We start from the raw sequence: 72089 nt of genomic DNA, 5'->3' as shown, positions 1-72089 counted from the left end.
TGTTATTTTAACATCGCGTAACTAGAGAGGCAAAAAAAAAAAGATGGTAATACAGTCTTCTTTAATAAAAGATTTACTGTGTGAGATTTTCGTTCAAAGGTCTTGATCATTTACTGATGTACCCTTGTCTGCATGCACGCAACAGACGTTAGCATCAGAAACTATTTTCAATAATTGATTCGGTACCCTAATTGAACAGCACGACTGAACGACATAGCTCATTACTTTGCTCATTAGTTAATTATCGGAGAAGTAGGACAAGTCAATAAAAGTGAAGGCAGTAAATTCCGATACTAATTAGCCGGGCTTCCTTCGAGACATATTTAAAGGCAGATTAGTTACCTGAATGTCCCGCATCGGGATAAGAGCCGAGGTTGGGGGCTGCAAAGGGAGAGCGGGATCCTGACAGGAGATTGGGTGAAGGTTAGCTGCTTCATATCATTAAAGAGGGGGAATCATAGTTACAGTCAAGTGATGGAGATCACCCACAAGGGAGATTAGAAACTGCATTGGGATTTTTTTCATATGTGCAAACTGTATATGTGCAAAGGTACATGATATATTTCATAGTGTGCTGTGATGTTGACACCAGCTTGACACGCAACTATTGCACTTCTCTTTGTACACAATTGGAAGATTCATTGATTTGTTTTGCAGATATTTCACTGAATGTGAAAAAAAAACTAGGTTGTTGCTAAGAGCACATCTTTTTTTATCGACCTCACTGGATGTAAAAATATTTGGTCTGTGGAGGTTTGGGGCCGATGCGAAATGTGCAAAGGGCAATGAAAACGAAAGCTGAATTTTGCTGGACTTTTCGAAGAAGTTACAAATGAAACAAGGGTTTGGCATTCAACTACTAAAACAATGTTTTATTCTTTCTAGGAAGGAAACGAAACAACGAGACTTTTTGATCCAAAATAAATAGTGCACTGTATTAGTTTTTAAAGTAGAAATAAACATGAACAATAATTGCCTGGCAGCATTGGAAAAAAAATGTATAACTTTAGTATCTCAATTACCAATGTCGTAATATAAAGATAGGGTGCCATAATCCTAAAATTAGGTGATCTAATAAATCGAAAAAAGTCGTTTTAAGCAATAAATAATAATGTGCTGAATTTTTTTGAAAATATGTCAGTCGTCTGATCTGTTAGCGAGAACGCACAATTTAGCGGCTGCTCATTCCGGCTCGATATGTGTTAACTATTAGAAAGCCGTGTCAACGGTGAACATTCAAGAGTCTCGTCAGTGCCGTTGTCTGTGACATATTGCTCCAAATTGATTCATTAGGGGAAATGATTAAATCAGTGTATTCCCTTTCCTTATTAGCTCCTCTACTATTTGTATTCCCGCCTAACACCACCAATAATAACCGTTTGACAGCGTGAATAGCTGTGACTGGGTTCATGCACTCAACTTATGGGATGGGGGGCGCTTTGCAACAATGTTGCGCAGATGCCCAGTCAAGCAATCACAAAGCAGCAAAGTGGGAGGCTTTTTTTCATATGCAAATCAAACAATGTGATCGTAAACACCTGACATGAGGCTTGACTGAATTCGCCTTCCTATTTAATCAAAGACCCCGCTTGCAATTTTTCTTTTGTTTCTTGCACTTTTCCATCCCACTTTCTGACTGTCTTCATCCCGTCATATATTCATTTTTCCTCCCACTTCCTAGTGGACTGACTAACGTCCCTCCCCGCCTTCTATCACTCAGCTGTTTTCACACTCATATATTATCACTTTTTCCGTCAATTGGCTTTAAGTTTGTAAAGGGGAGGGAAAAGGGGGGCCCTCGGGGACGAGAAAATGACAGAAGGCGGCCTTTATTTACCTCGGCGGCCCCTACCGTGTCGTCTGCTTAATCATGTGGCTAATCGACAACACTGTCTCCCCGCTCGCCGGTGCCTAGACAATAGGGAAGCTCATTCATATTTCATACAATGGAGTGTTTAAGTCATTGCACGCGTCTGAGGAGGAGGATATTGTGTTTCATTGTGAAGGGCTCCGTGGGGACCTCCTCCCTGCCCACCCAGGCCACCCTATGGACCCTCCTCCTTCCAACTAGCATATGCTTGGCACTTCTGGTGTTAAGCAGTCGGGCCCCGGCCGGCCTGTGCAGCTGGCTGCGTGCGAGGGCCCACGCCTGATATCAAAGCATTCGTTCCCATGATTAATTCAAGTGGTTAATTCTGCTTTATCATGACTTAAGAAAAATTACCAAGACAAATATGTAGTCCGTTGAAGAATGAATCAAATAGAGGTGTGTTTAATAATGCAACAGGGCGTATAATAGGGCCTTGCACTAATCTCCTCACCAGCTCAACTTGCTGTCAGATGCTGGCTGCCATGTGCTTGCCTGTTCTTTAATGGCGCTAAAAGGGGATTATCCAACATGCACATTATTATGAACTGGATGTGTTTGTGTTGCTACTTAACCACTCAGATGAAGCGCACCTTAGTTATCCGGCATAACATAAGTGTCGCTCGGCTCTCGCGGGAACTCCTCCGTACCCACGTGCATCTCTAACTGGCTGCTCCCCCTAACTCCTTCCCTCCCTCCCTCCCCGTTTCTTTAAAAGATTAACCAGGGTCATTAAGGACACAGAGAAGGTTCATTTCGTTGCTAAGATCAGACAATTCATCACCAAGGTGGGTGAGGGTAGGGGGGTGTCATTTAATGACACACTTCCCTGGACTGATTACTTGTGTTCTTGCTAATTACGCTGGTTAAGTAAAGCACACCCGTGAAGGTCCTTTTGGTATTTTGGTCTTGCAAGTCCACAAACCTCCTATCAAGTGTTTTTTCTCTCAACGACTTTGCGCCGGGAGAACTTTGGAACAGACTTTGCGTGATGGAAGTAGACTTTGTGTAGACGATCTATGCGCTGCCATATCAACGCAATCTGCTTTCGGCCACGATGCACTAAAATGACTCCTACGTCAGATCTTGGCAGGCCATGCGCCGCCCTATGATTGGTTACTGCATCCGGGCAAGAAACGCCCTACTTCATCCATTGTAGCAAATTTGTTTCCATGTTAAAGCCATGGTTTCATATATGCAGGTGTACTCAAGCCAAAGTACTTTCTTGCTCATGTACCATCATCGGGATGGCCTTCGTTACTCGAGAGAGATAAAGGGGCTTGCAGGTTAGACAGTGGGGGCGACAGCGGTTAATAATGGGGGAATCCTGGGGCAGGTAAGGGTCAAACTGGACACTTCCTAGCATGCAACGAAGAGCTATTCATCTGAATGGAAATGTCAGTAGAGAGCACGGGGTCAACAGCTCCAGGCTAAGTTGGACCTGGGCGTGACTCCTGACACTCAACAGTGGGCCAGGGCCAGATAATGGCTTTAGGAGCTTGATGGTTATCTCCTCAACTTTGACTTGTTTTCATTCTTCTCCCACCCTCCTTCGCTTCCTCTGTCGGTGCATCCACCGTCCAACACCAACCCACCCAGCCACCGAGCCGGTCAATCGGAGGGGGTTAAACGCTCTAATTCCCCAAAGATTCTTGGGAGTGTAGATATGTGACGGATTCATCAAGATAAAGCCAATGTTAGAGCAAGCCAAGCACATGAATGGCAGCCTTTATGATGGCGGCCAGAGCTATTTATAGAGTGAATGGGTAAACTACAAGAAGCCCCGCCCTCCTGTCATTGCAAGTTTTTTTTTTCCCGATAAGATCACATGTGAATTTTCCTTCACTCATATTATTTCTCCGTCAACTATCGCAAGTTTGCATGTTTTTTTTTTCCGATTACACTTGGCACTAATTTGAAACTATATTTTTGTAGCAAGAGGGTAACAAAATTAGAAAAGGTAATAGAAAAAAAATCTTGAATAGAAACAAAGTAGAGGACACTAAATATTGGTGATTATAAACGATAGCTATAGGGTGATCAAAAAATTAATGAACATATTAACAATTGAAATATCCCAGTTTTGGTTGTGGCAGGGGTTAACACAGATTTCCCTGCTCTGCCGAACAAATCGAACATCACTGAAGACACGGGAACTAACTGGGCTCTCATTAAGAGACTTTTTTTCTGGCTTGTCTACAGTTTGGGGGGTTTACTGTCCAGTTTTCCTGTAGAAGAGGCACATTGCGGCCTCCTGCCATGCCGCCTGCTTCTGTGAGCGAGATGCAGCATGTGGCCTAATGACTAAAAGTTCCTCTATAAAAAGTATACAACACAGCTCCCTGCAAATTGAGTTTCCTCTTTGTGCCAATTGAGGGTGGTTTATGTAGGCTGGAGGGAGTTCCTTTGAACTCCCCTTCCAAAAAAACTCAAGAGTCCTGGGTCAACCCCCTCCAATATGGAACTCCCATTCTACTTCTTCCTCTCCCCCTGCAGATTGAGGAGGCTGGTGGCTCAGACACCAAGAAAGTAGGCCATATGTGAGGAGGATTCAGGGGGAAAAAAAGTGGAAGGAAGATGAAAAAAATAATAACACAAAAATTTGATAAATAAATATATATAAATAATTTTATTTTGACAAAAGCACCTATTTGTATTTTTTTTTCTATATGTATAGATGCTCATTATTTGAGGGCATATAAAAAGGGTGTGGTGGCAAATAAGAACCTGCCAAGAGGTACTTGTCTTTGCCGTCTTTTGTCCTGGGCTATCTGTATTGCCAAAAGAAAATGTTGGCGGCATCCCACGGCCTGGATGCCCAGGACTCCGCCAAGTGCCACCGATTGTTTTCCATGTCGGGGGGCATGAAAGCTGTGCTCGTTCTACACTAATCAAAATCCTCCAAAAGGTCTCAATATAAATCCTTCGACTTCTTCCTTGGGCTCAATCCCCCCCCCCCCCCCCCTGCCATCCTGACAATTATGCACACACATTGCCATAAATCTAATGCGCTTTCATGAGCTGTGCGACTACATAAAACCTGTTTGCAGGATTTGCATACAAACATACTTACTCTAAATCCCCCTCAGAAGTTGTAAATGATTGTCTTTTCCTGAAATACATCTCAGCAAATTGTATTTGGGCATGTTTATGAATCCTATTATGGCACGGGTTTTATCATATTTTGCGGACAGCGATGGCTTCTCAGCGTAGCTGTTAAGAAGAGGGAGCGAGGGGCCTTGGGCGATGTACATTGTCATTTGTTTTAGATGGGCGCTGGATTCCCCTTCATTGCTCCATGACAGGTTCACAGTAGCAAGATGGATCTCTTAAGTCTCTGCATTAGGCCTAATTCAGTAATGACTGTCTAGTGAGTCGAAGCGACTGCAACCACTCTTGCTCTGAATGCATTATTCCATCTGCACACGATATGGAGAATAGCAACAATACACTTTTGAATCGAAAAATACTTTTGCAAAATTTGCACTTCACGCAGGTGTCGTGTTGCCCTAATACTTTCATCCGTATGGTCTCCCTTCGATTGGGACATTTATCATTTAAAATTTTAGATTTCAAACTTCTGTATTTCTTCAAAAGTGAAGACAATTTGTAATTTTAGTCAATTTGTCTTGGGAGGCGACATAAAATGATGTGGCGGCTCGTATCTGGCCTCCGGCCTGGCCTTGAGTTTGACACCTACAATGTACAGTTAAGAAAGTGACACAGTCAAGTGGCAGACACCGTAAAGCGGGCTTGGAAGTAAATTTGAATGGCAGCGAAATGCCAAGATGACAATGGTAAGATTGTTAGAAGATGACGCTCATGCTACCTGTCGGAGTCCCAGCCATAAATCAAGCACATTTCAACACCCTCGCATAGTTTCTGCTTGTTTTCCTCAGGGGCCACATGGACTCATCAAGCATTAATTGGGGCGACAAGCTGCTGAGTGGGGAGGTCATAAACATTTCAAGAGTTATAAAACTTTCATTAAGTTCTCACGATATCGCGCAAGTGAATGACCCCCTTGCTCCTTCCCTGGCCTTTTGTCTGGGTAGTGTTGAAGAGGGGAGCAATTGGGAACAAGTGGTCTCTTTGTGGCGCGGGCCAGCCTTTTTCAAACTGTCTCGGCCTCTTGACTTGTCCTAAACCAGAGATCAGAGCTTGGAAAGTGGCAAAACAAAAGGGCCGATTTAATGAGATTGTAAAAGAGGCCGAGTGGAAAGGAGGGGGGGTTACCAAATAGCTCCACTGCCAGCTTTGGTCCGTTTCAAAAGCTCTTTTCAGGATCTCCTCTAAGCTGTCTCAATATGAGCGGGAATGAATCAAAGGGAACCAAATGCTCTGACAGCTTTTGACATGACGAAGATGTGAATATTTGTCTCCATTGCACAATGGAGTCTCATTCCTGATGTGCAGTCTGTAGTCTCCATTTTGCATGAAAATGTGTATTTTTTTCTGGATGAAATTATTACAATTATTTATATCTAAATTATATGACGCTTTATCTACAGCACATGTTGCCCAAAAGGTTTTAAAATCCAACTATTCCATTTTGTTTTCACTACTGAGGTGTTTTTTTCTTCTTTAAAATGGCAGTACACTTTTTTTAACGTCTACTTGCCTTTATCGATTGTTTCTAACCTTTGTAACCTTTGACATTACTGCATAGAGGCAACATATGTGTCTCTTTGTTGCCCCTCTTTGCCCCCCCCTTCCCCCACGCTCCCCATATGTGGCAGATTAATGACAGATAATAATATCTGATGTTCCTGGACTTGGTGTCCAGTAATGAGACACATTCCCACCGGGTAGGCAAGGTGTCACCACTAACAAATTCACAGACCCGGAATGCAATTAGCCTGGAAAAGACTGGAAAATACACTACATTGAAGGCAGCTGAAAGAAAAATGCCCCTTTGGTTTCAAGCACCCAACACGAAGGTGGTGGTGGTGGTGGTGGTGGGGGGGTCTCTCGCCTCCTCCACATCCCTCTCCATGAAGAGATGTGGACAGGTTACCTTTATGGAAACATTATTCCTCGACTGCTCCATGGCAGGAGTTCATTACAACGCAGCCCTACGTTGAAATATTCTCAGGAAAATGTCAGCATATGTAAATGAGGAGTCAGCCTTCGTGATGATGCCATGTTTTGTTTCAAGTTGTTGCAACCTTTCTTTCTCACTCACATCTGGCTTCTTCAGATAGGATGGTTCCAAAATGGTCTACAGTGTGTTCAAAATATCTACATTGTTGCCTTGTTTTGAGAGAAAACCTGTGTCGCTCAACTTCCCTTCTCCAATGGCTTTCATATCAATTTTTGTTGCCCCCCCCCTCCAAAATCGATTCAGAAAATATGTTAAAATAAACATTACGATTTGAATCCTGTTTTAACAATATTGATTTGATGTTATGTAGCTGTATTTCTATCTTTACTAGTAAGCCATATTAAATCATGTTGAACCGCATGGATCCCTTAGGGCAGTTTAAATATTAGTGTGCATTAAATCAATATCAATGCGGTGTGTTGTTATACACTAAAAAGGACGCTGGCATGATTCAACATTTATGCAAAACAACAGCTAAAGTCTGGCATGACGTCTTGGCTGCTTGGTGCCACGCTCGTCCACTGTGCGGGCCCTGTGGCTACCCCCAGTGATGAGAATGGATAGAGATTCTATTCACAGCCACCCGTGTGTGTCGAGTGCCTTCATTCATCGCCTTGCCCGGTCGTGACAGCTACCACGGGAGGCTAAGGCTAATGCCGAAGCATCGAGCATCTGTGCTGGCTTTGATGCCGACTTTAATAATTTCCCACTTTTGCATGTATGAATGCAACAACAGCTTAGATTTTATTTTTTCTTTCTTTCAAAAATTCATTTTGTGCCGGGGCATAAACGATGCCAGCGCGTTCACCTCGAGCTGTGAGGAAATGTGTGTGTCTTTGAAAAGAATAATGGAGTGAGTCCCAAAATGAGTCTCTACTGTACCTCAGCGCACGGGTTGAATCTGCGGGAGCGCCGTCAGCCTAATGAAAATTACATTAACATCCCTTGCATTCCTACTTATACAGTCTACATTATGCAACAGATGAGGATTGGGGCCACAATGTCTAAGTTTGCTAGCATTTCTTAAGCAGGATCAAACTGTGGAGTGAATGTGAGTTGGAGGAGTTCAACAGTCAAAATATTCACTTTGCACGTATAAACTGCAAACTTGAAACCAATCTGCTACAACATTTCCAAGTTGTTCCAGTTTCATCCATTCATCTATTTACTATAGTGCTTGTCCTCCTAAGAGTTAGAGTTTGTGTATGTAAGACATTAAAGCTCAGAATCTGTCCGCAAGCATCACTGTTAGATCTCCTGTGCCACAACTTAGACCTGGTTTAAGGTAGTCTAAAGTCAACTCTGTCCACTGGAAGGCCCAGTGAGGCCCCAGCGCACGGGTGGGCGCCTGTCGATGAAAATAAAGCCCCAGAAGTTGCAATATTTAGACACTAGCAAATGCCTGGTAGATATTTGGTGGTTTGTTTGGGAAGACTCGTCTTATAATATCACATATTGGGTGGAATTGATCAAAAAATGAACTTTTAGGACTCACTGACTCTTTGCTTATAATGTGCAGGGATTCCATCATTTGTTATGAAGCAAATTTATGCTACTATATGGGAAATTCAGTTAGGAAGAAAAGTGATGAGTTTTAGGGAGGCGCAGGAATCTCCATGCATAATAATCACACATCTACAATATTACAAAAATACGTACCTTGAATTCAATTATCATGCAGGCTGAAATAATCCTAATGTTATTGGAAACTCAATTACAGAGGGAAGCCATGTCTGGAAATTAGCTGAATTTAGCCAAGGCAAGTCAGCCCCTTGAATTCATCAAGTATGGATTATCACAATATTACATGTTCACTTTGATTGTGCTGTCCAAAGACAAACATTCGCAGTCACTGCTGCACCCTCCCCACGTTTGTTTTATTCATGAACTGCTCTCTGATCTATTATACATACAAAACTGATTCTATGCCGATCGCCTCGGGCTAAAAGGCTCAGACGTAGAATTAATTATATTATATACACATGCATGATAATTGTGTATGATTCGGTCAAACACTGAGGTATTCCTTTATGTGTGATTACCATTGTTGCTCGACTGGCAATTATTTTCATTCATATTGTTCACGTTATTGTTTTCTTATTTACTAATTATCAGCGTGTACAGTAGGTGGCGACTACTTCATGAATCCTGGGATTGCTTGACAAGGCCCATGACATTAGTACGTAAACGGCACGCTCATATAGTAGCAGGGAAATGACTTTGAAATGAAACACCAAACTAACACAGGTCAGCCACTAGAGATAAGAGTGGTACCTCATTAAAAATATTAATGAAATACGCTAGTGTATGTAGAGAATAGTATACGTTGTAGTATTGTAATGTTAAATATATTTCCTCTGGCGCATACAGTAGGAAGGCTTGATCATTTGTATATTGATGGATACTTGCTTTCTGATTTGCATGCCTGAGCATGATTGAAAATACAATTTACATTTGGGAAATTCCAACACACGCTGCAAGCGAGACTTTAGCATATTGGATGTGACTTTCAAAGTATGTTTTTTTTTTTTTGGGGCCTTTCTTATGACACCAGCACGGAAGGGTACCAGTCATGACAAAGACAAAAAGTCTAATGACCATACAATGGATGGAGAACTTATTTCAATGTAAGAAAGACGTCTTTTTTTTTTTTTTTTTTTTTTTTTAAATGGTCACACAACCAAGTCATTCAAATCAGAGTGCACATTAATAGTTGTAAATGTGTCCCCTTGTTGGAGTCCTGATATCCCCTGCAGTCCAGTATCTGCAGACCAAGTAATTGATTATGTTTCAGTCAGTGTGCCCATGTGGATGTCTACGCAATTTGTCAACTTGAAGAGTTCTTTTCAGTTCACGTTGCGCTCCCCTCTGCACCCTCTGTCTTTCTAGCCACGGCTGAGCTAGGGAACACGCTGCCTTGCTCCAAGACGACTTCAATCCCCTATTATCAGGAGAGCGCACATTGCCGCTCACAAGGGTTTAATTTATTTGTGCCTGTTTCAGCCCAAGATTAAAGTTTAATTGGCGCTGACTGGCAGCTCCCAAGTTTTGACTAATTCTCCTTATCGGGAATCCTTACCGAGTAGCTGTGGGCAATGTGAGGCATGCCTGGCTTTTCACACACACCCGTGTACACACGCAAAAGAGCACACACACGTATTTTAACCAACAGCCATCAAAGTAATCCTTCCATTTAATTGGTTCATATATTGAATACCTGTGACGACATGTGATCTTTTAGTGCGTTTGAATGGAACTGTCAATATTTCGTTGAATACCTCACGGGATTTTATGTAGGATTTGACTTGAAGTTAAAAATACAAAAACACAAATTGATCTCTTTTTTTTGGTTTGGTATTGCGTATACCATCATCCAGGTGTGTTCTTTTTATTTTTACCTCAAACATATAGTCTTCGATATTTATCCAGGATACTGCGTTTGGGGTTCAACCAGTCACGAATCATAACAACAACACTGTGGTAGATGCTGCCGCTTTTCCTGTGAATCATTCTCACATAAATCATGATGTTGTGCATTACTGTCAAGCAATCCCATTTCCATAAATGCATGTTTGTGCCAAAATGATACACAGGCGTAAATAACTCTGATAATCTCGGCCTGTGTTTGATCAGCCAAACGTCGGAGCGAGCAATCGCACGTGACCTGTAATATTAGCGGCAGCTATTAAAATGTGCCGTACGATTTGCAAAGCTTCATTTAGTCAGACGGGGAGACGTGCGTGAAATAGAGTTCCTTTGGTCGTAACTAATGTCTTCCGATTTCTAATGAGCGTCGCAGCCACAAAGCTCCTAAAGTGATAAACATTGGATTAACAGACTCTCGGGAGAGGAAATGGAGCCATCGTTCCAAACTCATCCGCTTTGAACAGGCATGCAAGATGTATACAACAACACAGCAGTGTTTATCAAATTCAAGTCATGTACTTAAATCAAATTTACCTGTCATTAAGTTAGCTTTTTTTTTGTGACCTAAGGTGTTGCTTAGTTTATGATTGTTTGGCGATATTGGCAACACAGAGTAACCCTTGCTACGTCGCAACACGCCAACTAGTCACTCCCACAACGGCGCAAACGCTCATTCCTCACTGACCAGGTCGACATAAATTACAAAAGAAATAAAATTCCGTCTGTGTGCACAGTTTGTGCTAGACTTTAAAAGAAGGCCCTTTGTGTTTTGATGATCATTTGTCCCTTGTACGTCTTTTTCGGTAGTTTTTCCCGTGTTGGTGTACCTCCTAAAGTGTCCGTATGCACTGATGGTCACAGGAAAGTCATTTGTGATGTGCGTCTTTGCATGCCATGTGTAGGTACAAGTGTGAAGTGCTGTCAGCATGTTGAGATGTGGCAGGAGAAGGAGGGGGGCGCGTAACGAGTATGTCCCTAATGAATCCCCCAGGTCTGGTGGTCTTCATTGGCGGTTGCTAATTTCACCTGACACTGGCGAGCCGCCGCTGAGCACGGCCTGGCAACCAATCGGCACACATCAGTCTCAATCAGACACAGCACGCACACACTTCCTCACATGTGGGACATAGTGCTTATTGCAGGGTCAAGATAGCTATCAGGGTTCCCACATAGAGAGCACCTGATCCTGGCCAGGAGGAGATTCAAGTCCACCGTCCTTCAGGTGCTAAACGCTGTTCCCGCTTGGTTGTCACCTCTGTCACACCTGAGGGAGGGAGAGTTAGCAATCATGTGTAGCAATGAAAGACTTTAAAGTGACATCTTCTCTGAGGCTCTCTAGCCAAGGAGTAGCTCCTTCAAGATGAGAAGAAGAAACAGTTCCTTACTAGAAACAAAATCCCACCACTTCATGACAAAATTCGAACCCAAGTTATTATTAAGCAACTTTTTCCCGATATATAATAACCACAACAACCCCGAGTACAGAAAGACCAGAGTCCATGACCCCTGAACTGTGAGGTGGACTAATCATATAGACATAGAAATGATAGAATTATTAATACGAGTTAAAAATGCGAGTAAGACACAATTTTCCGGTGCGTGTAATAAAATATCTTTTTTCCTCCAAAGTTGTGAATCAGTAGTTGTTTACAAGGCGAAAAACAAGAAACAACATTGAAAAATGGCCGTGCTGGTTTACTTTGCTTGGGAAACAATGAATGGTGCTAACGGTGGGCAAATGTGCTCGCGGCCAAAAACACGTCTCTCTCGTCCCTCCACAGTGTGTGTGCGTGCATGTGTGTGTGTAACTCTCCACGTTGGTGGTTTCTAACTGCGTTGGGAAAGAACATATTCAAATGTGTGCGGCTATTAAATGTTAATTTGCACAACAGATGAACGCCAAGTACAGTGCTTCATCAACTAAATCTCCCTCTGTTGCACAAGTTAAACGACCTCTTGATTTTGGCATTAATGCAACTCTCCAAATGTACTCGTACTTATTTATGTATTCAATTCTAATGTTGTGTCGGTGTAGCTAAAACAGAAACAAGAAAAAAAAAGTTGTCATGTAAATGCTGGTGAAAATATGAAGAAAATCACAGCAGATATTTCTATTGAATCCAGCAAGCTTAGTGTGTTGATAGATGCGGATTAGCAGAGCTTTCAACACCGACAGATCACAACAAGGCGCAGAACTAACAAAAATGTGTACTTAGTGCTTTTAATGTCAGCTTTTGAAGGTAGATTAGACATTAGGTGTTCACACATACTACAGAACACAAATACTACACTTTTTTTTGTGTGTGCAAATAGCAAGAGCAGTGCACCTTTAAAAATGCTGGGTCAAAAACACGCCAATTTAGGTTCAATATTGGACCGACTAAGGTTGAGTCAAATTGACCAAATTTACTGGGTCAATCCAATTTTTAACCCAGCAGTTTTAAAGGTGAAGTAGTTTGTTAGCAAAGTTATATAAGAGCTTTTTATAAACCTCGTGGCACATGCAAAGGAGGAAATTGACAATATATGATATCTTTAATATAACATATATGACTGATAAATGAATATATATATATAATTTGATATCTTTAAATCAATTTCTTGTGCAAACCATCACGCACTTATACCGTTTTTATCATTTTGTAGAGCTTTCCCTCATTTGGACACAGGCAGACTGTACATTGCACTTGATTGGACTGTGTCAGAGATTTTAATAGCTGCTACGTTGCATGCGGCCAGAAAACAAAGCATCTTGTTTTTCTCCACCAAGTACAAGCAGATAGAGACAGAATCATTTAAGACGCGTACACCTAGGCCGTGATGCTCGGAGGTGAGTCAAGCGCTGCCATGGACACCCCACACCAAAACCTTGCTGTCAGCAGTGCTCTGATCTTCTCCGTCGACGTGTAAACACCTGACACGTTCTTCTGAGCACATCTGCAACAACACGCAGTCACACCACAGATGCTGAAACAAAGACCAAAGAGCTCCCTCCCTCCCTCCCTCCCCGCACCCCGGCTTTTTGAGCTGATGTCGCCTGACACGGTCACAACATTGTTCTTGCATCGCTACGTCGGGCACGAGACCGAGCGCTGCGTCGGGACCTACCTGCTTTCTGTTTGAAGGCTCCGTGGAAAACCATTGTGACGAGCACCTGGTCAGTGTCAGCAAAAGTCAGCATGAGGGCTCCACAGGAGAGGGGGAGACAAGACCTGGAGGAAACAGGCATATCGTTCCTTTGGGAAGCCTTCATTGTATGATTAAAAGACGGAAAATTAGAATTGTTTTCAAATCGTTTTAAACATATCTACCCCTATGAAAGTAGAATAGCTGCTTTGTGAAAAGAAGTAGGGCATTGTCAACAAACGCAACACAAGGCGGACTAGATTGCTTATGAACGTTTTCAGCCTTCCACCAAATTGAGGACACACTTTTAAGGTCAGCAGAGTGCCACGGAAGTGCAGCGGGTTGCAGAATGTTGCCGGGGCTCGGCTCGGTGCGTGGCTGAACCTCGCCGACGTCTGTGGCAAGGTCACGGCAGGAGGCATAAATGGGACTTGATGGCTCTGTTGTTCCATGTCATCCGCGGTGCTCTCCTCCGTACCGTTTGGGGACGGCACTGCTGAGTGCAGCTGACACTGTGTACGCACAAAAGGAAAAAAAAAAAATATATATATATAAGGGTGGCAAAAATAGAGTCCTTTCCCCACTGTGCTGAGACACAAGCTTCAGTTAGCCCACACAATGAATTGCTGATGCATTCCCTGTATTCATCAAAAAGCTTTTCATTCCTCCCTTCGCACGCTCATCCATCCCTATGTCAGACTAAGAGTTGTCTTCGTTAAATGACATGAGAACAGATAATGGAAGTGGACCGTAATGCTACGTCTTCTTTTGCAAATGCATTCTTTTACTGCAAATTATAACCATAAAAAAAGCCTCTGATCCAACCCATTCTGTTAAATTAATAGAAGCACGCAAAAAAAAAAGAAAAAAAATGTAATGATGGCAATTAAGTCTGGAAAATGCTAATTTTATAGTCAAGGACGATTACCTCATTTATAGCATGTGCTGGAATGATGCCAGATGAAGGTAATTTAGATCCGGGTTGCTCACGGTTACATCATGATGAATAGGAGATGAGCGGGGGGCTTCATCACACACGCACACCTCCAATCACACAATTCTCAATCACAAAAAGAACGGGAATGCTGTCAGGGACAACTGCTGGTCCACAGGAAAGAAATGAGACAGTAGCTGAATGAGGGTCAAATCTATTTTGTAAAATATGAGAGCCAGCGCTCAGGGGGACTATTAAAGGCTTGCAAAAAGGCCACTTGAGCTCTGACCATAAGCTTTGCTCTTGACTTTTGTGGCAAAATATTATGCGGCAAAGTCTTTTTAGAACAAAAGATGACTTTTACACTGCAGAGAATTTGAACAGAAAACGCCATCAGAGTTTTTTTTCCTCGCCTCGCACGCCCTGGTAATCTCATAATGTTTATTGGCCAAGATGAAAAAAAAATCCCCGCCCGAGTGACATTTGAATGCAAGGATTTTGAAAGCCTAACTACATGGAGTAGAGTAAAATACTCACATAAGTTAATTATTTGAGAAAGGCATCTGTAATGGCATTAATCTTTTATAGGAGGTCTGCCTGGTGCAATGATGTCTAATAGCTTAACATTTCACTTTAGCACTCCCTCCATGCTTGTACAGTACCACATGATGAACAATGATAGGCCTCATTGGGACCAACAGCTGCCTTTTCATGTGTCATAAAAACTGCTGCTTCCTTGCGACTTACCTCTTCTTTTTGTCACCTTAGCAGGGAGGCGTGGTATTATTCATTTAGAAGAAAAAAAACATGTTTTCAATAGCCTATGGCTGATATCTATTGATATATGTGTATTTATCATATAATTGTATTTATGATATATTTATTTTATATGTATATATTTGACGTGACCTTTTTATTTTGGATACTGTAGCTATATGAGTAACAATGGCACGCAGGTCATACATTGCACCTGGGCTGGACTCTCTGCGGCCCCCATCCATCTCTCACTTGTCCCCTGGTAGGCAGAGGCCTGCCACATTAATGGAAAGGGGGCGATGCTGGGAGCATAGAGCCCGGAGAAGCCGGAAATGATCCCTCAGGCCATTGCTGCCACAGGATGAAATAGCGAGACTATTACCGTGGAGTTGTAAAGCCCCACACGCTCCACGCACTATCATAATAGAATATTGATTCTATCAGATGCCAGGCCGCAGCCTGTCCCCGCCATGAAGAAACGACCACGAAAGGTCATTGTGCGAGAGAAGAGAGTGGGGGAGAGCGAGAAGGAAGAGCAAGAGCCATAGAAAGGATTGTTTGGTGGATAACAAACAAAAGTTGCAACTTTGTGCATATAGCTGACGCCATACAATAAATTCAACTCTTTTTGGGTTGAGCATCTGTCTCGCGCACAGCCATAAGTAATGGGAAGCAATTTGAAGTATTAATTGTTGATCAAGGCAGTTGGGAAAAGCGCCAAAGGAAACCAATGACAAAAAGCGCCCACCATGTGAACAGCAGCACAAGCAGGAGACGTTTATGCTTGATTGGAGCAATTTAATGTTTTTTTTAATATAAAAAAAAAAGATCACAAATCCTGGGAGGACAGTTAAGAAAATGACTTTTTAATCATCCAAGAAGCTGCGGTGCCTTGTTTCTCCTGATGGCCCCATATTGAAGACTTAGAGCTATTGGTGGGGGGGGGGGGGGGGGTGTTCATGGCAACAGTTGGCCTGATATTCCTTAAGGGGCTGGCGGAACTTTAAAATTGAAATATAATATACATATTTTTAAAAAAATGTACGTAACATAACATGTCCACATTAAATAATAATACTAATAATATATCCCATGAATGTAAGTATATATATATATGTATGTATGTATGTATATCATATATACTTTCATTTTCGTTTATTTAAAACATTAATTGGTGATAGGAATGATAGCATAATCTTGACCGGAAATTGAATTGTATAATATGCTTTAGTACTTGAACAGCATTTTTGCAAAAGAAGAAATGAAACATTGGAGTTTGCACGGCAGGGAGGCATAATACTAAACATTGCCACACAATCCATTAGGAAATTGACAAATCCTTACTGTGACATTCTGGCCTTCACAAACTTGGTGATGAATTTTGTTTTTGTGGAGCCCTTTGGAAAATATATTCATGAAATTTCAATGTCATCTTTTAAGCAGAGCTTGACTGTGACACACTATCCCTCATTTCTATTCCAGCCATGGTTTTATTTAGTCAAATAAACACTCATTTGTCTTATGGGCTTTCTATTTTTTTTGTCGTTACCTTCTATTTGTTTTCTCTTTTCTCTTGCTCGCACACAGCACCGGTAATTGTCGAGGGCCACAGTAAATGAAACTGCCATTGTAGCATCAAATATAATCAGTTTGATGAGTCTTGTATATGCTCTCATACTCAAAGTAATGCGATATTGATTTGGCGCTCCTGATATAGTGCGCCACACTGATTATTGGCTTTTCACAAATTCCGGCATAATGTTTTATCCGCCGATCCTTCCTTCTCTGTAGCCCGACGTTCCCCCTGTCTCCGAGCAGTGTTTCTATCATGTATTCTTTCCTTTTTTTTTTTTTTTTTTAATTGACAAACAAGTATAAATACTCTTTGACCAAACCTATCTTTATATGAATAAACAATCCAATGTCTCATCGCCCTGTGATTGTCTCGCGACTAGTCAAGGGTGTACCTTGCCTCACGCTTCAAGTCAATTGGGATGGGCTCCCAGATGCAGATGAAGACAAATTGGGGAGGGAAAAAAAGTTTCCTAAATGTGTCATATTTTTCCCAAGGCTGGATGAGCCTACTGAGTGCTCCGCTGTTACCTTGCCACACTCTCATCAGCGGCGCCACTTTGTGAGTGATGACTCTCCTACAGGAACCAACAGCTGTATGTGCAAATCATGCATATAAATCAATTACAGGGGCCCTATGTACTTTAAATGCACCCATTAATTAAGCAATGTCAGAGCCAATGAACCGTGAAGTTCATTACATTTTTAGTATTGAAACTCGGGATTATTTGAAGAGTCTGTCCGGCAATTACGCTGATAGCTCAATGTCAGGCGAGTGACAGTGGATGTGTCAGTAATGTTTGTTAGGGGAGGCATCATAAAGTTACACGACAGCGGAACAAGTGACTTTAATGTACATCAGCTTGACAGCTCTGGACACAACTAATAGATGTAAACAGGCACAACCAGATAGACAGACACATATTGCAAATAACACATATTTGAGTAAATGCAGTATATTTATAACAATCAATAAGTTATTTTGTATTATTGAAACAAACATGGGCGCCCGCATCTTTAATTGTGACTCATTGAAAGTTGTGCCCAATAATGGAGGCTGCAGCTGTAGTTGATGTTCAATCCACATGTGGATGTGTGCCATGTTCCTTTGTAGCACACTATGCTTCAAGTTGCCGTGAGATGACAGGAGAGGGTGGGGGGGCTTTCAGAGAAAAGAAGCCGGGCCCAGCTGCCTGGCATTAAGCAATGACCTCTGCATAATGAAAGATGGCGTCTACATTTCCCACTCATTACAAGGTTCCACACTGTGACTAAATTTGCATATTCATATATATTTTTTCACTCCCCCCCCTCCTTCCTTTTTTCACCCACTGCAAATGATTTCTCCTGTGAGCAGGACATCTGCCCGCCCGACTCTCCTCAAATAAATAAATATGTGTGCAGGCAGGCACATGATCCATCCAGATGCCACTGAAATATGGCACAATATTGACATGCTCGTACAGCCGCTCTTTCCTTACTTGCTTCTTTTCGCGGGCGCTTAAGCACCGGGATTCCATGTTTGGGGTCAACGAAGAAGAATACAGGTTGGACGACAACACCTGACAATGTAGATCTGCCTTTTTGAACAAAAGATCGCTGTAACACTTGTTTGATCCTACAGAAAAATGTATAAATCTTACTTTAATACCGTGTAAATTGAACATGGATAGAGTGGAATTCCAGTCACAGATTTTATTTACAGTACATGTTCCATTTGTCCCCGTTAGTCTAAATACGATTTTCTGATTAATAATGTGTTTGTGGAATATAACTTGACCAGCAAAAAGAAAAATACAGGTATAATGGTCATTTGTAATTGACATACTTGTAATTATGTTGTATGTTAAAGTGTGTTGTGGCAACTTCCTATAACATTTTAGAAAAAAAAACCCCACAACACTCACTGAGAGTCATGAAAGTCCTGAAATTACAAAGAACACACACCCAAAGTGGGACTTTGAATTCCTTTCATTTCTTTTTGTAGCTTTAATTCAATTGAATCAGGCATTGCCCAAAGTGTTGCCAATCTCAACAAAAAACAAGCATAATGATCACGACAGCACTTTTGAATGCAAACTGTGTTTTGTGACTACCTCAAGCTGAAGGCTACATACAAAGTGTTTTCTTTTTTCATTCCATTCCTCCCTCCACCTTCTCCCCGTGTCACTCGAGCTACATCCCCAGGTTGACTCCAAGCACACACACACACACACACACACACACACACACACACACACACACACACACACACACACACACACACACACACACACACACACACACACACACACACACTTGTTCAACTTCAAAAAGTCAAAGTTACCCCATGAAAGCTGTGCAAAAAGGTTTTTTTTGTCTTTTAACATAAATCAGCCAATGTGTGGCGCTGAGACCTAGCGGCATGTCTCGCTCCCTCCCAGGGACCAATTTGAAATTTAGATTGTGTGGAAATGGTGTTTGTCCTCAATCAAATATTGAGAGAGTGCAATACCTTCAGCCTCTGTGCAGCTGCAGCCTTCAGCATCATTTGTAAAAGGCTTTGTTGCTCGGATGAAAAAGGTGAGCAGAGAGAATGACCAATAGAAAGCAACAAAAAAGTTGATGCTCTTTATTGAAAGTGCAGTGCACTATTTTCAAAGTGTGAGTGTAAATACTTATTTGATTATTTTTTTTCATGAACTGTGTGTGCAGGTTCGCTAAATTCCAAAAGACTGACAAAATGACAGTTGTTAAAGTGACATGACAACAGTTTGGTGTCCAAAGCTCTTCACGCTTTGCTTCACTCTCATTGGTTGAGTTCTTGTGCATAACTGGAGTCACTTCTGCTTCCTCCTACCGGCTCAACACGAGGACACCCTGAGGGAACAGAACCGCCATTAAAACTGTGCAATTTCAGTTAAACAAATAGCAGGAAGAAAATGTTTGCAAGCTTGACATTGGCATCTCGTCAACTTTTCATTACGTGTTATCATTTGACGGAAATACACGCAAGCAGAATTCTGTCAGAGCACTCACGTCCAAAAAGCTTATTTCTTTTTCGTCGCTGTCGAGTGACCACTGAGCCCTCCTGGTCCGTGGTCCGAGGCCCTGAAAAGGGCTGGATTCTGGTTGCGTTGTCTAGGCCCTCCAAGTCACCAATCACCTTCAGAAAATAATAATAAGTGAGCCTTTCTCAGGCAACAAAAGCACCATCTGAGCCAGTTTGAAAACCAGTAGCTTCGGAAAAGCCTCCAGCTTATGTCATGGTAAATTGTAAAAACTTCATATGACACAAAACCTCTTGTAGTGACAAAAAACGGGACTCGATTAAGAGATGTTTGTGATGTGTAAACGAAACGGAACACCTTGATAAATAGAAAAACCTCTTCATGCTAACAAAAGGGAAAAACGGGAATCCTTCATCTGCATCTTTATTTTGATGAGGAAAAAAATGAATACTTGACTTACGGGCAATTGCTAATGGTGGTATTTGTAATAACTGCTTCAAAAAACAAAACAAAAAACAATCTGGATATTCTTCAAACTTTAAATGCCAAGGTTTCTTCACTGTTATATGTCCCAAATTAAGTTTCATGATTTGCAACATATTTTCTGACATTTCTGGTGTGTGGTATTTGTATGCAATTGTTTAATAGGCCTTTTCCATGATGGTTAACACAAAAGAATCAGTTTTACACATGAGATAAAGGAGTCAAGTTGAAAAATGTACCACATATAGTTTTTATTTTTTATTTTTTTATCTAAAACTTGTAGTAACTTGACAGATAATTACATGCGGGTGTACTTTGGAGATGTCCTCCTGCTAACCAGATATTGCTGCCAGGGAGGCATTAATCTCCTCATGCAATTTACAGTATATAGCCAAGGACGTTCTCCGCTGTCCTGCACACTTGCTTTATGAATCAGATTCATATTTCTGAGGGCTGACGACCTCATGGCAAATGAAGCGTGGCTCCTCCAGCACCAAAGCGGCAATCAAAGGTGCGGCATAGTAATTACAAAAAAAGCCAGTCACAGGGGAGAATTGATGTGTTTTGTCCATTATTGCTGCTGCAAGGTGTTTTTCAAAAGGTTAACCTCCATATTCTCTGCATGTTAAATTAGGTCAATATTGGTATAGCCAAGACCCAAACGCATCGCCACTTGAGATCATACGTAACAAATTTCATGGGTTATCAGTTATTAGGTGACACGAGATCATATCTGTGTGATGTTCGTCTTATAATATTTGGAAGTCTATACTTCATAATATGTGGGGACAATTGGGCTTTGCTCTCCGCTGTACCAATTGCCATCTACTTACACAGCATCAACACAAAAATCTGTGGAAGCAGAAATGATCCCTTCAAAGATCTTCACAAAAAAGGTGATCTGATCACACAAGAGTTTCTTCAACTAATTGTCAAGAATTACTGGACTGGAACTACAAACAACAGAGGGACTAGTCAGACGAGTGTTCCCAGTTGAAAGCATCATTTATTGGGCACGTGTCCCGATACTTTTGTCTATAGACTTTTGTGAAAAAGCTACAGTCAAACTGAAGCATGATGCATAATGTAATAATGCAACTGCAGTTATAAAACAGCAGAAAGTCTATCGTGTGTATAAAGTGCATATCCTCTCCAAAAGAGAAAAACTGCTGGTGAAATTGTAAGTGAAAAGTGTTTTTTTTATTTTTTACTTATTTCTTCTTGTCGGTGGAGATACTCCTCATCAGCATTTTTTTTTTTTTTTTGCCGCCATAAATAATTTGCGGGGAGAGGTAATAGTCAAGCTGGCGGAGCCTTAGTTGTGCATCTTTAATAGAAGTTTTACAGAAGCAGAGCCAGTTTTTGCATATGCTGCCGCCTTCCATATGGAGCGAGGAGACAAAAACGAGAGCACAGTTGTCCGTCGACACTTAAGTGTTAGCCCGCGAGGAAAAGAGCGACGCGGGGGGACATAAACCCACTGTGGTTTTAGGAGGGAAGATAATGACTTTGCCTGCATTAATTTCTTCATCAGCCATCTTGTTTCTGCAGACAGAGCGCTTATGAGGCCTTCACTGAAGGTCCTCTGTTATCCGGATGCAGTCATTTTGGCCCTAACTGTTGTTGTCAGCAGTGCTTTTTGTGAGGCGGCATCTGTGGAACATCTGTTTTACGAGTGTTTGAAAAGCGACACCTCACTTTACCTTCAATGTCATTTTGTTTTTCTTGCCGCATTGGCTACGAATGGCCGTCTTTTTGTATTGTTGTGATTCGGTTCCACCGGCATTATGGTCGACGCGCCCAGAGCCATATGCAGAGTGAGGCCATACGAGAGATCATTAATGTTAACTTTCTTTGAGTGGAAGACCTCATTATTGGGATGTTTTACAACACATTTGCATCATTTCATTCACACCGAATATGACCCTTTCGACACTTGGAGCATCATATAGTAACCGGTTGAATACTAATTGCGTAAACGATAGAAACTGTTATTTTTTTTTTTTCGTGACTGCTTCTCATTTTCTCACATTTCAGCAAACAAGACACACCTGACTGTTGGGTTCCTTCCAAACAGTGTCTAACAATGTCTATAGCTCCAGGCCATTCTTCCGGGACTTAAATTGTTAAGGTGTTCGTTTAGACAAATTTTGGCTGTAATCGTGTGAGTAATATGCAAAGCCGCGGGCCCCCGGAGCTGTGGTCATGTTAGTCTAAGGGAGGAGCTTCTGCTCCGGGGCATCGGCGTCCGGGACACTGCCTATGAAAACAGAGCACTTTAAAGGAAATGAGCCATCCGTCAATATTGCCTCAGTAAATGGAAGAAGCCTTCTTAAGAAGCACAATTACCCTTGGTAACTAGGTGGGAAAAGAGTGGAGTCACACTACTGCATATTTAAATCAAGTTCAATATTTGTATCACTGTCGATCTCGGAGGGCAGGTTTGACCAAAGATTTTACAACTGAAAAAAAAGTTCATTTTGAAATGAAAGACACTTTGCAATTTCTCTGCCGCGTCGTAAACATAGAAGAATATCCTTTCATAGAAAAGAGAAGATATATATAGATAGATGTGATAATCAAGCTGTTGTCTGTTTTGTTTTCTCTTGTTATTGCTATTCATCTCTTAAATGCTATCACTATACATCTGGAGGCCAATTTGTAAGCGCACTGTCTTAATACCAGCACATAGACGGCCAATAAAAATCAGCGCAAGTATGCTTCTGAGTGCCAGGAATGCCCCTTGGTGATTCCTGGATGCTTACATATACATAAAAGCAGTCTATATAATCAGTGGAGGATTAGTTTGGAATATGCATAAAAGGTCGGGATGGAGTCGTTCGTACTCTCTCTTTTGATGCTGTGGGCCTCGTCTACCAGCGGGCCAAATGCCATCAGCGTCTCTCGTGGTGAGGTTGCAAAGAACAGACAGAAGCACCCGAGGGACGCATATATATGTACGTGGTCCTTATGAATCTCACAAGTTATTAAGTGATGTATTTGTGACAAAGTGCTTTGTGTGGATATTTTACCCAGATGTCTGATCTGGCTCTGCAGGCTATGCACATGCACACACCCACACCAGATAGAGAACCACGTTGCGTGTTTACACTCCACATTAGTCAAACAATGACAGAGGACTATTAGTACATAAGACCCTTAGAGCTAATTGTTAGCATCTACGTCCTTCCTTCCAAATATTCATATGGCGCAAGTTTCTTTCTGGGGGACTGACAGGAATGATTGAAGAAAGGAATCAATGCAGCACTTGTCACGTAGCACTAATGAAGCAATCTTTCACGCCGCAACATCTTATCGAAAGTCAGATGAAAGAGTTGCCAATGTAATTATATTCCCCGAATGCTTCTCTCTGTTGATTCAGGCTGACATTGTTGTCAAGGCATAGTCTCAACGCTGGTGTTTGGTAAGCAGTGACTACAACAGATCTTTTGTATGAAGTTATGATTTGTTTCTGGGGGCAAATTCTTTCTCTTCTATTTGAGAAGGAAACAGCATTTTACATGTGTTTTTGCCCAAGGAAAACCTTTTGATTCTAGTTCTTCAGGTTAGCGGCGGGTGTCGTTTTTCCACCCTCGTACACCACACAGCTGTACTGTTGTCTTTCCATATTGAAGCTGCGAGTAACCGAGGGAGGGAGGGAAGGAGGGAGGGAAGGAGGGTGAGGATGAAAAGAGGGAGTGGTTGGGAATCCGCATCCCACCCATTCTTCCATCCTTTTTAACCTGTACTGTACTAATTCCCCAAAAATGAAAGCCAAACTCTGGCAGGGCTGTATATTTGCTCAAAATAGGACTATGAATACATTTGGTTCCATTCAGAAATTTTTCAGATGAATCATGCTTGCTTGTGAGACACCCAAATGCCGTACCTCAATGATGGCCCCATCTGGTTGTCGGAGGAAATGTCTGTATCTTTGCTTGAGCCCGCTTAGGTAGAGCATGTAGATGGCCATGTGGGTGCTGGTCTCTCCGTGTGCTAGTGGACAGGGCTCACTATGTGGGTCATCTATGGGGGTTGAGGAACCAGCCAATGGGTTATCTGCTGTCCAGATATAGTCATAGACTGCCACCTAGTCACACACAAAATGAGATTTATTGGACAATATAAAACTGTCTGAGCTATAAATGTGACAATAGATTCACCAATAACTTCAAAAAACAAACAAATGCAGATACAGGTTTGGGGGGGGTGTAAATATATGAAATGATATTTATATATATTTTTTTTAAATATTTATATGTATTTGGGGCTTCCACACCTGTAATGCTGTGCCCTTCTTTATTAGGGTGAAACACAGGCAGCAAGCAGAGCGTGTAACATGTTATATAGGTCATGTAACTCGGAGTTATCCATGTGTGAAGATCATGGAACCTCGATCTGAACGTGCGCGCTGGTAAAGGCTCCGATGTGTCCTGAGTGCACAATTCTGGAGGATTTTTACACACGGTGTCAGTTACTAAGATTATTCAAAGAAAACGCGCATTTCTTCTGAATCATCTCTTAGATGTGCCCAATGTGAAGAAACCAAAACATTCTTAATCAACTCTTACGTTATAATTCTGCGTAAAATGGGTGAAATAGCCAAAGGATACAAAAACAAGTGGAATCACTAAGAGGAACTTTTTCGATGGTAATATTCAAGGTGACCCCATAATTGGTGGTCTAATTACTGTGTAATTTGTCTGAAAACATAGAAACTGTCGTAGGAAAAATAACTGCTCATTCAATGGGTCGTGAGTGTCAGGGTCAAGCTGAAGGAGAGCTTTAATTTAGCCGTGTATCGATGTCAGCCAGCACCTCTAAACACTTAGCCAAATACAACTCAAGGCACTTTACAGAGAAAACAGTGAGGCGGCCCTATTACCTCACTTGTAATTAGAGACACTGCATAAGCTGCAAAGCAGGCAGTCTTGCGATTAGAAAGGATGTCATTGGCAAAATCGCATGCGGCGTGAGTGTGTGTGTGTGTTTGTTTGTCTGTGTTCTTGTCTTTCTATCATGCTGTGGCTCCAAAATAGGTGATTTCTTTATTGTAATTAACTGTACACAACTTTGTCTGGGTACGTTTCAGATTCCATGAATTGTAATATTTGAAGCATACAGGATACAATTATAGGTGAATTCACAGCAGCAAGAACTTCAAGATGTTTTCACAGCTATTCTCTGGCCCAAATTACTCACGGCATATTCCGACCCTGTATTGGGTTCCTTTACGTTAAAAAAAAAAGCCTGATGATGATTGCTCGCTTCACTTATCGGCCTATTACTTCACCAGATATGCAGCAAATGGGCGAAACAGCTCTAAAATTGGCTTCTATTGTCAATGCTGTCCAAAAGCACTTTTTGTGGAGTTTCTATCCACACGAATCAAAATAAACCACATCGTCGAAAACAACCCGCCATTTTCAGTCAACTCTTTTGAGATGAACGCTAGGAACTTTATGACCCAGTTTGATGGCGGTGGCCAAACGTCGAAATCTGTCATGTGTCCCGATTTTGTATTTTTTGCTTTGACTTGAGTTGCTAGTCAAAAAATATACGCTTTTTGGTTCGAGCGGGCAAGGCTGGAAGTCACTTTGGTTAAACGCACCTGATTGGATGCTGTTCATGGTTGTGCCATGAATGTAAAGGAAGATGATTTTATTGTTTTGCCGTTCGCCACGCTACGGTCCTATTTGAATTGGCACGTGAAATCCAGTTGACAAGACCAAACAAAAGCTTTAAAAGGTGTTTGCGTGTCGGGTTTGGGTGATGCCATTTCATGCAATGCACCACGGCTCTCGCGGCTGAGACAAAACAACCGGAAAGAGCATTAGAGGCTACACACTACTACTGTTCTGTTCTGTTCCGTTCTGGTCTGGTTTTGTTCCATCATGGCGCTCGCCTGCTTTCTTGCTTTCTAACAAGAGTTTGAGTGCTCTTTCCACTCCGCCATTGTTCCATTTGATAGCACTAAGTGACTGATTTAGCTTCAATGCCTGCATGGAGCAGACAGGCCAGCTGTGGTTTAAGCAGATAGCATTCAAGTGAGCTAACTGAATTCAAAGCCAATCAAGCTGGGATTTATTGTCAGGGTCTGTATTTAGAAATCTGATAGAGTCTGCATCAGTCCCTTGACTGGCATCCTGAGAGACAGACCTCATGGGTTTCGGCTGAGGACTATAAATGGCAAACCATGTTTTCCAGCAGGGGCATAAATTTCAAGATTTGTAGACATTATGGCAAATTGAGAAGGGGCAAGGGGACGGACGGACGGGGGCACAGGAAGTATGGATGGCACAGCTGCTTTACAAAGACAGTCAGTCTGTCTTTCTCAGGGGAAATGTGATTTTCTGCTCTCCAAATTATTTGAATACATACAAAAAGGATGTTAGAATCTCAAATTAAGCTGTTGCAAAAATGGTCTAACCTTCTCACAAATATCACTCTGACATTTTCTTCATGCATAAACATCGTGTCTAGACTCTGTCATTTTAAAAAAAAAAACAGTAACCATAAAGTAATAGAACATTTCTGGAGTGACTTCATCATGGTTGTGACCTTGGCAGACATCGTCCACAAATAAACAACCAACGACAATGTTTCTTCTCGGAAGGAAGACCGTGCTCCTACACCCAGACCATGATAGCCTTTGGTTTGTACTTCTGTCCCGCTTGGCTTTAATTTACAGTGAGGGAAATAATTAGAATCTCACTTTTGCGACGAGTGGAGTGAAAATGTAAACAATGCCTCCCTGCGGGCGGGTGCTTCATCACTTTGACAGGTGCATTTGAATTTGCCTGGGTGGTGGACAGGCTTGGTTATTTATGTATCATTGGCGCATGGAAGGCGAAGCTGAGGATGGGAACATAGTTGCGTGATGGAGGCCAATGCGGAGAATGGAGCTCTCTGGAATCGGAGGCGTTGGTATGGAAATGGAGGGATTTGAAAGAAGCGTTTCCGCCAAGTATCCGTTCGGCACGAATGCTTGCGCTTCTTCAAAATAACTCTTTTGTGGTATCCTCAAGTTTAAATCCCCCTGAATTTGAATTTGGGCAAACATATGGACCAAAATTGGAGTCAGCGCAGCTTTCAGATGGTCGAATTTCACTTGCTTGTGAACAAAGCCTCACGGCGAGCATGCGTACGTCTCCAGTGCCTGCGGGCCCATCGGGATGAGGAGGAGGAAGGCTTTGTGGAGAAATGGGGAGAAGGGTGAGGAAGGGTTAGAGGAGTATGCACCGCACAGAGGCTATCTAAGCTATAAAGGGTCAACACCCCCTCCCCCAATACTGCCGTGGAACTGACCCTGGGTTCAAATCCTGCACCACATAGACACTGACGAGGTGGAAGTACATCGGAGCACATGCCAACACAGATGAATTGGGCTCATTCACAATTTTGACATAGCAAGTGCACGCTGTGTATTGTAATACCCATAAACAAGACTCATATGTCAAGGTTCATACTGCACAAATGCCCGTCAACAAATAAACCAATGCACACAGACAGAAACACAAGCGCACACAGCAGTGCTTCCTGACATACACACACAGTAAGCGGCTGGCTGGCTGGGAACATGTGTAAGCATAAAGCATAAAAGCGCAATCGACATACATGCATGGATGAGCCAAGCAATGTCAGCCATTAGAATGAAAATAGATATGCTATTATTCTACATCTGGCCAATATGTGGATGCTTGGCAGATATAATTGGAGCATCTTGAAAACGGCATGGATGCACACTGTATGATTTGGCCAAAGCAAAGGTCTATGTCTTGTTAAACGCACCACTGGACAAGACAGGCCACCCATTTGCATTTGCATGCAGGAAAGGCACACAGAGTGACAAAAGTGCAAGCACACTACACTGGTTACCATCGTCTTGAGCCCTCATTACTGTGCCTATCCAGCAAAACTAGAGCCTATAAACATCTGAGGTGGAATAATCACAGCTAAAAAAACACAGCATCCAAAAGTAGCACAGAACCAAATTGGAGTTTGAGAAAAGAAAAACAAGCAATGGTGGCTATAACCAGTCTAAATAAAGCCACTTTTAAAAGAAGATTATACACAGAGATAATATAGTGGAGTGTCTGAGATAATCCAGAAAATAAGATATGCATAATTTACTGTTACTAATCTCCTTTGCGGGAAATAATGCCTTTTGCCAACCAGCCCACAGTAAACAGCTCACATCACAGACTATCTCTTACTTCAACACCATGTCTGACTCACTCTCTACCCTAAGGACACTACTTTACCATTTCTGTACATACTGTACTTAGTTTACCTGGCAAGTGTAAATCCTCATCGGATTTGAACCCTGAAATGCACAATCAGATGAACATACAAAGACTAACTTTTGTCTCAATAACTAGTATGGAGAAGTTAGTCGATTCTAAAGGTTTTACGAAGACATGACACAAATTTATAATCCACATGCAAAAAACATTTAAAAAGTCCCATTCCTCCTGAAAAACTATTTAAAATGAGTGTTTCTTATGTAATATATACCAAATTAGGTGTCCTGGAATGTGACACAACGTACTGATGTTAATTTGTCCAAAAAGCCTATTCAAAAGCTCAGCGATATAGTCACAAATAATAAAGTGTGTTGTCAATATGGAACACGTTTCAGTAGTTCAAGGGGTCATCTTTGCATTAAGATGCAGTAAACAGATGCCAAAGTAGGATTTTGCCTTTGATAGTGAGCAAAAAAAAAAAACAGGAAAGAAAGAAAATTGATGGTGAAGCAGCTTCAAATTAATCAGGCCTCGGAGGCTTGGGGGGTCATAAGCCTCCAATAACCAATTTGAGAGCCGAGGATAAGGGATGAGATGCATTCACAGTCTCACATGTGCACACACTTACAGTTTATGTATTATGTATTTATTTAGTTCTCTTTCTCTCCCTCAGTGTCATTCTTTACCCTGTTTTGACCCTTCCACAAAAGCCCGGTCAGGTCCGGGTTTGGTCGATAATGACATTCTCTTCCCGGATGAATTGCGAGGGCCGCATTAGGCAATGGCACTGACACTCCCTGTAATTAAACGCTTCATGTTCATACTCGAATACTTTCTTCTCTTTTTGTCTGCCAAGTGAGGGAACCGTTTGGCCTGTCTAGAAATGGGAACCATGGTGGTACTTTTACGAGGAAAAGAACAATGTGTAGAAATAAAAAACGGGAAGACGGTTGGCTGATGATGTCAATTCATATGCCAGCGTGCAATAAAGGGCGGGGCTATTAATTGATCAACACCTGGTGGTGTGTTGTTGCCGATCCGACTTGGCAGACCCAAACGTATTCCACGAACCAATCTCAACGAGAACAATGATGCATCATTCCTATTTTTTATTGAATATACTAATGATGGATTCCACTGAAAGTATGCTTATTAGTCTTTGTTTTCCTTCACAAGTAGTGTGTGTTAACCATTGAAAAGTCTTATGACCAGTTTTATAAAAACATTTACAGCAACGCTAGCATTTGCTTCAGTGATTATGTTTATTCAATGGTAAGTAGTTATGCCTAATGCACTTTGTCCTTGCGCCCATAAAATTTTACATGTGACTTGCAAAAGAGTGGGAGGGGGTTGCGTGTGTGTGTGCGAATTGAAAATCTAATGTGTGTTTCATCCTTATCTTTGCGCTTTAGTTTGAGTTGACCACTTCTTTTACACGTTAGTGCTCACCGAAGTCTGTGACCTTTTCAGGAACGCGGCCATGTAGCATTTGCCGTCATTTCTCATATTGAGCTCCCTAATACTCAGCCTTGCCTGCCTGTTATTGCCTCAGGCCATGGGGGCCCAAAGCGGTGTCCACTTAAAAAAAAAAAAAGCTTTCCTCTGCAATAAAAGAAGCCACTTTAATGTGACATGCACATGCAGGCGTGCAAAAACGGTTCATATGCATGTATGACTGTACTTTGACAAATACTGTATGATTCAGGTGAACGTCAAATTGGATTTTTGCACATACGCTCAAGCGTATAAACAAACGCATTGACCAAGAGAGCTCTCGTATCCGACCCAGCGCCCACTCAATGCTGGCCGCTTTGACCTACAGCACCTTAGCACTCAGCGTGTTCTCGGTGTTCCTTTGGCTGTTGTTATGGGTTCCTGTTTCACGAGCTGTGGCCTCTATTGTTTGGTGACAGCGTTTCCTGTGTATTCTTTCACGGCCAGCCACCCTCTCTGTTTGCCTTATTTCCTGCTCAAGTGTCTAATATATGAAGAATGTTGTCAAAAGTAGCATACAATTTGCTGAATGAATGAAAGAAAGCACGATGTTACCTTTTGGAGCAACTCTGCAGCTTTTCAGTCTATCAAGCGTGTTAACGTTGGAAAGCACCTTGGGTGTTCCAAAATTTGCCTGCCAGTAATCTATTAGCTCGACACACCAAGACAAACGGCATGAAGGAGCGTGAGCGTCGATGCAATCAGGTTGGCAAAACATCTCGGGGCCACCCCACAAAGCGCCTCTCAGCCTTTTTCTGCTTTCTATTTAATCTGTCCTCTCCTTCAATTATCCCAATGTCACCACCACTGGGGAAAGTTTGCTTTTGGATGAATTAGCACCAAACAAGGTTTGCAGCGGGTAAAGCGCTGCCGCACTCTGTCACTGCCATAGCGATGGCTCAGACAAAACAGTTTGCGTACCTGTTTAAGTATTTCAGAGTTCCCTTTTATGTACAGTGATCTGGAGGGGGTGACAGGAGACGATTAATAACGTCAATGTGCCTATACATAATTAATGGGCCTCATTACTGAAGCAGTAGTAGCTCCCTCAAAGCCTCCATAGCTCAGATAATAGCAACAGGATGCCGAGATGTTTTAGGTTCAAGGGTTTGGAACACATTTCAATTTGACAGCCTGTCAAGTTTTTTCCCGTGTCCCTTTTGTTCTCACATCATGTTATGTTGTTGAATGGACTTCAATTATTCTCAAGGATTAAAGTCCCGTTTTTGCCCGGATATGATTTGTCCCAAAATCTTTTTAAATGTATCCTTGTATACATTTGTTGATTTCTATTGGTATATTTGGAAATTCATAGAGTCCCTTGTTTTCCTTCTTCCCTCCTTTCTCCCAGTCAGCTAATGAAGGCCTCGTGGCCTACTGTTATTAAAATTTCGCCCTCGCCTCTGATATTAATTGGGTTCGTAATAAGAAATGTGCCGGATTCATTATTTAATTGAAGGGGCACAATTGGAATACAGTTTCTGAAATGTATTTTTAATGAAAAACACTACATCCTGACCTAATCATATCAACCTTATTCTATCTAATTAGGGATGCAAAAAATCATTAGAGTTGCAAAATATTAGTTTCAGCTCTTGTCGGGTCGCTCCTTCGCTTGCCTTCATGAATTTTTACGTTATATATTTTTTTCCTTCATGTGATAAATAGTTAATAAGGGAAAATGACAAGAAATTGCACCCTTGCAAATTATTCTTGAGTTAGGAAAGTGACCCTCAATGGAGACTTGGCATCACTAATTATGAAATAATGACACATCAGCATGTCTTATTTAGATGAAAAATAACTCTGCGGTGCAAAATGTAATAACCATCAATTAAATGACGTGCTTTATCTTTTAAGTCAAACGTTGGATTTATTTATTTTAGTTTTTAATGTCTAATAATATCGATATGGTTACAAAAAATGGTCACGTTTGGGCAATGTAGATAATTTACCTATTAAAAAATTATATTGAATAATAAATGAAAAAAAAAAAGCCTACATTTCATGATTTGGTTGGCCCATAAGTTCAGCAAGCAAAGAGCAAAGGGAGTTAATGAAAATGGCAAACACGGAACGATGTATGCCACTACAAATCCAACACACTAAATTAGAGAGGGGCCTGCAGTTTGATGGCCATGTTCTATTTCCCTTATCTCAACAAGTCACATTTTCAATCACTATGCAAAAGATTTGACATCTGGTGTCGGCTTGGCGCTAATAGACTTCTTGCTGCCGCCGTGAACCTACGGCTGGCTGTCAAACGTGCGGCAGCTTCACTCTGCCGATGATAATTTCACGTGAAGCCACATTTATGTAAAGTGGAATCCTGCGCTCGTGACATGTCCGCCACACCTTAAAAGAATAGCAAATGTAACAAGTTCACTGGCATGTTGATTGAGCAGCCTATTTGACTCAAATGTCTTTGTAATGTCATTTCCACAGACTAATCAGGCAGCTTCCTAGATGGCTTTCTGTTTTGGTAATTATCCTGTACTAATTAGAATGAAGCCAGATACCTTAGAGATGACTTCTCAGCTTTCTGAAATGTAACTAAAGACAATTCAATGATACAAAATTCTCCACATTGTTTTGTACTTCATTTTCAATTTTTGTCTGGTCCGGATGTACATACCTTGCGCCTCTCGCCATGATAGCCCCTCCATTGCTCTGCCTTCTTGACGATGTAGCTAAGCTCCTGATTGGACAGCTCTAAGTCCTGAGGTAGGAAATAAGTCCCCTCCTTGGCTGTGAGCCTTTGGAAGATGTCCAGCATACGACCATTGTTGTGAAATCTAGATAGCGTGGAGTCAAAAAAGAAGGAAAACTGTGGGAGTGGAGAGCCAGTCTGAATCACTGTCTCCTCACTGTTAAGGTCAAATACCTAAGGAAGACAGACTAAGCAAAGCTGCGAATATACTACGAGTCTGTTTTGTCTGTCACAATGGCTTTTTTTTACAAATCAATGCAAAAAAAAAATTATATATATATGTATGAAGATAAATTTGGATCACAACACGCAATGGATCAATAAAAGAATCTAAGTGCAAATGGAATCAAATATGTTGTGCTTTGAGTAGGAAGCTCTTTGTTCTCACACTGACTTCAGCAATGTCTGTGTCTGTTTGTGTGTGTATGATGCGGTTGCTAATGTGTGGGAGTCCAATCCTGACATGTTACCGATTGTAGATCAGTTTGGAGAACCCAGCCTGAGTCACAAGGAAAGACTCGAGACCATATTGATCCGTAGATGCTTATCACAAAAGTGCAAGGATTTCTTTGAGCCACACATGGAAGGAAGCAGGCAGTCAACCTTGAAAGGGAGGGATTCACCATGTGTGTAAAAGTGAAATAATGCATTGGCTGACCATCAAAAACGAGCCGACCTTGCGCCCTTCCGTAGAAATTGTGGTCTGTCGGAGGGTAATCGGATCTCAAATAAAAGCAACATCAAGTCGTCGAGGATTTATGCACGGAAGTGGTGCAAAGCTTTGAACTCAACCTCATCCACTGTCCCTCTTGGGAATGCAGATGTTGGTAGTATCCTGACCTCATCCCATGCATCTATTTTCAATGGTGCTTCTCATTCATTTATGCCATCTCTCGTCCATATCTTTGCATCCTCTCTTCAAAGCACGTTGACTTGTTTGCTGTTAGAATGTCTCTGACTTTCTTATTTGTATGTAAGCTATGATAACATATAAATAAACACGGTAATTCAGCACGGATGACCTCAATATCTGAAACATGACTGCTGTCAGATGAGTCCTTGTCGTATACATTGTACAATATATCGGCTCTATTTCAATATGCATGCAGTGATAGCAGCCATGCAAAGCATCCAGCCTAATAGGATCATGTAAGAGGGTTATATGTTCACGCTATATCAAAACACATTTGAACTTTTGGATTGGAAATGCTTTCAATGTTCCAACCGATACCACGGTATGGTGGCTATGAAAAGGCAGCTGTGTGATGCAAGTGTGTACAACTGCTCTTGTGTTTATGTATATGCATTGTGCTGATGTGTGAGGTCCATGCAAACCTGCATAAGTAATTCCATTCAACTGTGAAATCAAAAGGCATCAGATTTGTTCCATTTTCTGTTGTTGTTTTTTTTCAGGGTGGATGGATTATGAGTTAGGACGAGCACATAGCTGCGGAGGTGGAAGAGGGTTATTCCTGAATAGATGTTTAAGTCAAGCCAGGCCAGAGTGTTGCAAGGAAAGGATTCATCTTCATTGTCAGATTGTCCCTATAGGTTACTTTCGTTTGGAAATAGCCGTGACTTTCATTGCTCTCACAACTCCAGTTGTCGTGCTCCTCGGCCACTGAGGACTTATAAAATGGAGCTCAAAGATGGAGTTTACATAAAGCATTTTCAAAAAAAAGAATAGCTTTGCAGCTGCATTGCAGTTGATGTTTTTTTTCTGACGCCGTAGCTTCGGTATAGACATGAATAAATATGATGCATAATCAACAGGTTTTGGTAAGTAAATGGAAATTAGGACCAATTGCAATTTCACTGAGCGTGCATAAGGAGGAATATCCGCTCAGTCCCGTGAGTCTCACCGGAGCAGATAAACGCAAAGGATGGTGACGGATAGAAGAAAGATGACTGCATAAAGGAAAACGGTGATGATGATCCCGGCTGTGCCTGATTGGTCCACTCGGTGGAAGTGCCAGAAAAGCTTGGCGGCATCTCCCACTGGTCTGTCTGGACTGTAGGATAGACGCTGTGATGATAAATATAGAGTCACATATTGTATTTGTTCTATGAATTACAATTCATTTGTAGTACTTCACAGTGATTAAAAAAACAACAACAACAACAAGAAAACACACAGCTAACCTCACACTTTTTCCCCCCTCATCCTCTACTCACCCCATTTTTCTCTGTAATCGAAAGTCACTTTGCTAAGATAAAGTGAACTCCTATTTAAAGTGCACAAGTTATTTTTAAGTGACTTACCCCGAGGACGGCGTCCACTGCAAGGACTGCCAGGGGGTGCAGGACTGTCCACACTCCCTGAGCCATGATAAACTTTGACGTGAAGGAAGGGAGTGATCCAAATATCTGTTGACAGCCCCATCTGATCAGAACCAGCAGGAACGTTACTGCGTTCAAGGTCAGGGGACCCACCACCACCATAGCCAGCTCCTCGCGGGTGTGGAGCAAAGAACTCTGGTACACCAGGTCCACCGTGTGTGCGTGGAATCGGAATCTGGTGAGAGGTGCATGTGTCAATATGTATACGGTAGATTTGTGTTCATCATCTCGTGTCACTTCAGTGCACTTATGACCATAATATGCAATCATTTTGGACTGATGATCATCTGAGCTACTTACTTTGTAGCAACTTAAGAATTGAAGTCAAATAAAATTATGACTAGACAACTAGAACGTTGAGATAAGAAAAAGCATCACTTGCTATATAGTAACTATTTTTTTACCTGCAAGATCGACTCTCTGTTTACAAGCAAGCCTCATGAGCTCCTTAATCTTCCCATCAGTCAGGAAACGGCAAAGCAGTGGTAGGACAGGACAGGTCTGCTTTATGCTCATTAAGTCCCATTTGATTCTGCCTTTTCCAGATTCCCTTCATTAATCTCAATGAAGAGGTCCATTGGAGTTTCATGTGAAGCAAAACTCCAAACATACCACTGCAGGTTAGAGCCGTGTGGCACTATTGTTTGTCAGACGTTCTGGTCCACTTCAAAATTGAGGGAGCCACATTAAAAGCAACTCTTTGCTGGATCTAATTTAATACGAAAATATCGGATACAGTGCAGTTCTACACTAATATACTAACTCTACAACCAGATAAATGACACTATGGATCCCGACAAAGCATTAGGTCTTTAAGTCAGGATTCTTGATACATCTCATTACATTGTGCCTCTCATTTAATACAGTTCACATTACGCTTTTAATTTTGCATAGAGGCTAATTGACTTGAATTTGATTTTGTTCTGTGCACTTTGGAAGCCATTTGGAGATGAAAGCGTGGGACATGTTTTATATTTGTGAAAAATGGAAAACTTCGGGTCCTCCTGCATGTTTTCTATGTCTCCCTGTTGCAACACACCCGTTTCATCCATTCAGGATTGTTATCCATCTTCTGCAGACCTTGCCAATTTCCTGACCATTTGAATCAAGTGTGTTGCAACAGGAAGACGTGCAGGACCCCGCCTACCTGTTCCAACACACCTGATTCAATGATTAGGATTGTTTTCCAGCTTCTGTAGACCTTGCACATTTTCTGACCATTCATGGATGAATAAGGTGTGTTGCAACAGGAAGACCTAGAAAACATGCAGGACACCGACACTCCAGGACCAAAATTGCCTACCCATGGTACGGTGGCTTATTTTTCTCATTACCCCTTCCAAGTTTTTTATTCCATTCCATAGCAGTGTTTGTTCAAATGTTTTTCATTCTTCCTCTAATGCCTCTCTGTTTTCTAATCCCCAATCACGTCTACATTTCATCCATGTCATAAAAAAGTGCTGGTATGCATGTTCACAGCTGGATTGTTTTATTATGATAAATTCAATCAGCACCTTATGCCAATGACGTTATTTTACAGGTCTTTTGTGTCATATTGCAATTAATCGCAAGGTAATATACAAGATAACAATGTTAAATTCCTTCCAAATAATGTAGTCTACTGGGATGTTAAAGGTGTCTGGTGACATCAACATAGTTCCACCGTGATGCTATGTTAATGTTCCGCAAAAGATGTGTTCAAAATCATTCATAAATTGTGTGTTCTACATTTTTATGTGATCCAACCCTTACTTCTCACAACACTATCAAATTAGCAAATTGCGTCAAATATTGTGTTATCCTGTGATTTGTTGGTTCAACACAATACAGAAGAATATGCAAAAAAAAAAAAAAAAGCTATACATTTTAGTTTTGTGGGCGTGCATGCATATGAGCGTAAACTCCTTCCCATCCTTCTAGTTATGTATGTGTGTGTGTATCAAAGAAACTGAACTCACTTGTTGACAGGAACTGCTATGGCCTGGAGGTAGAGCCACTGGCTGCAGTAATGCAGGTAGAGCCTCACAAACCACATCAAAGCCAGCAGCAGCATAATGAGGCTGAGCTGCAAAACAGAAAGCCGCCAGCTACCACATGCTTGTTGTTGTTGCTGCTGCTGCTTCTGCTGCTTGTGTTGCCGCAGCAACAACAGGCCCAGCTCAGATGGCAACATGCAAAGGACCAAACGGGCTGGGTTGGGCAGCTGAGCAGAACTTGCTCCATTCTGTGAAGGGCTGTTTTAAGACCAGAACAAATCACACGCATATTAGTTATCTGGTGACAGGCGGGCCCATATATGTTATCCAACACGCTATTTAGAGGTTACAAAAGGGCGAGTCAGTTTGACGGCATCATTGGGCTAAATTGAGTTCCTGATTTTTTTCATTTATTATGTCTTTCACTTTATAAGATGCATTGAAACAAAAGTGCCCTGGACTATCTCTATATACAAGCAAAGACAATTTATAATTTTTGAATTCACACTTGCCCTAGGATATAAATGACTACTTTTGACTGTGAACATCCACATCATGTAAACAAACCAATATGACACAATTTACGCTTGTCGTGTAAACGGCTGCTCAAGGTGCAGGTCACGTGCTATATTTGTGCATAAATGTAGTGTCACTCAAGCAAACAGCCATCCCATCCCTTCCAGCAGTGCGCTTCCCTCGGCACCTCTGCCTCCTCTGTGCTGCCCTTTGTTGGTCTGCTCAACTATTCCCTTTCATATGGAGGGAGGGCACAGATGGAGAAACCGCAGACACAAACTCACAATATGTCAGAGAAGGCGGCGATTACATTTCGCTTTGCATGACAAACTTGAACTGAGACGCACTACTTACAGTAAAACAGTACAGAAGAGAATCATGTAATTGCACTGGAATAATGGCTAACTTGAATGAAACTGGACTGAGAGTAGCCAAAGTAAGGTTAGAATCAGAGTACGACTTTGGGCTTTTGCCTGTGGATATCCCAGTGTCTCACCACGGTGTCCCAGAGCACGGCTGGAATTCACTTTGTAGTGACTATCTAGGGAAAATGCTCCAGTGCCCAAGGATAAAAAAACTGAATCAATTGTGTTGCCCAACCCCTCCACCCAATAAATTAGTCGAGAGTTAAATCTGACATTACTTTAAAGCAGCGATTCCCAACCAGCGTGTGCTGTGAGCGATAATCAGGGATGCTCCGGGGAATTATACAATTGCATTTCATTTGTCTGAAAACTCGTTAATGATATAAATATGTTCAACTATTTATGATATCTTGTGATGGGCAAAATAATTCAATACGCCTGTTGCCGTTCATACAGAAAAATAAGAAATGTTTTTCCGGGTATATCAATTTTTTTCTTCAATTAAACTCGTCCATTTTTTGCCGTGTGTGTGACAGGAGTATGATCATTTCAGTATTGATAGTTTTGATACTATATTTCTTTGGTGGTGTGCTGCATGATTTTTTTTCATGTCTCGGCTCAACAATGTTCAGGAAATACTTCTTTTTATTTTCTTCCCAGCTCGTATCGTTGCTTAAATATCCAAAGTTGCTCACGTACAACGAAACACATCTTTTTTTTTGTGAGGCTGGCATTTTCTCTGAGGTGTTGAATTGTTTCAAGTTCTCAAGCTCCTCGGTGCATGCACAAATGGGCAGGGGGAATCATTGAGAAAACACTTAGCCAGCAATTTTGCTCTGATAAATATTAATAGGTTTCCTGAAACAATAACAAGCAAACATCTGTCATAAAAAGTTGGCCACTGGTGAGACGAGATGAAGTGCAGCATGTAAAATCTGGCTACATTTCATGATTGATGCAAATATACCATGCAGTATATACACTGTAGATTAAATAATCCGTCATCCATGCGTCTATTTTCTCCATAGCTCATTCTGTTCAGGGTCGTAGGGGAGCTGGACCCTAATCCCGGGTATTAACTGGTCATCAATCAATCTCAGGGCATTTCTGGACACCGACAACCGGTCACACAAATGCATTGCGACACTATCACTGGAAATAAATGTTTGGCAATTCCCTGAAGTTGGATAGAAATTTGCAGTGTCGTGTTGATGTAAGTCTATTTATTGCCAAAGAAACAAGGCAATGAAAATAGTGATCCCCATAACGACAAACATCTTTTATTTTCTTCCAAGCTTTTTGACTTTTTTTGTGTATTTGAATTGGAAAGTAGACTTAAGAAAAAAAAAAAAAGAAATCAGTGTCCCATAAAAATAGGCCCTGTCAAGTGGCATTAAATGAAAACAGCAAACTGGTCCTGACGCCCATCCTTCAAATAAGATATTGATGATGCATGAAAGAGGAATATTTTTAGACGCTTGAGTGGCGCCCTTGTGCTTCTTCCAAAGTAAACACGATGTGAAATCTTTTCTCACCGGTAAATGAATTTTATTAAGACCCCTCCAATTATAAAACCATAATAGATCTTCCAAAAATGAAAGCATACCCCTCGAATCTGATGTGGCAAAGGCCCAGAGTTCATTTCAACAGCCATGCATTGGCACGCGTTGCTATATTTTAATTGCACTTTAAAGGATAGTGTGGAATCTGGGTCAGAAGCTGTTCCCTAATTATCTTCCCTGGATACATTTGTGTTGCTATTTTGCAAAAACTGACTCATCATTTTCTCCAAACCTTGCCAGACTGGGCAAGGTATGCAAATGATGTGTCAATCATTTGCGCAAGAACTATCTCTTGGACTGCTTTGGCTCTTAAAAAAATAGAAACCGAGAAGCCAGTATTACTTTATAAAGATGCTTAGGTAATGAGAATGGGCAGCGTGAGGATTACAGTGGCGTGTTCCATTTTAAAGATTAATGGTAATAATTCTCTAAAGGCTGAAGCGCAGAAGGTAACCCTGAGAATCCTTCTCGGTCGCACTTGCAGGCTTAAAGCCTCCAGTCGAGGGCCACTTAAAAGTATCAGACTGATCCTTTCATTTTGAGGATTAAGTTATTTCCTGTCACTTTTATATTTGGGCCACTGGCATTGTTTGTAAATGCACTCAAATCTTTTTCACACATCGTTGAGGAATGGCTTGCTGTCGGGGGAAATTGAGAAGGCAAAAACTGAGAGTGTGAAAATAGACTTAAAAGATTGACAGATAATGTGATTGTTCTCTTCGTGCCCTACATGCATGACTGCCATACTGATTATGGAAGTGTGATTATCTGAGGTGTCAAAGAAAGAGATAGGACTGCTGATACCTTATCTTTGTTTACATCTCATCCCTTTGATTATGAATTTGATGGCATTTGTCTTCTGGATCTTTTTGCTGATGCTGCCAAGCTTTTATGCAATCATCATTTTATGAAGTTGAAGGACACACCTTCACAAAGAAGTTCGCACCGTGCTTGGGCATGCTTGACACTGTCGAGTCAAAATAGTTTCTTGGCACTCCTGGGAGACTCTGAAATGAGTATTCTGAAGACTTGCAAACAGATGAGCAGCCATTGTTTAATTTTCGATGCGACCCCATCATGTTTCCTTGAGATGCATTTTAACACGGTCCAACCAGATGAACTACAGAAGTGATTAAATGACCGCTTCACTCCAAAACATAAAGAGGAAAACAACAATGAGCACGAGAACAGCAGAAATGGAGCCCTCCGATTGACTTAGTGGGGAGAAACGTGTGAAGAGGAACGTCGGTCCCCAACGAGGTGAGCTAACTGAGGGAAATTAGGTCAATGTGTTCTCTTTGATTCCACAAAAAGAACACATTGTGTGTGTGTGTGTGTGTGTGTGTGTGTGTGTGTGTGTGTGTGTGTGTGTGTGTGTGTGTGTGTGTGTGTGTGTGTGTGTGTGTGTGTGTGTGTGTGTGTGTGTGTGTGTGTGTGTGTGTTGCAATCCTGTCAAAGTGGGAGGTGATTGGTTGTGGCAATTGTGATGTCATTTTCAGTCGACAGCAAGTGGCAGTATGGCCGTGCCCTGAGATGGATAAAAAAAAAAAAAAAAAACGATGGATTTTTGCCCATCTATTTCATATTCAACCAATCATAAACCTTTTTCTTGGCATGCTGTAAATGCTGTACACAAATCTAACATGAAATTTAACATTTAGTTTGGCCTCATGGAACTAAGGATCCCATTTGACCTTTGGCCTTCCATTTCTATCTTTCCCTCCCTCTTTCTACCCCCACCTCGATCAGGGTAACACACATATAATTGATATGAGCATTAGGGGCTATATTTCAATGTAATTATAATCTTGATAATTGAGCTAATTAGATCTAAATGCGATGTGAGTGACTGGTTAAAACAGGTTTCTCACCTACAACCAGTCGGTTTCAAAAAGATGTAAACGCTAATTTCTAATGGGCACAACAAAGGACTGATTTTAGCCAATTTTATAATAATGATATTTAACCAAAGCAACTACCTAACTCAGCAGCTAACCAATGTTATCAGTACATTAGCTCCTTAATTGCCCCATAGGGATAAAGTTTTCTAAATTTGAATTAAGAGGTGGAGGGAGTGTGGGGGGGGGGGGCTCAGGATCATTATAATGACTAAAATTTGCTTGATAAAGTTATGAGTGATTAAGAGTCATCAACCACCTCAGTGACACTTCATTATCTTACTCAAACAATTCACATTGAATTGCAACATTTTTACAAAGGAGGATTAACATAGCTACGAGCTGCAAGGTCACCAAATTACTTTCCTTGCATGTTCGAGCAAGTTGCGGGAATGTCTGCTGCCCACACACAAACACGGACATATTGGATGCTCTTTGTTCTTTTCATTTCTTCAGAAATAATCTGTAATTATCAATATAAGCTTTGTGCAAAATTGTGAATTAGCGATTCTCCCGGAGCATACATAATATTTCTTTTTCATCAAGTTCATCTAGTCCAAACACATGAGTTTTTTCTGATGCAATACTTCAATGCAACTGGCATCTCTGCCTGATTAATTCCTACAACCTGTCACTTGTCATACGCTTGACAGACAGTGGATGTACCAAGTTGTTACGGATGTTGACGTTGCACCTGCAGCCAAAAATATTACAAGTATGTGCTCTGTTTGTTTTAGTTACAGTTCATACTGTACCGCAGACATGTCTGTCTATTTCTTTTTTTGTGTGTGCTTCAAGGTGCGATGCACACAAACACCAATTGACTGGAAATGATTGCATTTTTTTCTGATTCAACTGAATATCCCAAATCAATTCCAAAGTTTTGATATGTTTCCTTAATAATTGATAAAGATTAGGACATCCTATAAAAATGAGCTCACGATGGTGTGGCTCAATAGATGGCAGTAATATCCCTCAATCACTTGCGGCTTGAATCTCACACGACGTGGCCTATGCACAGTACCAATAAGCGGCCTAATAGAAAAGATGTTACATCACATCATTATTATGCAAGAAAGAAAACATAGATAAACAGTCCCTCCCTCCTGTATCTCTTCTAGTCCTCAGGTAATGTGGAGAAGCCTTGGCAAAGTCAAACATCACAGTGGGAGCGATGCGTGAGGCAATGACTTTGAGCTTGCGCTGTCTTTTATATCCATCCCTGTGAAAGGCAACAGCAGCACTGTGTCTTTCTAATGTTCTGATTAGGTGAGGTCATAAAACAGCCTTTAGCTCAAAGATGGTGTAATACCTTCTCCTGTGAAGATGAAATCAATAGCAACACTTGGAGCCAGGCCTCCATCCCAGTGCAATCCTCATCAAGAACCCAATGAGAGAAAGAAAGAAATGGCTTTTGCAGAACTGCTCAGAGGTCTTAAAAAAAGCAGCTGCTATATGAATAATTGTGAAAAAAAAAAAAAAACGTCTTTCTTTGTTGCAAGCTTTGGCCCGGGTGCTTATTTATTGTGTGAGACTGTGTCGTCGTTGGTTGGCGGGACATGTTAGTAATCATTTAAATTCCCTCAGTATGTTCACAAGATGTCAGCCAGCAGTCTCTGATCTTGTTTAATATGTGACCAGCAGCTACAAATTACTAACCCGCACAAATGAGGAAACAAGGATACGAACGACTTTTTCATTCTCCGGGGTAAGCGTCGTCATGTAACTCGCCCTAAAGTACCGTTGCGCCTCCCCTTCATTTAGTTGGATTTCAAAGAAAATAACAAATACCTGTACGGATTGTACTTTGTTGTTGAAATAAGACCTTTTTGGCTTTTGGCTTCTTTTGATGCAGCATGGGCCTACAGTTTGAACGTCTGCAGCCGTTCACTTTGTTTGTGTTTTTCACGCATCCCCTTTTTCTCATTAAAATCAAATGCCGAGAGCTATGATGAAAAGGAAAAAAACCCTCAGTCGCCTGCCTAATTTTGACGTTAAAATGCAGCCTGGAAAAACAAGCCATCGTAGCCCAAAATTTAAGATGAACGCAGCTTGGATTGATAATACGAGCGTGGCTGAGGCCAAAGTCATATTGAGTCGACATTCATTTATATGCAAAACGACTGAAATGTTATTAAGGAATGAAGGTGGCACTCTTACCTTTGCTTCAAGAGTGTAAAGAAAAGCTCCCTATACACAGTCATGAGAAATGTAGCAATATTTTTGCTCAAAAGACTATTTTGTATCGGCACAAAAGTTGAATCCAGATAAATAGTTGGTGATGAATTAGATTGTTCTTCATGAGCTTGCTTTCTACTTTTAAGACTTACAGAAGGGAAAAGGTGTACTCTTCCATCTCCTCCATGTTGTGATTGTGTGCATCTTGTGCGCTGCCGCCGCTCACGCTGGGGCCGCGGCTATTTGTCTTCTTGATTGGCTTCTTCTGTGAGGAGCAGCAGTTGGGGAAGAACACACGCAGACGTCATTTGTAAGCAAAGCAGGAAGCGGGCTTCGGAATTTATCTCGGGGGATACACGCGGCGACGGTGACAGCGTGCGTGACGCTTTTGGAGCATCTGAAACGCTGTGCCATTGACACCAGACGAGAGCGATGGCGAAATCGCATATGGCACGCAATCATTCAAGTGGAGTTTGTTCGGGAAATGTGTGCACAGTGACTGACGGTGGTGTTAAATATATGATATCTAAGAGTCGACAGCCCCCCCCCACCTGCCACCATACAAGTCGTTTACTGTCATCATCATAAACACAGTCAAATGGAGTTAGGAAGTGGGGCTTTAAATATTTCACCAAGGTACTTGGGAGCAGATATTATTTGTTAAGCCGCCAACATGTTAACGGCTTGCTTTCCCGGGCCCTGTCAGCCCCGCGTTGCCCTTGGGTGGGCTTAGTGCCTTTCCGCTTGAAGTTGTGAAATACTCATACTGATGTATGCTAATGAGCTCCACGGTTGCAACCTTCTGTCTGTTCCCTTCTTTTCAACCTGCTCCTCTCCTCCATCTCCCTCGTTCTCCGTCTCCCGTGAGACAAACCCAGAAAGTAGTAAATGAGCAAGGCCCCAATAAAAGCTCCATTCGTTTTCATAGGGCAATCTTTGCCAAAGAAAGCTTGGATTCCAGAGTGATGAGCACAATAAAAAGGTGGAGAGGAATGGCAAAGAAAGCGGAGAGAGGGAAAAAATGCAGTGGGTATATGAAGCACAATGTTCTCTGGCGTCTCCCCGCAATAAATTTAATGCAATACCTTAAAAGCAGATCTGCTCTATAGCTGGATTCCTGCCCTGTGGGCAAAGTGGTCGCCTGGAGAAAATTCATTTTAATTAGGCCTGCACTGCAGGTTGAATGGTTTGAAATTTGATCCCTGGTGCTTCCAGGCTGGGGTAGGTTGAAGATCACTCCACTTAATCATTAGACAACTGGGTTCCACACCACAACATTTGATAGAGTTAGCAAGGTTTTAAAGACCAGGGAGGGGGGGAGAGGGGGGGCACAGTCTACAGAGGCTGCGGGAAACTAAAACCTCATAGCAACAAATTCATTTATTGAACACGATAGCATAGATTAATTACAGTCTTTGGGGCCCATTCAGCAGAGGAAGCATACAAATTTACAGGGATTATAGGTTGGGAACAACTTGAAATCATAGTGCAACTATGACTGTTTTCTTCAAAGTGTGCTGGTTAACATGCAGGCTTTTTAGTCCTCTGTAGCACAAAGCAAAAGCACTTTGAGAGTTTTCGAGCGGCTACAAGAGAAAAAGAGGCAAGGTCTGGCCGGCTTTGCTGATTTCACTGAATTTAGCCGGTCATGCAGATCTAAAGTGGCTTTGAAGACTTCAAAATACCTGTTAGTGTGAAATGCTTTTTGACAAATCTCAGATAATAGACTAGGCTAGTGTATGTGTGTGCATGCGTGCATGTGTGTGTCTTTGGGTCTGGGGGGGGTGAAGCGCGAGGTGGCATGAGGCACAGCATGGAAAAGCCAAGAAGGATGCTTGTTTCAACACTTCCCTTTTAAAATCACTCTTACCTTGAAGTGGATCCCACCCTCTTCTTTCTCCCTGCGAAGATGACTCTTTGCTCCCATGTTGCCGGAAATGTCTCCTGGAGACGGTTCCTTTCCTGAATTCCATCCCCCCCAAAAGGAAAATCTGCATGGTCAAAAGTGTCTGTTTCGAGATTGTCTGAATATAAGACAACTATTATTGATAAAATTATTATGATTATTATTATAGTCACAAGCTGCACGGTATTTTAAACATTTATCAGATTTTAATGTATGCACATTCTAGGTATTAATGATAAAAAAGCGGAGTAAATAATACATGTTTTCTATTTGTCTTTTCTTTGGAAGATACTTTTTGAAGTGTTTTTCCCCTCATCCTTTTTTTTCCCTCTGTAATTTAAATGGTAAGCCGCCAGATGTGTGTCTCATGCTTGAAGAGTCAGAGATCTGCATTATTTAGCATATTAACATTCACAGAATTTTAAAACGGGGTTCCTGCATTGCCTGAAGGTTGTAATTAAGTAAACCTTAGCTTTATACATGCAAAATCTCACTCTGTGAAAGTTAGCACCCCCATGAAGGTGGTCACATCTATCTAATACATATGAAGATACCCCCTCTTATTTCCTCTGCAGAATTAAATATAGCAGCCCTAAAATAATGAAAATATGGCAACATATCAATTATTTCCTTGATTCAAAGAGGTCTGAAATATGAAATAACACTTCATTACGACAGGATGACGTTGCAAACCATTTGCAGTGTTTATGGTTGGTTGGTAACCAGGTGAGATATTTCGTCACTTGAGTATCATTACATAACTGTGCTCATGATTCGATAATAGTCCAATGTGAAAAAAATACTGTATACGACGACAAGGTAACAAGTGACATTGAAACAAATTTGACATTGCAACTCATACAGCTGATCACAGAAGCCTAAAAATCTCTAAACCATCGCAAATGGCCAATGAGCTTAAGACGTTGAGTGCGCAGAATGAGCCAATGTTTTGTACACATTCAAGGACAACAGCTCAACAATAACAAACAGCTACTGTTTGGCCCAGCGTGAATTGTGATGCCTTTTGCTTTACTGAACACAATCGTTCTGTGAGGCATCACTGGCTAATGTGCACGACTCAAGCGGAGGCAGTGCGGACAGCTGAAGGCTACGTCCGTGAACTCGGAGCACTCGGGCAGCCACAACTACAGCCTCTCCAGGCACTCAAGGCCGGCAACAATCCCCTATGCTATCGGGATGTGTGAAGTCCAGTGCATAATCCACACATTGAGGCACCCACATACGGACCATCATTAATATTATTCGACATAGACTTTCAGCACTTTCCAGAGTGGAAATACCAATGAGTGTACCTTGCTACGATCCGAGGAGACAAAAAAGGCCCGAGGTCCATTACACTGTCGAAATCCCATCAGGATGTCAGCGCTGACCGCTGAAACGGTCGGTGCTTGCTCACCTGGGCCCCTAATTGCCCGATGACTGGTTCAAAGTTCCAGAGGGAACGTAGGATCAGGTACTCAGCCTTGAGCCTGTGTCAGTTTGTTATTCGGACTATGACCCTATGGCTAAATCTCAAATTTTGAATAATAAAATGAAAAATAATTCGCAACTGTGTATCAATTTGAGACTCAACTGTCTAAGTTACATTTCTCATCGAACCTTTGGCTGCTTTTGCACTGTATTTGCATCTACTGCTATTTTAAAGCCACAATAATACAAAAATATATGAGTGCAAAAAAACGAAGAGGCTGCAAATTGCGACAGAATCATCTGAATCCTCATAGTGATCCAGTAATGGCGATCGCAAAACAAGACGCTAATCTAATTAGTCATTTTGGTTCAAACAAACCCGATGTAACTGGATCATTCATTTAATGGGAAAGGTCACTTAACCCAAAGTGCCTCCGGCTAATCTTCAAGTTGAAACGCCAAATACTCACCATCATGCTCGGGTGAGTCATCTGAGACATTTAATCCAAAAAAGATATTACACAATAACATTTAATTATCTCAAGATTTTTAGGGGGGTTGGAGAAATGTCAGTTATTCTCCTAGATTGGGATGTCATCTTTTGTTCTGAAAGAGACACCTCAGATGTTTTATTCCACAGGGATTAATTGGGTTTCAGCCTCAGGAACCCAAACTTTCAGTCATACTGTCATACTCAGATTTGTCTGTTACATTGCATGACAAGAGGTCTTCATATACTTCTGTCGATTGTGAGACAAATGGCTAATGAGAAAAATCCCCCGGCACACGGAACATATTGGAAACAAAGGGGGAAAGAAATGTCTCAACCCCTCAGACCTGACAAAAAGCTACAAAATCTGGGTGAATAATTTCTTCCTCTTCCCTTGTTGAGTCTGATTAGCATATTTGAGATCGGTTAAAGCTGTCTGACCAATGACTTCCTTCAACGTTGATGTAATCTCTGGATATAAACACCAGACGTAATGCAACATGAACGGATCTGCATGCAAATGAGGAGAAAACGTCACATTAGCTTAGCTGGCAACGGGAATGAGGGACCTCGCCGGACACCTTTTGATCCGTTATTTTGCTTTACGGATCAGGTTCACTTCCCAAGCAACCTTCCCGACAAAAATGTTTGTACGTTCTGACACGCACATCTGCGTCGGTGTTCGTACGAAGCCATGTGGTTTGCGGAGACCTGGTACCTCTGGTACCTCTATTGGCAGAACATAAATCTCGTGGTGATTGCCTCCCTCCTTCACCATCTCTCTAGAAAGCCATTCAGTTGGTTGGGGACATATCCCTTGTGGGTGTTAGGATCTCTGTGGGGGGGGTCACAGGTCAGTTGGCGGAGGAAGCGACAAGCTGTGAAATGTAAAAGACCAATTTCTTCCACATGTTTCAGTGCTGGGAGAACACTGCCGAGCTGTCAGTCGGCATCACTTTTAAAATGGGCCAGGGTGCTACCCAGCAGACCTGTCACAACTCATTTGTAATTAAAAAGCCTGTGTGATGTTTAAAGCAGAACATGCCAAAAACTTTTGAGGACTGTTAAATAAAGATGAGCAAAGCTTTCACCAAATACGAGGGGAAAAGGGCAGGATGTATTCATAACAACCAGGTTAGCCAGTCTTGGTTGCAGAAGATCAATACCAAATCAGACTTAGGTGTTGGAAGGCTGGAAACGTAAAAAAATTGTGTGCTTTGAATAATTAGATCCTCACTGCTAAGCTGAAACGTCACACGGACCGAGGTTCATCACCCATAATAGTAACAGTTCAAATATTTGGTTTGATTTTTTTATTTCAGCTTTCTGCCGTACTTTTCTGGTGTTTGAGAAAACATTGTTTATCTGGCAGGGTTTGCCCATGTGTCTACCCATCCCTGCCCTCCAGCACTTGTACACCCACCACTGAGTGAAAAGTGCCATTCTTCCAATGCCACTTCTAGTGACATTAGGGTGACATTTTCTTCCCACTGTGGCATAGTCGGGGGGAAAATGAACATTAAACCCCTACCTGGCAGAGATGATGAAGAGCAAGCAGAATCAGCTGACAGGTGGAGGGGCGAGCCCTGGGGTGAATGCACCACGCCAGGTTCTCCTGCCCTACTGCTGGGGCCAGCAAGGAGCAGGTTCAGCTGGGGATGGATTGGTTGTGGATCTGCTTTGGACCCGGGAGGAGCCTGGGCTGCCACTTGGCTGTGCTGGACGGCAGACTTGAGCATAACGGGGGTGTTTAAAGGTAGCATTTGTAGGGAGGTGGGGCACTCGGATGCTCCTGGTGGGAGTCTCCTTATCTGGAACACAATGTGGTCATGTTTGCGCCGGAACAGTTCAAATGTTCTTTTGCATTGTCATCTGCATCCCCATTATTTGCGGGAGAGCAGCGTGTGTGTAATTATAATACAGGTATGAGTGATCAAACTGCTTTAATTAATATTTGCCACAATGTGAAATGGTGACAGTTTAATTCAATTAACTTTTTTTTATTTTTTTTATGGAACACATTATTTTGCTTTGTGCAAATACATAAATGTAATCTTCTGTAGACCAATGACTTGTTAAACTTAATGGAATGTAATTTTTGTTTTTAATAGGTAGGTAAACTGGACAAATGCTCACCTGAAAGTACATATTGCACAGCCAGTGATCTAGATCAGATGAGATGAGAGCTTCAATTTTCCGAAATTGGTCCACTGAGCCGGGCTCTCCTCTAAGCAGTGGGACTTTGTACCTGATTCAGGAAACAATTTGGATCTGGAACAGCAACTATTTCTTTTGGAATGTAAAAATCAGTGACCAATTGATTCGCCTTTCTGGTTCTGAGTCCAAGACATACCTGCCTTCAACCAGGCTAAGGTTTGCTCCACAAATGGGAAAGGCCCCCCAAGCCAGGACAGACTTCATGTAGTTACTTTGTGATCCAGTAAGTCGGAATATTAGGACCATGGAAGGGAGAATCTCACGGGCTGGGGGTAAGATCTGCAGACAGAAAACAGGGCAAATCAACTTCTAATTTTATGCAGATGAATACACATGCCTGCAGGTCCTTCCAGCAACGTAAGCACACATATGCACATAGCGTGTTTGCTAATGCAGTACTAATGAAGTAAACATGCACAGACTTGCTCTCACCCACAAAGCCAATGACAGACAGAAGGTAACAACAAGAAAAGAAGCCCTCAGGGGTCCACTTATTCTACATCCTACAGTAGACTTGAATCCTCCTTTAACTTATTTCCAAAATATGTCTATACTTGTAATTTTTTTTTCTTTGTGTTTCCTTTACTTTCATTCTTTCCAAAATGGAGTTGCCGTGATACAGACTCAACGTCAAGCACAAAGCGGAGGAATAGTGACGATTTGCCAATGGAGTAGTCTAGGAGCTGACAGTTACTGGATTTTCAATGAACGGAGGCAAACATCAATCAGCGTGATGATATTAAGGCGATCTTGAATGAAGCTAACAGTGTTAGTGGTTATCACACTCGGTGCCAAACAAATGCATTCTTATTCTCCCGCAGAATGAGGTTTATGTAAAAAAAAAAAAAAAAAAAAGAACTGACAGTGAGCTGTGTGCCACTTCATCCATCACCAGGTGAAAATGATTCATCTTTTGATTTGAAAAGGAATGCATCAAGGACGTGTTTTAACACATAAATCATATTTTCCTTACCATATTCTTACCTTCTTTGTTTTTATTGTACACTTGGTAAAACGACAGGTATTACTGTCTGATTCAGTACATCAATTTATGACTTAATATCATACTTCTTATTTTATATCATTCATATATTGGAAGAAATATTACCTACATAAATACACATTTGGGTGACATGGATCGGAAAATATACATTGGAAGCAGTCAGACTTCCATGGTTGGCAATTTGTGTCACCGTTTTTTTTAAATAATCATTAAAACTGCATAGCTTATTTGTAAAAATGCTATTATGAAAACATTCTAGAAGTCCAAACTCTCATGCATGTGATGACCATAATAGCAGATTGTAGGAGGCACAGGGAATACATATTGGGTATCCCAAATCCTCTTAACCTTGAAACATTTGTATAGCTTCCCATATGCTAAAAAAAAGAAATGAACAAAGACTGCAGGCCTGACTCTTCCGCTCCCACTCTCCAGCTGAAGTGACTCTTTTTCTCTCTAAATGCAAACCCAGACGCAAAGCGAGGAGTGCATGAAAAAAGAGATGGGGGAGAGAGGGAGGAAAGAAAAATAAGCTCCTGGCTTCCTCCTACTATCACTAATTCCTCATTTCCTCTAAGAAAGCTCTGCGAGCACTCGGAAAGATCACACGCTATAGTGTGGGCCAGACAGGCGAACCAAAACATCCAAGAAAGCCCTGATAGTCCCACAAATCTGATCAGTGGTTTCACAGCCATCAATGAGGACGACGACAACAACAACAGGTTTTTCAATAGCTTTGCAGAGATGAAGAAGGGGGTGAGTGTCATGAGCCGTTTACCATGCCGTACTTAAACCGTTTTTTTTTTTTTTTTTTTTTCAACTTCTGAATCAGATCCCAGGTCTGTATTCACGTCATGCCAGTTTTTATCCCATCCTTTATGTTTGATAGGAGTAGGAGACAATCTAATCTGGATGCTCCCGCTCAGTGAATACGCCCACAAGTATACTAACAGTGTCCACATTTGCTGAATGCTTCAGCAAAAGCTGAGGCCTTTACAGAGGATATCATCATATGAAGTGAAACCCTTCAACTTCTGTTTCTGTGCGTCACTGAATAAACCAAACAAAGACTTTTGATCCAGCTGTCATTATTGACCATCCAATCTGATTCCTTTAAGCTTTTGGCACTGTAGATGTTTTTCCATCATATAAAGCATCATTTCAATTTAGATGCCATAAATAATCAGGAGTGGGGTTTCTACAGTATCTTCAAACGGCTTCCCAAAAAGGACAAATTTAAGCAGTTGAGATTTTCACCACCATTCCAAAAATAATATACTTTGAGATGTGTGCAGTCACTCTTGAGCAAAATTCTCAATCGCTTTTGAATCTGGGCCGACTGCCGGCTGCAAATGCGATCTAACAAGGTTAAAGCTGTGTTGCACTGGATTGAACAAACTCTGAAGACTTTTTTATGCAAGGGATCGGTTATGTGAAGCTCAACAGTTTCAAATTTGATTACAGACAGTTAGTTCCCTGTATCTAGATTTATATCAAATCAGCCTCGTTCCAGACATTCCCAACACTAGAATTGATACAGTGTAAGGCCAGTCTGCAGCCAACCAGTTCTTTAAAACTTTTTGCCAATTCCCATCAACCAAACCCAGCATGATTATATTCCCAATGCACACAGACACTTGAAATGTTTAAATGCGTTTCTACTTCATTTTCATTCCGATAAAACATGACTTCCTTATTTAAATGAATAATTGATATCGGTTTTGATTTACATACACGGGTTAAAAGTCATGTTGAAAAGTTGTTCTTTTATTCATGGCAAAACCCCAGAGAAAAACCTGGAGGCTGCGTGCGCGTGGCATATTTTCATATCCGCAGTGATAGAACTTCTCATGGGCCTTTCACATTGAGAAAAGCACTCTGTCTTCACTGCAAATGATGAAACTGAGAGAAATGGGTGGGATGCTGCAGTGCTATGTAGCTAGGCTACATTAGCACAAAAACATTTCTTTGTTGTCAGGATTGCATCTTCTGATGTTTCACTGCATTTCCCATCAATTGTTTCCCATGCAATGTCAGCGTTGCAGAGGCAGCACATGTTTTGCATTTATGCCTCTTTTTCATCAGGCAGACATCTGAGCGGAAGATGCTTTCAAGGCAGCCTCGCCAAGCATAATGTAAATAAAGGCTTCTTCGAATGAACCGCCCCATTCTGTCTTTCCCTGCTTGAATAAAAACATATTAGTGTCAACAGAGGATACGGAGGCATCATTTCACCATCACCTGCCTGAGATCTCTCGGTTCTCATTGAGCCATACGAGCCTTATCTGTCAATCGCAATGCTTGCTGCAAACCAAACCAGTTATGTTAACGCACCGGTATTTACACATAGGTTAAAAAAAATGGCAGTTATAAATGATTTTTGTTTTATTGAGTTATTCTCACCATGAAGAGATTCTGGTTAACGTGCAGGTTTATATTGTAAAAGCAGCCGTGGTGTTCAATGGGGTCAGTGGATGCCATCCACTCATGTTGACCTTTGTGCTTATTCCAGGTTAGAGATGGACCCCCAAGATGGCCGTGAAGGGCCACACTAACACTGTAGAGGCCCCTGGGAAGCTTGTCTCTGGTGGCCCTGAGACAACGCACACACACTTCCACAGGCTGAGGAGATGAACTTGGATGCATCTAGAATGACAAACACAGGTACACTGGTGTGAAAAGTGGCAAACAACTAAAATGCTCAAACATCTTCTCTCTGTTTGTATACTAAAACAACAAAAAGCGAAATGAGTATGATTGCTGGCAAAGCGGTTTCGCCCACACATTTGGGAGGGAGGCCTTCAAACCCCCACACTGAGGAAAGGAGGAGGAGGGGCAGCAAAAATAAAGAAGTATAGGGATGACAATAAAATGGCATCATTGCACTTCAATTCGCACGTTAAGATCGGGCCCCAAACGCCGAACGGCAAGGTGAAGGCAAAAGGTGAAGCGGGCCAATTTCTTTCTATATGAGACGCGATTTGTTTGCCGCCAGCCCGAGCGAGCGAGTGAGCGAGCAGTGCCTAAAGTGGCGTAACATTACAGCACTCCTACAGATGAGATCAAAGGCTCCACAGAGGGATCGTCTCCACGCTTGGGCTGGCAAGCCGCCGTCCGTCAGCGACGCATCTTCTCCGGGCTTTGCACACATTGACTGATCACACTCTTAATAGAGACAGGAAATGCCATGTACAAAAACTTCCTTTCTTTCAAAGTATGGGCTAATATTCAGAGATTAAGCTTTCTCGTTAATTATTTTCATTTTAATTAGTAAATCTTAATTAACAATGAGCATTTACCCCTTCCAAAAATGTGGCTTTGGAATGAAGGAGGGGGGTGAAGAAAGGAGAGAATAAATATGACAATCTTTTCGGGACCTCCGGGCAGGATTACTGATGCAGGCTGCCATAGTTATTAAACACGTTCTAAATTAAATGCCTCCATGAATTTTGCACAGAAATACATTTTCATAGTTTTGCATGCCAAATGTGGCATTTCATATTTCAGATTCATCTCGCCGCAGTAATTTTAGGGAAATGTCATCTAAACAAAGATTTTGTCATTTACCAAAGGAAATTACTATGCGTAGCAGGTTTGGCCATTGCTTTCTCTCTCTCTCTCTCTCTCTCTCTCTCTCTCTCTCTCTCTCTCTCTCTCTCTCTCTCTCTCTCTCTCTCTCTCTCTCTCTCTCTCTCTCTCTCTCTCTCTCCCGCTCCCTCTTCTGCACCCTATTCTGCCTGTGCCGGTTGTTTCAAGTCAGCAAGCCATAAAAAATCTTTATCTCAGTGAAACACAGCAATTTGGGAGATAATCGAATGGTGACTGGGGGGCACAAACGCCAGTCTGAGGAATTATACCACAATCTCCCCTGCATTTACAACCTTCCTCAAAGCCAGTTGTCACCCTGGAAGGAAAGCCCCTGACTGAAGATTCATTACATCTTTAAGCCAGCACGGTGGCACGGCAAGCCTCATCCCCACATGCAACACAACACAACGGCACGGCACGGCACGGCACACTCCTCCCACAACTGCTGATGATCCCATCCTAGCTTTGCATTCTTCTCTTTCTCCTACTTTTCATCTCCCTTTCCCCCCTAAACCACCATCATGTCATAGGAAGCTGCAACAAAGCAGAGGGGAGATCATTTTGTTCCTTATTTGTTTCCTTCACGTGATTTTGTGCGACGACGTCATCTGAATGTTTATAATAATAGAATAGAATAACCCCTGCTGCTTTTCCAATTGCTAGACAATCCAGGATCAATATAGTCTTCTCTCAAACCACATTCATAGACCTTACCTGACATTTGGGAAGCTGAGTCATCTGTCCGTATTTGGACATGGCTTCCTGGTCTTTCAAGAGTATTGGCGCTGCTCCGTGCACAGCGCACGTGGAAAAACAACCAGCTAACCCTGTTAGAAAGCTGCATTTTGGGCTCTGTCGTTGGACTCGCTAGCGCAATCTAATAAGAAGACAACAAAACACTTCTTTCCTCCTCTTGCTCCCTTTCTCAGCCTTTCAATCTTATCAGCGGTAATGTAATAAGCGGCTGCTTGGCTGTCTCCTCGCTACGTCTCTTAATTCCTCAAAATAAAGCAATATCGCAGGGGCCGGGCCCTGGCCCTGGCCTGCCTGTGACTGGGGATAAGATGGGCGTAAAAAGGAGAGCATTGGGCAAATAAATGCTCAGCATCAAAGGCAAGGCGCTGGCGTTGCTTTCTTTTCGCGCCTTCTCTGTTTGCCTATCAAAAGTATTACATGTGCTTTCATCAGTTCACAACAAGGCACAATGTGCCTCCTAATGCAATTACTCAACCTCCATTAAATCAGAAAGAGTGGAGACAAACGAATTACACATTTGTTAGGAAAAACACAAGTCAGCTTGCTCCGTGTCTCCTCTCTTCTTTTTTTTCTTTCCCTTTCATGGGCATAGCCAGCGAAATAGTGAAATCATTTCTCATTCAATTCCAGGCAGTTGTAGCCTTAGGTGATACGTAGAAAGTCTCCCGTGTCTAATAGCCACCCACCATTGATATCGGAAGGAATTTACTGGGTTCAAAGCTGTCAAGAGGAGGTCACCGCGCTAAACTCCCAACTACATTCATCTGACAGGGCTGGTGTCCAACTACCACCCACCCATAAATCAGCCAAACACAAGAGAAGATCCTGATGCGCACAGTAGTTTCTTGATTTTATTATGTCAGCCCATAATTACTTAAAAACAAAAACATGCTAAGCTGATTGCCCGCGGGGCAGGGCGCTCGCTCACTCGCTCGCTCGCTGGCTACGAGATGTGACGTGTGATCTCTGACTTCCAGCGGACGCACTACGAATTGATGCGCCTGCGAGCCCGACGACATGGACACAATGGTGTGGCCCCGAGCCATTTTATACCCACAATGCAATGCGCGTGGCAGAATTATAAGATTACATGCTTTCTCAAATGTCACCGGGAATACAAATGCTTTTCACGCAAGTAATGATGATGTGACATCAGATGTACAAACGGAGAGGAAATGTGCAAATGAAATGGACTCAGCAGTGGGCCAGTCTCTTTCATCTGGATTGTGTGTGCTTTTTCAAAATATTAAGGTATTTTTGCATTTACATGAATTTAGCATCTGATGGACTCTATCCATAAATATCTGGATTTTTTTTTTTTTTTTAAACAGTTTTACACGTTTGAATTTAACACAACCAGAACACTAATTGACAGTTGAGTTGGCATTTGGTTGTGCAATCCACAGGATTCAATATTGTGGAAGTAAACGCATCCATTCATTTTCATCCCTTCTCGTCTTAGCTTCACGAGAGACGTTTTCTAAAGGCATCACAAATGTATTGATCTTACAAAATTGTCGATGATAGAAAACCCAAGCTATATGTGCTATCATGATAGGCCTTACTTTTCCATTCCCATTGAAGACATCCATCAGCCTTCTCTTCATCTTTACCCACTGGCTCATCTTCGGAGCAGCAACCTGCTGTAAATTCACATGTGCACAATGGAAGAAGAGTTGAGCAAAAGAAATGAACTGGCCTGCAATCTGCAGTGAATCGATAGACCCTGAAGACATGTTGCGTTTCATGAGTGTGAATTTCCATCCAGTCAGCACATTCACACTGGGATGGGCCTTATAGACACATTGACGCTTTTAAGTGACGCGCTCCTTCTGCTTTCTATGGAAGAATAGCCTAGGAAGAAAAACACAATTATTTTCTTTTGAATAGATGTAAAACCTCTGGTGGATAAAGCACTTTGAATGAAGAAACAGTGCATAAATATCACGGGAGAAGAAGATAATACTGATCCTCGTACTGATATAGCTTATCCAGTAAGGGATGATGAGTCAACTTCTTTGACTTCGAAGTGACAGCAAGACATTGTCAGAGCATTTTTTTTTTTTTTTTTTTTTTTTTTTTACCAATTACGCTCACATTACATTTCTATTTCATCTTTCAAATGAGATTATGACTAAACATACAAGTTCTGCAATCTGTTTACGTACGCATGTCAATGACGGAATGTCTTTTACGATCTATATTTCCGTACACAATAGCAACGATTCACTCCGTATCTGTTGTGACTGAATTTGAATTTGAGTTTGGCTAGCTCACGATCGTCACGCTTGTTCATCCTTGCACAAAAGCCTACGAAGCAATAATGCTCCAGTTTGCTTGAGGAGGAAAATAAACATAGCATAGAAATGGAGTATCAATGAAACAAATATGAATGACAATGCAACAGGAAGTTTCAATACATTGAGATTCCACGAGATTAAATGTTTACAAAAGCTATCTTTAATTTTGCTCTTTCAATGATTCGTCCCACAGTTGGTTAGTAGTCTCTGCACAATGTGCAACGAGAGACAATAAAACTGCACTTCTTGTATATTATTGCTATTGTATATTTGAATTAGAATATAACAATTTCATGATTTCATATTCGTTTTTCAACCACCCAGCTCCAAAACGATAATGGCATGACCCTGCTGTAACCCTCCACGAATCACGAATCAAAACCATCCAGTGGACAAAAGAAACATTTGTTCACTGACTTTTTTTTTTTTTGCACCGTATATTTTAAAGCTATTCAACTTATTTCGGTACCTTGGATGGATGCATCATCTAGTAAGTGCTTTTTACTTGAGTGTATCCAGGAGACATTCAGACTAATACTGGGAATGAGATGTCGCAAATTCAAAATAGTTGTGCAAAAAAAGTGGGGCAAAGAATTAAGTGGGCAAAGAACTTACACAAACACTGACAGCAACAGATAAAATGTTCTTAGTCCATTAGCTAAAGCCAGCCATACGCAGCATAATGGACGTGGCTGATGTGCTGTTAAATATGGGATGATGACACAGATATTCCTCTTTGTAGCTTTGTAGCTGACCTGCTGCAGTGAAAGGCTGCCAAGCGTAATTATGTCAGGGGGTGCGTGCTCCCTCGGCAGCCAGGCATGGCGAGGGACCACCACTTCGGACGTCTTTACTGCAAAAGGAAGATATTCAAATATCATCCTATATTTTGTGGCATTATTTCATATATACAGTCCACACATTTTTTTTTTTTTTTTAATATGTGAATATGTTTGCATCCTTCTCTAATTCCATATTAGAAAGAATATTTTGCGTACCATTAGGGCATACGGTATTTCTATCATTTTTTTATAGCAATTTATGTTTCAATGAAAATATTTTCTAAAACTATTTAGTTATTGTTTCACATTCCATTTTTGACATTTTAATCTATTTTTATTACGTTGACATGAATTGTTTCTTTTAGCACAGCTAATGAGCTCTGCGAAAGAAATGCAGAAAAAACGTTTCCTTAATATTTCCAGTTATGTCAACACAAAACCATTTTACATCTGAAATAAGATACAGCACGCAAATTTGAATAAGTTCCTAGCATTACTTTCTGCAGTGCTCTTGCTGCCCATTACGGTCCTCGCTGCTTGTATTCCAAGCTCTCCTGAGCGGCCAGCACTGGGCCCAGCTTGGGTTTTGGCAGTGGGACGAGCCTGGGAGCGCTCAGAGCCCGAGGCGGCACCATTGCAACCACCATGGAGCAGCAGTGGATTACCCGCCTTCACCTCTAACACCTCCTCATCCCTGGAGGCTACCACTGTACCTGGAGAGATACGCATCAGTGGGCATGCACATAGCCTCATGCACAAATGAATCAGCACACATAAACACATGCATATATATTTGCATACTGACATGAATATTAAGTCAGAAGACTGAAATTGTAAACGATGCAAAGAATTCAACAATATTTGAAAATATCTGACCCTTTGTGCTTGAAGTGTTGTCAGGTCATAGAAATAAAACTAACCCTTCCAAAACTTGTGTGATTTATTATTTACCAACCAGGAACAATTTTGAAAAAGAAAATCAAATTTTTTTCTGTTTTTACAGATTTCCTACTTGCGCCCCCGAACAGAAGATATTGTTGGAGAATTTGTGTGTCTATATGCAACGTGTGTAGTCCCATATGAGCAACTGCCAAAGCCGTTATCACCGTTTAATGCTTTTCATATGCGAGGAGGAAATACTAAGTAGAGTCGGTTTCGGCGGGCTTTCATCTCTGCAGTAGAATTAGTCTAGTTAAAAATATTTTGGAAGAAGGATTGGTCCTGGATGTCTTTTTTTTCATTCAATATATGTCTCCAACATCAGGACATTGTGGTAGGCTGCAAAAGCCGAGACAAAAGCGTGTGGGGAAAATGTCGGGATCCACGCCGACACACGCTGATCCACGTGTGCAAGTGTGTTGAGGACGTGCGGCCTAAACTGGTGGGAGGCATCCATACAACGGAGTAAAGTGATTGTCTGGAAGTCCGGTAAGAAAGCTCTCTCTCTGCTTTTCTGCCTGTATTGCACGCGGGAACTGTTAATCCGAGATCCTCTTTACTTTTTTTTTTCCTCTGTGGGATTTCATGAACATTTCAAGACAATGGGACTGGGGCTGCTAATCTCTGTGGTACAGCTAAATCCCAGACAAAGGCAAATAATAAGAGCCGAGTAAATTCTACCGTGATGAAGCGGCCCTAAACCTATCACTTGTGTACGGGAATTACAAGGAAGACGCGAGTCATGTCAACAATATCTGGTGCGAGTGTCTTCAGCCAAAACAATGGCAAGCTTAAACCGCCTCGACGTGGCCCTGGTGTGCCACACGTTTAAAAGCGTGTGTGCTAATGAGCATGGGCACGCCTGCCTACAAACAAAAGCCGTGCTTGGAAAGAAGAGCTCTGGTCATGTTCTTTGTGTGCAGTGGACTTATCGTATTTACGATGGTGGCAATTTACAAGCACTGGAACCTACAGAACGTCTTTACCTCATGAGTTTAAATGGTTCAGAAAGTGCATTGTATTGTATGTCAATAAATGTTGTCTCCATCCAAAATACCTTGGATGGTGAATTATTCCAAAACAAAAATGAGACTAACTTCAAAATCCCTTCGAACATATCAGCCACGTTAATCCAAACCCTATATTAACATGCAAACTATTGATATTAGCCAGGACAAGGATGGCTGAAAATGGAGTACAAGGAGTCAGGTAATGAAACTGGAGCATTAAAATGTCTGTTAGAGTGCCTGTCATCATGTGATGAGATTTGCTTTAGTGAATCCTTTGATATTACACGGCAGTGATATCTAAAAGATACAGGTGAAATGGCTTCTCCATTAATAGCCATGTTTCATTATAACATGCATATTACTTGGCTCCCAGGAGCTCACTTTTTAATAGGCCTACTTTAAGGAGAGGCTTGCGAACTATTGAGTTGCATGTGACATTGGACGTGGGGGGAATAGAAGTGAAACTGACCAATGATACGTGACCTTCATCAATGACAGTGAAGTGGAGGAGCCAATCTAGCGACACCATCATTTGGTGTATTTACATAGACTGGACCAAACGGCGATCTCTCTCACCTCACTTTAATGAACCGAGGAGAACTATTATGACGTACTTAATTCGAGCTCGGCCATGCTGCTACGCCTTGAGTCCGTCTGCTGCGCCGCCGCCGACATTGGGTCAAAGTAATTTCGGGCATATTCATTTCCTGTGAAAAGTGCAAGAAGCGAGAGAATGAAAGACTTGCTGGTGGTGATGGGAGGGGGATAGTGAGGCTATACGGGTTCAGGTCAGTAGTTATTAGAAGCACGTGAAGCGAAATGTTGAGTTTGAAAGGCGCACTGTAGAAGGCCAGGGCCAACGGCTGCTTGCAGATAAGGCAGAGCTGGGAAGAGACCTGAGCAAGGAAGCAGAACTGCGCGCGAGAGTTTTCTGTGTGCGCCCCTGCATGGCCTGCAGTGCTCTGGGGCCTAATTAGCATGCTGCAAAAGGTCACGGCAGGCAATCTCTTAAATACGACTGCCATATGTTTGGCGTGTTCAAAAGGGACTAATGAGAAAGTCGACAAGCTCAAAAGTACCTGGAATTTCAAAGACAATAGCGTTCTAATACTGCGGGGGGGTCAGCGGCCTAGAGGACTGGGCAAGTGTGGAAAAGGAAAATAACCTGGGTCCATGTCTCATTGACTTCTTATTAGCAATCACTGACCTATCAAGTCTGCTGCCCAGAGTTTATGGGAATTGGAGCGCTCGGGGGCAGTCGCTATTAAAGGTGCACCCCACCGAGCGGCTTTCTTAACCCCAAATCATTCTCATTACAGCCTTTGAATATTTCACTCCTATCTAAATAGTTTTGCATGCATTTCTTAGTTTGCACGGCTAGAAAATGTAATATTACCTTTTTAGAAGTCAGGTGCTGTCACATGAATACTGTGTGTGGTAAAAAAAAAAAAAAATTTTCGTCTTTCACACTGTGGTTCACTGAATGACCTAATGACACCTTGATGTCACACTGCTATAGTTCCACCTGAGCCCACATTATTCTTTATATTTTATTTATTTTTTCCAGCAGAAACATTAAAAAAAATCCGTTCACAATATGAACCTTTGGATGCAATAATAATAATAATATATATATTTTTAAATGTCTTTGCATTGGGGCACTATGGCACTACCTTGATAATAATTCTATTCTACTCGCCGCAAAGACAAAATAAAGCACCCAAATGAAGAATCTGGCATGTGACTCATCCCTGAGAAAACTGGCACACTCGCAACCGTAGACGCATTCTAATTTACCATCCCATTCCTCAAGAGTTCTTCCTGACATACTGAATTATAAGGGGGCATATTCGTATGCCTGATTGGCCCCAAGCCGTGTTTCGGGGGCGTTGCGAGTACAGCGCCACAGACAACGCACAGGCTCACTATCATAGTAGTGCATGTAAATGCACTCTCCTATGACTCCAGCCCACCACAAGGCATTGAGCGAGCTGAGAGTGGGAGTCAAGGCTGATTGTGTCCAGGGTGCTTCCAGATAGATATACAACACCCACTAGTGTAGCGTTCTCCACTGGAGGAAGAAGTTCGAGGAGGAGGGGCTTTTGCTTGTTAGGACATGCTCACTTTGGAATGCAGGGACCAAGGGGCCCCGGAATGGAGGGAAAGAGAGTTAGAATGAAAGCAGGAGTAAAGGTTAGATCAGGAACACATCTACTGCCAACAAATTTGAGGCTAATGAAAAATGAAGCTTCACCTCTTTCTTTGGCTGGGGCTTGCAGCTCCATTTTTTCGTGTGTGTGTGTGTGTGTGTGTGTGAGCTGTAAGGGCGCTATCTGGCCTGTCACCTCGAATTTCTCTCGGCAGCCGAACGGGAAGAAGGGAAAGCTCAGTGCTTCCTCCGCCATGTTTTTCTATGCCCGCAACATCTCCTCTTGCTGACAAAATACACGGAAATATCAATAAAAATACACACTGAGACATGAAGGAGAAATGCAAATGTTAGGTCAAATAGGCCCATTGTAAAATAAAGCATATTTAGCGGCAAAATAATACTATTGGTGAGTTGTCTGCCCTCAGAATGTTCTCACGCATCCTCCTCGGTTGACACTAAAACACAATTAGGTTAAAATTAAATCAGAATCTTGCAGGGAGGGGGGGGGGGGGTGAAGAAATGATTAAAATAATTACAAATTGCGCCCTGACAAGCAAGAGCAAAATTTAGCCCAAAGCCATTTGTCTGTAATTAGTTAATTAATCCTTACACAAATTATGAGCAATAACTCATCAAGCAGGACTCACCCATCAGAAATTCAGCCGACTTGGATTTCTTCTGCTTAGGTTGCTGCAGAGCCTTCTGCTGTAACTTCTGGAGGGAAATTGTTAAATGAATAAATTAGCTGCAGAATGAAGATCATCATTTATGATCCGCAACTAACGCAGTATTTTAAATATGGGACGACACTGAAATGTCATTTAATTTCCATCGCCGCTAAAGGGGTCAAGCGCTAATTGAACAACAGGAGTGGAAAAAAAATTCATCATAAATAGATAAGAAAAGTTGACATGAATGAGTAATGAAGGTCACATTAAAATATGTTCTCCTTGTTTCCTTTTTTTTTTTTAATGAGCAACATTCTTTCCTGGAAAATGATGTACATTTAAACAAGCAGCACTATAGCGACCGAACACTGCTTCATAGAATATCTGTTGCTGTGAAAATTAAAATTCCTTTGCATTAGCCAAAGTACAAACCACAACATACGTTGCAGACGTACAATCAATTGAGGCAAAATTAGCATCATAAATTCTGCCTTTAAGAAGATATCCACTCATTAGAACTCAGACCTCTGCCAAGCGTGCAGAAGCTAAATTTGGATCAGCACCAAATTGTTTACAGCCACATCACATTGATGCTGCCCGTACTGAGCAATCATTACATTTGGCATTTTAGGAACAACCACAAAACAAACAAAAACAGAAGAAATTACATTCCATTTGTCAACAAAAACAAGATAAAAGAAAGAAATCATAAAAATGCTATTTTGTTGGATCCCTTATTCCCTTTAAAATGATTCCCCGTGAGTCTTCATTATTTATGTCAAACATCTTATTTCACTTTAATTATTGACTTTTGTTTGGTGCCCTTTGGTGGACTGGACCATTTGAGAAACAAGGCAAAGTTTTACAATTAGCTTTTTTACTTTTCTTTTTTGTTTTTTTAATAAGGAACCATAGCAGTCTTCCCACACATTCCTCTCCTCAACTGGGATTCGTTAAGACAAGAAAGTTTCAATCCAGACAACAATTTTCAGTCCTGAACGTGTAAAAGATTCTTGCTTGGAACATTGCAACATTTCATGGAATTAGGTTAAGTCATTTTCAATAGAATAGAGGTACCGTCAAATGCAAATTTAAGATATTTTGAATTTTTGGGATGAAGTTTGCGGCAAGTGCGTTCTAAGAACTTGTGCAGGTCTACCTAATGTGACCTAAAGACAACAATCCACCAAATTACACAGCCTGAATGTGTCTATTTTGTCAAGATACAAAAACATTTCCATGCAGTCTAACACTTGCCAATTGAGAAGTTAAACCTCCACAAATCCTGTGCCGTATAATCCAAGCATTCATGTGAAATGTAGGTGGTCTACTGTACACTTGCATGACATGGAATGTTTCAAGCAGGGTCTCTTTGAAATCAGCAGTACGTGGAACAAACTCGGCAGTCCCACATTTCTCTCATTTCTGCGGTGCCGAGAACAATACGAGCGCTGAGGTAAATCCCCCGAACTTGTTGTTTTCGGTTACGGATATGTTTACACAAGGACGCAGCATATATATATATATATATTATATATATATCAAGGGCTCTTTTGCTCAAAGCGTTTGAGGTTTACTTTTTAGGCATCATTTTATGCAGATTTCGTTGATGATTTGCGTTCATACCCATGAACATGTGTTTGTATACAATATTTCATTTCAAAGGGGAAAATCAAGGGGTAAAGTGGACAGGGAGGGGGGTTATTTCCACTCCAAATGACAGAGTAATTAAAATAGAGAGGGGACTACTGCCAGACCAATCTGCTAAGAGGAGTTTTGGTAAATGTGTTTTTATATTCAACAAGCCCTACAGCCAGACATTCATTTATACCACTGAGATTAATGCTTATCTAATTGTAACTTATTTAAAAACCATTTTCTTTTGGATTGGGTACCAATCCGTTTTGTGAATTACAAAGACTTGGGGGGACTCCAAGACAGGCAAATGTGGCATTGGTCGCTCGTGTGTTTTTTTTTTTTTTTTATATATATTTTTTTTAGAATATTCTCATTTTCATTACACATATGCATGTGTATTGCTGGTACTAATGGTGTTTCAAAGTAGGACACAACTATTATGAGAAAATTAATCAGGTAATTTTGTGAATAAAAAAAATGGCACTGCATCGTCAAGTGCCCATACAAAATGAGTTCAATAATATTGGTCCTTTAAAACAGTTAAATAATTTGTTGGAAGGTATTAAAATCCCAAACCTTATTGGAACCTCAAACCAGAATTTGGAAATTAATAAATAAATACACCCGAACTAATGTGCCTCTGCTGCAAATATTTTTATCTATGAAGCAGCCATTAGGAAATTGAAGGAACATTTGTTACTTGCAATTAATCACCAAATGTTCGCATTAGCCTCTTTTCTACCAACTCAACAAGTAAATGAGCTCTCTGCCCGAGAAAGTCATCTGATAACAGATTTTCATCATAAGTTGAGTTCCTAGCAAAGAAAAAGAAAGAATCCCCCTGTAACACAAAAGGGAAAATCCACATCAGGAGTACAGTACATACTGTAGACCCCAGGCACAATGCTTTGGGTCATTGTCAGTAAAAATCGAATCCACGAGACACCACGTGAGCCTCTACGTCTCCAGAGCAAAGCCAAATGCCTGCTTCTCATCTGGCTTCCTTCATCCCGCTGACATTGACAGCGTGCTCCTTGCAGTACAAGGCCTGTTGTTTAATGTGCCATAACTGGATGGAACATGCAGATGTTGCATTTCCAAAACGATAAACAACAATTGAATCCTCAGGGATGCTCGCATACAAAAAGAATATACTGATATCTGCACGCTCAACAATCAAGTGCGCATGTGACACATTTGCTGGCATAAATATGTCAAACGGGTGGTGCCGCACTAGAACCCTGTGCCAAGACATTTGGGTCAATTGCAACATGCATATTGAGGAGAATCTTGGTCCTTCTCTTGCCTTCTGCTACTCAGTTTGAGGAAACCACATTGCTTTTTACAGCAATCGCTATCAAACCCAAGACCCGGGGGCCCAAATACGGCCCACCACTTCATTTTATGTGGCCGGCAAAGACAAATTGTGCATCAACTTGTGTCAGTACAAAAACTACAAATTGTCTTTACTTTAAAAAAATAGAGATGTTGCTGGCAATTTTTTTATTTTTACTAGTCCCTGATTTCAAAGCTAGTTATTCATCAGTTTGTTGTGTAGCTTATACTGTATCTAATATTAGGCATTGATACTCGCAAAGGCCCTCCGAAGGAATCTATGACGACGACAAAATATGATGCCCCTGCGGAACATGTGAGGAAAACGTCATTTGTAAGTGGTGGCATAACCAACTTTTCCCTCCATTTCTTCCTTGGTAAATGCGATTGTTGTCAAAAGGAATTGAGCACAACAATGCCTTGTTCAGTTCTTGTTGCATTCAAAGGCATAGCTAGAAGGGTTTGGGGAAGACCGCTTGCTGCTGGGGGCTGGTGGGCACAGACCAGCTAGAAAGTGAATTTTGCATACTGTACGGATCATCGCCCAGTTCAGCGCAGTCACATTGAATCCGCCGTCAAGCAATTGTGCTTCATGAAACCGTCAACCCTCATTTACGTCTGCCTGTTTTCTTCCCCACGCAGCTGTAAACAAGGCCTCGGCTTTGAGCTGTCTTCCTAGGTCCCAGTGTGCGCTAGTGCCAGGAGAGCATCTTCACCATTTGTCGACGTGCAATAGGCAAAGTAGTCAAGGTGCTCCTGAAAATGACAAGGCTGTACACATTTGTGTTTCTTGCCTGTCTGAGAGCATGATGCAAGTTTTTTTTTTAAGAGACATAATATCGTAAACATCATTTGTCATCATATGCCTGTGTGGCAATGTCAAACCCAAATTGAGGGCACACATGCATCTCTTCAGCAAGGCATCGAGCTAATGTTACCCTCAAAGTATGATCTTTTTGATGTGTGCACAGTAATTGTGACCCACCCAACAGTTTCTTATTAACACAACAAGCGCGTCAGTTGGTGTAGACAGAAAACATAATTAGTATTCAGGCTTAATTAATCTACGCTGGCCCCCTTAAAGAGAATTGGGCAATTATTTATGCATGTGTGCTCCTCTGATGCTAACAGATTATGTACGTTGCTGAAAGAGAGGGGAAGCGAAACCTTGAAAAATGACTTTGAAAACTTTCCACTTTAAAAATGTCAAAACAAGCCGGACTTAGAATGAATGATGGTGTAATACGACGACTACACGTTTTCATTACAGTCAAATCACCTTGTAAATACTCAGGTGCCAATCAAGAACATTTGCAATTAAGTGAGGGGAATTTAGACCAAAAGATAAAATGTGTGTTTATGATGTTCTCTAATCTGTGGGATAGAAATCTAACACAATCCCCTGATTTAAATATGACAACATTTTCTGATGAATTGTGGTCCGTTGTTTTTTTATATAGAATTGTCTTCTTATTCACAATGTACTCCGGAGAGGACAGGACAATGGAAGCCATGTATAACAGTATAAGAGATATAAAAAAAAATTGCATTGATTGTTCAACTAGATTATTTTATTTGAAGTGACAGTGTATCAATTGATAGTTTTACCATTTCTTTTTTATGATCATTCACATAGCTTGCACGAGTTTCTGCTGAAATAGCAAAACAAACCTCAGGCAAAGTGTGAAAGATTATCCCATACTATGCGAGCTAGTATGAAATGGAAGACCTTTTTTTTGCACTGAACACTGCTGCTCCGCTGGGGTGTGATTGAAAAACATGTAAAGCTCGTGGTTTGTATATGCGAGGCAAAATGAGTGTTGTAACAAGTGGGCTAGTGTTTTTGTAATTGTTTCAAATTACTCAAGGCGTAATAAGTCTGTGAAACTAGAGCCAGTGTGCGGTCAATGTTAACGAGGCAGTCCATGCGCCTTATCGTGGGCCATAGAAGAATAGGATTTTTAAAAAAATTCAACAACAAAAATTGCCAATGGATCATATCCGTGACACAATCCTGGAAATTAAAAAAAAGCTGTCCCCAATACAATTAGCCAGCAAAACCCCAAATAATGAAGAATATCTAGTCTAAAAAAATAAAGATACTTAATGAGCAAGGTTTTCGACATCCTTCCACCAAAATGACTTGACACAATAGTTGACCTTCTACAGTCTCCCTCTGTTTTCCCGAGAGTGAGCATCTCCTCTGTCATCCAGTCTGCTAAACCCAATCAGGCCTTAATCCAGAGTGACACTGGGCTCTGTGTTGCACAACACAAGCCACGTCCAATTTTCTGCAGCAGAGTCCAACATAACATCTTTGCTTGACGCTCTTTTTCTTTTTCCACAAACATGGATAAGGGGTGTAATTCAATAGTCACCAAGGGACAGGGCACCGTGCACTAAAGAATATTGTATTTGTTCTCAGTGTTTGAAAACAGCCAGCCTCCCTCAAGACACAAATCCAAGTAAAAGGGGGCACACACTTTCCCCCGCCCTGCCAAAGATGCTCACTATCCAGAATATGTCCGTCTTTGCCTTTTTAAAGTCACAAAAGTACACACTTTACTTTTGACAACAATGCAGTCAGAAATGCATTTTCAAGTGAATGTAAAGAAAGGTTACCTTCAGAGGCTCACATAGTCTCTCCTGATGGTCAGCTCCAAAGTAGTTGTCATGGCATCGTCGTCAACACACATGCATGCGTGTCATATAACCTCCTCATGTTCTCTTTCTCTCATTGCAAGAAGAAGCACAAGTGAAAGTAGCCTGCAAAGTACAAATAGATGGGCCGAGGATTGATTTTTTTATTTATTTATTTGGATGGCACATCAACCAAAATGTTTCCAAACGGTTTCCAACAAGACGTATATGCCCGACACCTGCCCAAAAAAAAGTTGCATCTTTATGGAGGTCACAACTAACAGATGGCATCACCGTTTGTTGTCTTTTCAGTCTATTTTATTATTAATGAGTGTGAAATGTTGCTCCACTCAAAAATCCATGGCCCTTTATTATTTCATTGGGACTCAGAGGGAGACATTACTGGTAAAGATGGCCACTTTATCACCTTTCCGTAGTGACAATAAACTCTGCCAAACTGAAGGTAAAATACTTGCTCTGCTTTGTAAACATGCATTATGTAGCATATGACAATTGCATTATACATTATTGAAAGGGAGCTGCAGAAAAATGCATTTCTCAAGCGGGAAGCCAGCAAGTTAAGCAGCTGTTGGAAGAAAAAGATTCAAATTGGCTTATGTTCAAAAATATCTGACAAATGATCCCACAGTATTATGCAATACAGTATATACCAGAGGCAGTGCAATTAGGAATTCATCCAAAATTTGCAGGACAACACTCAACTTCCAAACTATGCATCAGGCTAAACCATAACAGTTATTCTCAATTGCGAACCAGATGTAATGCTAAAAAAACAAAAGAGCCCAAAGTGACACATTTAGCAGGTTACACATCCCAAAAACTGGGAATAATTTGACAATTTTGCAACAACAAAGGCCGAAAATAGCAATGTAAATAAAACGTTATGTACCGCTACACACATACGGATACAATCACAACAGATCATTTTTCTGTCTTCGTTAAAATACAGGAATAAGATATGCTCTAATTCAGATGGCCGGCGTCTTAGCGAAGCTGTCATTGATCGTTTATCCGATTAATATAGACCTAAATCGCCATCTTATCCAATTTATTCTTAGTGCAGGCACAAGAGTGGCTAATTATGTTATCTTACCTAATTAACCTGTATAGGGATTCGACTGCAGGACATGGGATTGTTCATCCCTCATCCAAGTGTTCATTATTCTCTTTACAATCATTATCATAAAGTGGCCAACTTGATGTTGGCCATTCCAACGCCATTAATCTAGATTGAGTCCTGCCTTCTATTTCCGTGGAGGGGAGGGCCCCTTTGGGGTCATTTTTAATTATCACTGAAAGGATGGGAATTCTGTCACATTGTGGTCACAGTAATCACTGGCATCCCGCGAGACCACGTTACATCGATGGCGTTTGACTACATTTGTGATTTTGCAGTTTGGCCCTCTGCTTCCTGCACGCTGGCCTCTTCGCTGTGTGTCAGCTTTCACTCTGAATGTCAGCTACAACCTATTAACACAGCAAACTAGGAGCAGCTCAATAGCCCTCATCGGGCCATGTGTCATTAGTTAATCGGCTATTGATGAGGTATTGGCATGAGCCTAATTAATCTCACACCCGGTGTCGGCTTTCATGTGTTTCCTTAATTATGCTCTTCATCTTAGTCTGTAGTCATCAGCGCGTTGCCTGTTTGCTGCTGGACAGTGAATAAAAGTTAACTGGCAAGTGTCACGGGATGTGGCTTATATAAAGAACCAAGACCTTTTCCAAAATCAGTTCATCTGTAAAACATTGATTTTTAAGAGTGATTTAAGATGGATTTAAAATATGAAACTGTTTGGATTCCATAATATTTGATAACATTATGCAAGGGTCATTCATTGTCTTTTTTTTTTTCATAATACACTGCAGATTTCAGTCCTGATCGCATGTGAACGGCAGAGGATCAATTGAAAAAAATATGTATATATTGTAGTTATGTTTTATATTCAAATGTAAAAGAAATAATATATCATTTTGTTGCATTCCGTTGTGTTTCCCAGACACATGTTTTCGTTTGTTATCAAAGCATGAAGCAATGGCGCTCCACTCTTTGTGTCTCGGCACATTGCTGATCAATAGCGCTGTGCAGTAGCACGCCAGCGTATATGCAAGAGCACCTGAAGGTGACCCTGACTGCCGGCATCACCACAGGGCTCCAATAAGCTGCTCTTAAAGTGCTCCTCTGCGAGAGCAAATCTCCAACTTTTAGCCTGCCGCTGTTGGTTTGATTATTGTTTATAGATACAGCCGAGAATTAAAGTATGGCCTGCAGGCAGCATAATTATTTACAGCTGAAAACTCATATCATTACCAGCATGCTACTAATTGCCAGAAGTAATATCAATGTTAGTTGATTAAGTGCTTTTCTTTCTTTTTTTTTTCCCATTTTCAGAGTCTGTAATGCAAAGAGATTGTTTTCTCTTAGCATATGGGGATGATACTTTATCTCAATACAGCTGTTCATATGGCTACACGAAAGCCATTAAAGCAAATACAAATTAGAATCAAAATGTGGATTAAAAAAAAAAATCTGAAGGGCAGTTAATGTCACGAATACATCTCTTCTGGAATTAAACCTGTGCAGGCGAGTGGAATGATATGTTAAAGGGGCAAGGCAAATGGTGATTAAAAGTGGGCCTAGGGTCATCATTAGGGCAAGGGAAGTTGAGAGCAAGGCCAAGTGTGCGTTAGGGGTCTTAGAAGAATCTTGGTGACCGTCGGGAGACTCCTCAACGATATTTCTTCATCATGATGTAGGAAGGACATATTGTATTAACCACAAGTACGGATGCTCTTAAAAAAATGATTGCTCTCATGTTTGTCATTTTAGTCCATTCTGCAGTCCCTTACATTTCCTAAAGGTTTGCAAAGCAAATGTAGTAGATCACCTGTCCTGACACGAGTTGCTCTTACAAGTCGCCCCATCAAGTGTTTGAAATGTAAATGTCCTCAATGACAAACTCCATTCTTGCTTGTCTACGGAGGACATGCAACGCTGACCCTTAGGGTAGTCGTGAGCTCATTGGACTATTCATAGACTGCGTCCTTTGCTTCTTTTGCCTTTTAAGTTTTTAAAGGGTATAGTGTTCACTCTGTGAGTTTAACCTAGATCTCTTTTGAACTTTTAATGATCTATTTCCTACAGTTAATGATTCAACGCGGAGTTTACTACTGTGTGTGCACTGACATATTAAAACACGAGCAATGATGCGGGAGGTAACCATGGCTACGCTGTTATTTCCCTCTCTGCCTCATTCTTGAACTTATGTTCAAGACATTTCCTTCAGCGTTTATACTCGTGTCATCTAATTGAGTTGACAAAACACTTCTGAAAACACCATTCATTTTAATGCAAGCAATAATACATGGCATGTAAATCTAATTTGCAAAGATTCATGCAATTATAAAAATTCTTCTTATTATTATCATTTATATAATTTATAATTTATCTTAATTACAAAGCCCGTAATTAGCCCAACCTTGAGGAACAGACACTCACTGTATGAATGAGTGAATATTTGACTCCACAAATGTGCATAGTGCTTGTCTATAGAGCTTGTATGCTTACGTGATGTATGGATTTTAATATGTCTCTCCCTGGAATGGCACGTTACATATTTCAATACAGTGTGACTTGAAGCGACATCTTACTCAAGACTTTTCATTAGCT

At 41.4% G+C, this 72089-nt stretch overlaps 1 protein-coding gene across 1 annotated transcript; it reads right to left on the bottom strand.

Annotated features, from left to right (window-relative positions):
• Nucleotides 1–19339: 19339 nt before the first annotated feature.
• Nucleotides 19340–68454, bottom strand: ofcc1 (orofacial cleft 1 candidate 1). The gene is made up of 20 exons (XM_085939787.1): nucleotides 68395–68454; nucleotides 62765–62831; nucleotides 62311–62400; nucleotides 60580–60672; nucleotides 58514–58729; nucleotides 57990–58087; nucleotides 56500–56577; nucleotides 52994–53236; nucleotides 49724–49866; nucleotides 49507–49618; nucleotides 48902–49181; nucleotides 45414–45505; nucleotides 43696–43808; nucleotides 37007–37282; nucleotides 34971–35223; nucleotides 34571–34734; nucleotides 32634–32793; nucleotides 24148–24348; nucleotides 19804–19930; nucleotides 19340–19644 (listed from the first exon to the last, which is right to left on the bottom strand). The coding sequence occupies exons 1-20, from the start codon at nucleotides 68452–68454 to the stop codon at nucleotides 19574–19576; spliced, it is 2937 nt and encodes a 978-aa protein (XP_085795913.1). The 3' UTR covers nucleotides 19340–19573.
• Nucleotides 68455–72089: the final 3635 nt, after the last annotated feature.

The sequence above is a fragment of the Syngnathus leptorhynchus genome, chromosome 19, assembly GCF_054491065.1.
Source record: "Syngnathus leptorhynchus isolate UIUO chromosome 19, UIUO_Slep, whole genome shotgun sequence".
NCBI classification, from domain to species: Eukaryota; Metazoa; Chordata; class Actinopteri; order Syngnathiformes; family Syngnathidae; genus Syngnathus; species Syngnathus leptorhynchus.
Note: the sequence above shows the minus strand (reverse complement) of the source record. Positions and strands in the feature narration are given on the sequence as shown.

Excerpts from the sequence above, each read along its gene's own strand:
- ofcc1 (XM_085939787.1), bottom strand. The coding sequence starts at position 68,454 with ATGTGTGTTGACGACGATGCCATGACAACTACTTTGGAGCTGACCATC. Across the intron at positions 43,809-45,413 it reads AGGGTGGGATCCACTTCAAG|AAGAAGCCAATCAAGAAGAC; the intron begins GTAAGAGTGATT and ends TGCTCCTCACAG. Across the intron at positions 37,283-43,695 it reads GAGTACACCTTTTCCCTTCT|CCCTTCACAGAATGGAGCAA; the intron begins GTAAGTCTTAAA and ends GTCTTAAAACAG.